Source organism: Arvicanthis niloticus, chromosome 4 (genome assembly GCF_011762505.2).
Source record: "Arvicanthis niloticus isolate mArvNil1 chromosome 4, mArvNil1.pat.X, whole genome shotgun sequence".
Taxonomy (NCBI): domain Eukaryota; kingdom Metazoa; phylum Chordata; class Mammalia; order Rodentia; family Muridae; genus Arvicanthis; species Arvicanthis niloticus.
The window spans coordinates 50,930,837-51,002,925 of record NC_047661.1 but is presented as its reverse complement, the minus strand read 5'-3'; the positions used below and the strand labels follow the sequence as shown (position 1 = coordinate 51,002,925).

General features: G+C 39.7%; 1 protein-coding gene across 3 annotated transcripts; it reads right to left on the bottom strand.

Annotated features, from left to right (window-relative positions):
* Positions 1-43,534: 43,534 nt before the first annotated feature.
* Positions 43,535-71,605, bottom strand: Nmd3 (NMD3 ribosome export adaptor). 3 transcript variants are annotated; one of them, XM_034500652.2, is made up of 16 exons: positions 71,470-71,605; positions 71,139-71,192; positions 69,031-69,165; positions 66,778-66,874; positions 63,302-63,382; positions 62,155-62,283; positions 61,127-61,217; positions 56,339-56,417; positions 55,290-55,386; positions 51,941-52,058; positions 50,292-50,437; positions 48,443-48,555; positions 47,168-47,240; positions 45,779-45,885; positions 44,191-44,261; positions 43,535-43,808 (listed from the first exon to the last, which is right to left on the bottom strand). In XM_034500652.2, exons 2-16 carry the CDS (start codon positions 71,180-71,182, stop codon positions 43,678-43,680), a joined length of 1,512 nt encoding a protein of 503 aa, XP_034356543.1. In that variant the 5' UTR covers positions 71,183-71,192; positions 71,470-71,605; the 3' UTR covers positions 43,535-43,677. The 3 variants fall into 3 exon arrangements, with proteins under 3 accessions (XP_034356543.1, XP_076788623.1, XP_076788622.1); XM_076932508.1 differs by having other exon boundaries at positions 70,595-71,192; positions 71,470-71,557; XM_076932507.1 differs by lacking the exons at positions 66,778-66,874; positions 71,470-71,605 and having other exon boundaries at positions 71,139-71,156.
* Positions 71,606-72,089: the final 484 nt, after the last annotated feature.

Here is a 72,089-nt window from a genome sequence, read left to right as displayed (position 1 = left end):
CTTTTGTGAGTTGTCACCCATTTAGGAGGGGGCTTTCAGTGATATAGTTGTCCTTGAATCATCTATGCTTCTCTAAGTAACATTCCACTCCTACACTCATGATTAAGCGGCCCCAATAAACTAATTGGATCACCAGGCATCATTATTTTGCTTTATCATTTGTTTCCAGTCTGAGATGAGAATACATTTGTGTCACATCTCTGCTAGGAAAAAAAAAAAAAAAAATGGCACTTGATGTTCTACAGTATGGACCCAATTGCTTTTTAAGCATTCTCTTGCATACAATGCTTTTATTAGCCCAACTCCATAACATTTCACTCAACACAAATATTGCAAACAACCAATGAAATCATAGACTATTGAAAAAAACACTGATTTACTATTCACCAACAGTAATTTGTGGCAACTTTGCATAACGAATAATAGATAGCCATGAAAATAAACAACGACAACCACAGGCAAAGCCCAGTGCAGTCACCTAAGGTTAAGCTGCTAGTGCAGCTGCAGGAGTATCAGCTGAGATACAATCTTCAAAGGGCAGGGGCTGCCTGGATGTTCCCAAAGTACTCCCAGACCCCCTGGGGGTTCAGTGTCTCCACGGCTTTATTCATCTCTCTGTGGCCAGTTAATGCCTTTCCAAATCCCACCCCTAAAGTGGTATATGAAACCATCTATCACTAAGGCAATCTATGGCAGATGTTGGCATTCTGCAGTCTGTCCTGCCTCAAGGACATGGAATTCAACAATATGGCTCACTAATTAGCACAGATTAACTGTATACATCCATTCAGTTTTCCACTGTGCTACTTACATTTGATACTTTTTCTAGTTGAAAAATAACATGTAGAAAGTAAGTCTGGAGAGCCAAGAAAACGGCTAAGTGAGTACATGTCTTGCCAGCATCCCCAGAACCCACATGACGAAGGCAGAGAACTGACTCCTGAAATTAGTTCTCTGAGCTCCATTGGGTATATGCTTGCATGTGTGTGTACGCATACATAAATAAAATATAAATATGAAATAAAATATAGTACAGTTTATTAAGTGACAGTCTCTGTTAAGACCTAAAAGATGTCAAGTTTCTAATAACAAAGCCAACCATTCTGATTTGGATTTGATCTATTATTTACTTATTTATTTTGTGTGTTTGCTGGGGGATGCACAACACTAAAAATGTGTGAGTATCAGTTTGGCTTTCCTAGTTTGCTTTCTATTGCTGAAAAGCAACTTGGGGAGAAAAGGGTTTAGTTCAGTCTACACTTTCATGTTACAGACCTTCATTGGGAGAAGTCAGTGGAGGAACCTGGAGGCCAAACTTCAAACCAAGTCCATGGAGCTATGTTTCTTACTGGCTTCCTTTCCATGGGTTTCTCAGCCTGTTTCCTTTTTAATTTTTTTTTTCTTTTAAAGATTTAATTTTATTTTATGTATATGGGTGTTTTGCCTTCATGTATGTCTGTGCATCACGTGTGGCAGTACCCATGGAGGCCAGACAAGAGCATTAGATCCCCAGGAACAAGACTTATGGATTGCAGTGAGCCCTCATGTGGGTGCTGGGAACTGAACCTGGGTTCCCTGGTTAAGAACAGCCAGTGCTCTTAACCACTAAGCTATCTCCCTAGCCCCTTAACCTGCCTTCTAATACCCCCTCAGGGCTACTTGCCAAGGGGTAGCACCATCCACCATGGTCTGGGTCTTTTTACAATCAAAAAAATGTCTCCCACAGACTTGCCCAAAGGCAAGTCTGATGGTGGCATTCTCTCAACTGAGGTTTCCTCTTCCCTGATGACCATAGCGTGTGTCAAGTTGATCAAAGTGCACAAAACCATGGAGTCTGTTCTCTCCTTCAACATGTGTGTGCCAGAGATTGAACTTAGTTGGTGTGGGTTGGTAGCAATCACCTTAACCCACTAAATCAGATTCCCTGACCCTGTTATGATTTTAATAGATAAAAATCTAAATATTTAGAACACTTTCACAACTGTTTCTTTGAACCTACACACCTACAAATACATTAACTACATTTTTTTCAAGAAGGAAAAAAAGCCTCAAGCACAAGGAGGTGCATAGTACTTTCTGGCTTCACTCTCTGTGTTCCACAAATGGGCAAAAATTTTTGGAAAGTGATGAGGGAAAAGGATGAAGGCTTTAAGGGCCCAGAGATGCTCTGTTGTCGAATTGGGTTACTTGGAAGTGTGTCATTTGTCAAAACTCATCAAGGGATGTGGTAGAACACTAACCTAGCAAGTGTAGGGCCCAGTTTGATCCTCAGCGTGCGCTCGCGCGCGCACACACACACACACACACACACACACATGCATGAGTGTGCAAAATCAAGCAATAGTTTTTATGTTTTTTTAAATTTATTTTATACATATGAGTGTTTTGCCTTAGAAGGTCAAAAGAAGTTATTATACCCTCTGAAACCTGAGTAACAGATAGTTGTGAGCCACTGTGTAGATGCTGAGAATTGAACCTGGGTCCTCTGGACAAAGCAATAAGTGCTCTTAACCTCTAAGCCATACCTCCAGCCATATACTTTTGATTTATGTCCTTCCCTGAGTTAAGTAAAAGCTGGCGTAGAAATTACAAATTTCCCTAATTCTAAGTTTTAAAGTTCAATGCTTTTAACTGCCAAATATGGGCCACTCCCTCCTCGTAGCTCTTCTCATACCTGGTCTTTACAACCCCTTCCAAGCAGGCACTATTATACACAGTCTCTCTTCTCTCTTACTTGTCTTCATGTTCTTATCTGTACAGTAACCCTTATTGCTTTTCAAGGACTCAACACAATAGCAAATAATGTTACTTGATTTTTTTCTGTCCCTTATGAGCAAGTGACTTGACTAAATTTGTTGTAATTCCTATGTAGGGGCTGGAGAGGTGGCTTGAAGCATTAAATGCACGTACCGCTCTTGCAAAGGATCAGGGTTCAGTTCACAACAGGCACATCAGGCAGCTCACAACCACTTGTAACTCCAACTCCAAGGGAACTGACACCTTCCTCAGGCCTCCTTAGACAATGTGCCACTCATGTGCAGACACCTACACACAGACACTTTAAAACGAAAATAAGGTATTAAAATATATATTATTTGATTACATTCGTCCTTTGGTAATTTAGCATTTTTAAAAAAAAAAAAATCAGGACAGCTCCTTGTGCTGATCCATTGCCTAGAACATGCTAGAACAAATATGTGTTCAGTAGGTTCTCACAATTGCTGAATATGCACATGCATAAATTTTATAGCAGTCACAGGTAAAATGGGCGTGAGTTGGATGCTCAGACACATCATCTCTAAGGAAATAATATTTCCAGCGTGGTTGGCCAACTGACTAAGAGAAGAAGAGCCATGCTATCAGGGAGGAGCTGGTGGGAGGATTCGTGGCACTGGAATGGGCTTGACTCCCTGAAGAAAGGAGGATTTAGAGCGTGGGAACAGAGAGCCAAAGAATCCACACTCCCCAAAATGTTTTATGCATTTCTTGGCCCTAACTCTTTCTTCCAATAAGGCCCTCTTTCTAGAAGGCGAGCCTTTAAAAGTCTATGAAACCTTCAATCCTCATCTCAAGTTACCATCCTCTCCAGAAAATCTCTTTCCAGAACTCCAACCAGGAACTAGGCACAGTAGTGCTTACTTTCTTCTTGCCTATACAAAGGCCCCTGAGAGACTATATTTCTCATGTGATGTCACCTTTATTCTACTTTGTGTTGTGATACTCAGGGCATAAAACCAGTTCTCCCATCAGTATGATAAAAAAAAACTTAAGATTTAAAAATGTGTCTTATTCATCATTGTGGGATTCCCAGTGCAATGCTAGTAAAAATGCTTGTAAATGTTGCCCAACAAGAACTGAATTGGACTCATGGCATAATTCAGCAGATGTGGAGACAGAAATAGAGGGAAACATTACACGCATATGAGTGGCAGAACGGGAAGGGAAGTGTCTTGGGAATGTTTTTAGTTGCTAGCAGCAGAAAAGCCAAGCAGCCATAGCTTATATTAATACAATAAAATGTTTACTTTTCTCTCATACACAAACCTACTTAATTTCCAGCAATTGATTTAGCTTTACAACCACACCTAAGGGTCCAGACTCTTAATGTGTTTCTGCTCAGTAATTTCACAAGTTATCACTTGCCCTTATAGCTATCTCTTGGTGGCATCAAATGGCTTTTGCGCTTTCGGTTAACTTGTTTACGCCAAGACATGAATACAGGTAAAACAGCCAAGGGCCAAACCAATTATACAGTCAAATTCCCCAAGTCCTGTATGTTCTGCCTACATCAAATTTAGGTAACATGACCAGAAATGAGGGAAGCCGAGAAATGTTGGCAGTCTGGCTCTGGGCACCTTCTAACAATAGAAGTATTCACTGAGAAGACTGTGTTTTAGGGTATGAACTATCTCAGCCTCAGGGGTGATCCTTGCCTGAAGATGAGATCTTAGGGAAAAAAAAAAAAAACCAACTAGACTAGAGATCTTAAATCCAAAGCCTACAAGAAATAAATGAGTGAAACAGGCAGGTGGGTTCTGTACCGATATGTTTGATGGGGATATAAAGCAATGAAATACCCTTAACATCCATGGAGAAACACATCTTCCATTGCTCTTGAATGGTGCAGCATTGTGTTAAGTATTTATCATCTTGCATGTATGAATGTTTTGACTGCATGCATGCCTGGTATGTGCCTGAAATCAATCTTGGTGCTGCTGAAGGTCAGAAGGGGGCTTTGGATCCCCTGGAACTAGAGTTACAGTCATTTGTGAGCTGCATATGGGTGCTGGGAAATACACCCAAGTCCTCTGCAAGAACAAATGCTCTCAACGTCTGAGCCAACTCTCCAGCCCACAGTACAGCACCCTGCACTCACTTTCTTATATTCTGGATAGACATAAGACAGAGACAAGAAATGTTCCAATATATTTTAATGCTATAATACAAACACTGTCATATCAACAGTGACAATTGTCACCTAGCTTCTGTCTGAAGAAAAATGGAACCATTGGTATGAAGGCAGGGACAGAGATAAACTAGCTTTGTGAACAATGAGCAGCTTCTAGTCAGTTCCTACTGCGACTTGCTGAGGTAGAATGTCAACATGTTTTTCAAGAGATATCAGAAATGAGGATCTTCATCATTAAATATCAATAGTATATCAGAGATCATTAAGATATCAAGAAAGGGAGGACAATGTGATTTATTGTCTAAAAGAACTTGCCTAACGACCTGAGTGAAATCCCCACACCTGCATGGTGGAAGGTGAGAAGCTACTCCCACAGTTTGCTCTCTGGTCTCTACCTGAGGGCTGAGGTATCTGAGAGATACAGATCCATCCCCCTCTGACTGTAGCTGTTGAGCCAAGTAGCATCCCCACTGGAGATCACAGTATCTTTCACACCACACCCCTGTCCTACTTTCTAAAACTCCATATATTCCTGTCAACCTTGACAAACAAAAGAAGACATTCTTCATTCTAAAACTGGCATTCATTGCAAGAGCAAGCTTCTGTTTGGAGGTTCTTTCCTCTTTGTTTTTTAAACTAAAGATCAAATAATATTTAGTCACTAAAATATACACCATTGAGATGGAAATACACAGAGACAGGCATTGCTGGTTACTGAAAGAGCATACCCACTTCATTGTGCTTTTTCATCTGGAAAGGACCATTTCACTCTATAAGGTCTTTTTAACTCAAGGACAAACTCAACTTGTTACTTTCTCAGTTGCCCCAACATAAAACCTCAGCACACAGCGCCTTGTGCTGCTGTGGAACACTTGACTTTCTGTTTTCTCTTCCCTTGCCTCCCCCTTTCTCACACTACTCTAGCCTTTAGCCTTTTGGTAAATCCAGATCAGACCCAATAAGCAATTCCATAAAGAAGCCCTGTTTTTGCAGAACAATCCTCCTGGTGCTCTGTGTCACTGCAACTACCCAAAGCACTGCCTGCGGGCTCAGATCGATGTCCTTCTTTCGCCACAGTGAAGGAGGTGCACGCTTCTCACTCAGCTAGAAATGCTCACTGCTATCCAGGTCTTGCATCTTTCTTCTCATTGGACCACAGTGAAGCTTTCTCTCTAGGTTTATAATATTTCCCACCACCCTCAGGATTTTCCTTGTCCTTTTTTTGTTTTTCCACTGTAACAAAAAAATAAATAAATAAAACAACAAATGAACAGATGTAAAATGATTTTTTTCCACACTGTTTTCCTACTTCTTAACATCCATCAGCTGCAGTAACTCCTCCCATAGGAATGTATCCATTTGCAGTTTACATAGTTAAGCATTATTTGCCTTTTCTGCTCATAACCACGTGCATAATGCCTTCTCCTAATGCCACTGTGCCTTGGCTTTTCTTATCATATTAGGCTCACGCTGGTGAAAAAAAAACATTAATTGACTCTTTCCTCCATATAAATCAGAGATGAGCCAAATGCTGCCAACTGTATTTGTAATTTATAACCCTGGTACTTCCTAAAAGTAAATGAGGTCATTTACAGTGAAAATACATATTCACGTTAATTCAAAGAAAAATAAAGCAGGAATGAATTCTTAGAATGGGATTAGACAGTTATTGTCACAGAGCATTACATTTGGCTTTGATGTTTCCTAACATGCTGGGGGTGGGGTGGGGATGAAGAACAGAACAGAGAAAGCTATTGTGTATGTGTTCATACAAAAAACATCTGAGCTCTTCTTTCAGGAAATGAGTAATGAAGTCTACTTAACTGTGAAGGACTTACAATGCCCCAGAAAACACACTCGGTGTGCAGACACAAAGACAGAAGCTACGAAAATGACCTGAAACGCAGAACAACCAGTAAAGCAGGCAGACACATCAACAATGCAACAAAGACCATGGAGAAGAAGGACAAAGGGATTTGGGGGGGAGGGGAAGGGAGAGGAGAATACTGGGCGAATATGATCAAACTACATTAGTCACACATATGAGAAGTCAGAGTGAAAACTATCATTTTGTAGAATTTATATATGCTAATAAAATGTCTAAAATATTATGACATGGATTTGGCTCAACAACTGCAATCTGAAAGGCATATTCTGAGAACTTTCAGGGGAGTCAGCAGCAGGGACCTCTCCAGAAGCGACAGCTATGCACCCTGAGCTCACACATCAGGTCCCCACACCCCAGACGCTCAAGCTAGAGTACCACATATCCAGAATACTTGTAGATTTGGTTGCATCTGATTTAAATAAACAACCTCTATTTGTACAAAATGTTAATTATTTCTAATCTGAGAAGTGACATTCTATTTGGAAGATTCCCATGTGCTAGAACTAACTGAATTCAAAATGGTTGACATATACCTAGAATAAAAATATATTCTAGGTAACATCACATGAAGTGGGAATTTCTGGTTTTATTGGAGACACAGTTGTGTCTTTGTGGTGTTTTTTTTCTGGAAACTGTTTTATTAGAGAATGTTTTGCTGAGAACAGACACATGGTGTTTTTCTGGAAGCTGCCTGAAGAAAGGGCATGTGATGTTTTGCTAGAGCAGATGCATGAGAGGACATGCAATGTTTGGAAAGAGTATAAGTATAACCCAACAAACAGTGGATGGACTCTCTGACGTTGGTTCACCTTGCTGGTCTTTATAGGCCTTCCCTGACAATATACTCTTCACTGCCAATGCTCTTGCATTGGTTCGCCTTGCTTTCTTCTCTGATCTTTGCTTGCTGTGACTTCATAGAGAAACGTACCGAAGAACTTCTGGTGGTGTTCCAGTTGCTTCTTGCCACTTCAGCAGACTCTTGTTGATCGGCCAAGCCTCCTGGTTTCTTCTGAATCAAGCCACTACTGCTGGTTTATATTTACTGTTTTGCAAGTGGACTGGACTGCTGACAACAAAGATTGGAATCACCCCAAAGAACTACTTCTAAACAGGTCCACATCTCCTTGTCCTATTAACCATCTTCCTCCCCAACCTTTGGTCAGTGGGCTATAAGGGATGTGAAAGTGTTTAAGAACCCTTATTAAAGTAGGTTTTGAAAAAATTCTAAGCCTACAGTCACATATTATGGATGTGGAGGTGGAAGGATGCCTCAGCAGCAGTGAGCACTTGCTGCTCTTCCAGCACCCATTTCAGACAGCTCACAACCATCTGTAACTCCAGCCCTAGGGGATCCAATGCACCTTTTAAGCTCTAAAGCTCTTCACTTGTGTGCACAAGCCCAAACACATACACACATAATTAAAATTAGAATATTTTTAATATTATAAATGTGATAGCTCATTTTAGTTGTCAACTTGGCAGGTCTAGAATGGCTTAGGAGGCAAACCTCTGGTATCACTGATGGAGTTTCTTAGTGGATTTAACTGAGGTTGGAACACACACCCTAATTATGAATAACACCATTTTGTGAACTAGAATCCCTGATGGACTTTAAAAGAGAAATCAAGCTGAGAACCAGCATTCATCTGTGCTCCCTGAGTGTAAATTTAGTGTGGCCAGCCTGCCACGCTCCTGCTGACATGCCTGCCCCACCATGATGAACTGTACCCTCAAAATTTTAACCAAAACAAGCCCTTTTATCCTTAAACTGCTTTTCAGGTGTTTTGTCACTACAAGAAAAAAATAAGTTCTTCAGTTTACAAAAACTGAAGTTCTAAAACTACATCACTGATTGATATTTGTATGTAGTCTCACACATGGGGGAACTTAATGGGGAGAATTCAGCAACCCTAGGAAGTACATGATCCATTCAATTCTAGCCTCTAGATGTAAACCCACACAGAAGAAGTAGCTGAGAGCACATTGCCCAATTCTGCTTGGGTTTTTGTTTTGTTTTGTTCCCTTGGTGAGGGTTGTTTGCTTTATTTTGTTTTGGTGAAGTTTTTTTTTTTTTTTTTACTTTGTTAGGTTTTATTTTATTATATTAATTAAAATACTTATGTTTTTATTACTCTCATACAAGCATCTGATTTTGCCCATATTTTATCTTATTTACTTTTCTATTTCTGTAATAAGACAACGTGAGCAAGGGAAGTAACAGAAAATGAATAGTTATTTCTCTCTTGTAGTTTCAGAGGGTTAGAATACATGACAGTCATGGCATGGAGTATGGCAGTAAGTAGGCAGGCATGGAGGCAGTAGTGGACAGTAAACATCAACAGACAGAGAGAGCTAAGGGGAATGAGTGGTGTGAGTCTTAAAACCTCAAAGCCAACTGCCAGGGATGCACATTCTCCACCAGGGCCATACCTCCTCATTCTTCCCAAACAATTCCACCAACTGGGGATCAGGTACTCAAGTATATCAGCCCCTTGGAGATTGTTCATATCCAAACCTTGGTGAAGTTTTTAAAAGATTATATTTTTAAGTATGTCTGCCTGTGTGAGGGTATGTGCACATGAGTGCAGTTTCCCACAGAGGCCAGAAGAGGGTGTCAGATGCCTCAGAGCCGGGGTTACAAGTGGTTATGAGCCATGCAATATAGGACTGGAAAGCAAACTTGTTTCTGCGAGAGCAATATAGATCCTTAACCTCTGAGCCATCTCTGCAGTCCCATTGTTGGGTTTTGAACAGTCTTACTGTGTAGCTCAGGATGGCCTTAACCCTTCTGCCTCACCCTCCTGGGTATTTGGATTACTGATGTAAGCTACTACTGAAAACCACCAATGCTAAAGGGAAACCAACACAGCCAAGTGTATCTACATGTTGCACCATGGGGGGCAGAAACTGATGAGTATCCCTGGACAATGAGTGGTACACTCCTCAAGGAAAGACTGCCAAACATCCCTAGCCATGGTATTCTGATTATTTCTCCCTCCAAAATTCATGTATTGGAGTCTAATCTCTAAAATGTTGGTTAAAATGTGGGGAACCAGGCTAAAGAGATGGCTCAGCCATTAAAGGCTAGGTTCACAACCAAAAATATAAGCGATGGGGAACCTTGAACATGATTACATAAGGGTTCTGTTAACAAGGGTAAAATCTATGCCCTAAAGGATAATTATAGAGAGAAGACTACAGGGATCCTGGTGCCCTCTTCCACCACACAGGACACAGTAGGAAGTCTCTAAACTGATAGCATGATGATTGCAAATTTCCAAGCCTCCAAAATTGTCAGCAACATATTTCTGTTGCTTATAGATCACCTATTTCAGGGTATTTTGTTATAGCAATGCAAATTACCCAAGACAATAGCCTTGAATGTGCTGTGAGCTGGAGGAATCTCTAGTTTGCTAACTTACTCTTCACTTCCTAATTTCTGTGAATCAATCACCTTATCCTCCTATAAGTCATAGGTGTTGAAATAAGGGATAAGCTTAGATTGTCTAGTGCTGTACAATGAGACAAAGGTAAAGGGAGAACAAAAGAAGGTCAGAAGCAAAGATAGGAGCAATGTGCATTAAAGATAAAAGAAGGAACCACAAAGTAGAGAATACATATTCCTCCTCAGGGACCCAGGGAAAGCCAGTGCTGCCAACTCCTGACTCCATGAATCCCACTTGGGAGTTTGACCTTAAGATAAATTTGTAGGGCTGGAGAGATGGCTAAAGCTGTGAGCTAGGCTTACAAGCAAAAATATAAAATAAATCTGTATTGTTTTAAGCTACCGTATTTGTGGAAAATTATTATAGCAACAATGAGGAATGTACTCGACTGCCACGTGTCCATGGGACAAAGGAGTTTCTGTCTGCAAACAAAGCCTGTGATAGTTGCTGAGCTGGGAATATAGACTGAAAGTTACTGGTCTCTTGAACAGCATTAGTGCTTGGAGCAGAGGACCTCATGTTCAGGGCTTCATTCTCTAATAGAGATAGCATCAGACAGCACATGAGTGTGGACCACAAATTCACACTTCTCATCTCCAAAGGAAGTCCATTAGTCAGTCTGCCATTAATTCTAGAAAGAACAAAGCAACTGAATTCCAGAGAAGACCTAACTCACTCTATTTTAGAACAGCCAGCCATGTTAGGCCTTAAGCTTCAGCTTCCCAAAAAAGCAGGCAAGACTTCTAGAAGAAGAAGGAAGAAGAAGAGGAGGAGGAGGAGGAGGAGGCACGGATAATGGGCCATTAATCAGCAATGGCCCTGACATCTAGCCAAGAGGGATAGTCAGCTCAAGGACTGAGACAGTATTTCTCTAAGGCCTGACCAAAAATGGTAAAAAAAAAATATTATAGCAACCAATTAAAAATATACTAATGTAACTGCTGCTTACCTAGCCAAACATATTAAAAATGACCTAACTAAGCCTAAAATTCCCTTAGTTGTGCATAAAAGGAGCCTGTGAACTTATCTGCTTATCACCATTTTATATGAATAGCTGACCCTTGCATACTGGTTATTTCTGCAGAATAAACACTCTTTGCTTTTGCATAGTATTTGATTCTGGGGTCTTCCTTCAGCAACTCTCAGACTCTTGCATTTCCACAGTAATGGAGAGTCATAGCAGCAGCATGGTTTCAAAGACCAGCAGTCTCAGAGATGTTCCTCAAACCCCCAGAAGGAGGTAGGTGCACTATTTCATCACAGCCCAGAGAAGGCATCTTATGAGAGAGCAAAGTGAGCTAACCAAGAATACTTTATTTATAGTAATCCAGCTCAATCACAGAATTTATAGTACCTGGATTGTTGGGAGCCGACTTTAGCAGAAAGCGGCTAGATCAACTTTGCAGCCATCTGGAACGAAAGATTTGGTTTTCAATAGCCTACAACAGCTGAAGCACACTCTGATATCCCACATATTTTGTGTTGCTGCTTACTGCCCCCAGCTGCAAGGTGCACGTGGTGGCCACGCCTGCAAGGTATTGCAGTTCACGTGCTGTCCACGTGCTATCTACGCCATACATGCCTGTAAGGCACACGTGCTATCCACGCCTGCAAGGCATTGCGGTGCACGTGCTGTCCACGCTATAGACGCCTGTAAGGCTTACGTCATATCAACACCTGCAAGGCAGGTGGTATCCACGCGCCTACAAGGCACGTGGCAAAAGCCTATAAATAGCTCAGAATTCCCTTCAATAAACGAGACTTGATCAGAATCTCTGTCTTGTCTCCATTCTTCGCGTCTCTTCCCCTTTATCCCCACTCTCTCTCTCGCTAGACCCTGACCCTCGGACCGGAACGGGCAGTACGGGCTGCAACAGTTTGGCGTCCAACATCGGGCTCCAGTAAGCGCACTGGATGAACTACCAAAGCTGATTGACAAGCTCTAGACACCCTCCTTAAGAAAAAAATGCTTTTATACCTCAGAAAGATAAATGTCATGCTTTGGGGATAGCTTAGTCAGTAAAGGTCTGGTCTTACATACACAAAGGCCTGAGGGTTTGGGTTTGGTCTTGGTTTTGGTTTTGGTTTTGGGTTTGGGTTTGGGTTTGGGTTTTTTTGTTTGTTTGTTTTTGTTTTTGTTTTTGTTTTTGTTTTTGTTTTTGTTTTTGTCAGAATCTGTGCTGGGGAGGCAGAGATGGATGATTTCCCTGGAACTTGCTGGCCTGTAAGCCTAGCTCCAGGCTAGTGAGAGATCCTACCTCAAATATAAGTAGACAATATCTATGAGTTGGTACTCAAAGCTGTCCTCTGGCCTATATACACACACACAGTCACAGACACACACACAAAACAAATACCATATATTTTCTCTTATTTCTAGTTCCTATGTTTACATTGTCGTATAAAATAATGTACAGGTATGTTAGATGAAAGGAGATGTAAAATTTTCAAGTGGAACAAAGGTTGCTGAGAGAAGAGAAGGATGTACATACAACAGGAGAGTAGCAGGGGACAGACGGGACAGAGCTAGAGAATGTTCTATACACATAAAGCTCCACCTCAGTGCTGGGTGTCTGGATGTGTATCCACTAAGTAGTAAGTCTTTAAATGATATCATATACAAGGATAGATAGATAGATAGATAGATAGATAGATAGATAGATAGATAGATAGAGAAAGACCTTATATGGATATTTTTAATTTAATAAAAGTGGGAAAAGCAAAGTTGACTGTAAAAGCCATGACATTAGTACTAATACCTTGCAGGAGGCATATAGTGTTCTTTTGTTGTGACATAACATCTCTCTGCAGCCCAGACTAGCCTTAAAGCAATCCTTCTGACTCCACCCCAGGGCTGGGGTTAGCAGAATACACCACAACATATTCTTTTATCTGGATGTGTAACCACTAAGTAGTAAGTCTTTTGATCATAATTAAGAGATTAAAAAAAAAATCTTCCCCTATGCAGATAGTCTAGGGCACTCTGTTGTAGACACTGCTTTGTTTAGCAAGGGAACCGTGTCTTCTGATATGTTTTCACTAATCTGCATGTAATTATATTTTCATACCATGTATTAATTTCTAAAATGGTAAATTGAAGCCACACTGTGGTGGTTTGAATATGCTTGGCCAAGGGAGTAGCAAGGTGTGATCTTGTCGGAGGAGGTATGACCTTCGTGGAGGAAGTGTGTCACTGTGAAGGTGGGCTTTGAGACTCTTCTCCTAGCTGCCTGAGGACAGTCTTCTAGCAGCCTTCAGATCAAGATGTGGAATTCTTAGCTCCTCCTGAGCCATGCCTGTTTGGATGCTGCCATGCTCCTGCCTTGATGTTAATGGACGAAACTTCTGAACCTGTAAGCCAGCCCCAATTAAATGTTGTCCTTGTAAGAGTTGCCTTGGTCATGGTATCTGTTCACAGTAGTAAAACCCTAACTAAAACAAACCTATTTGCCCACACCCACACAGACTTACAACAACTTGCTTGTAGTGGAAGACCATACTAATCTGTCTGGGTCTCCATCTTTAGGTTCTTCTTTTATGATGCTCTAAAACTAGGGGCAGAAATGTAAAGTGACGATTGGATTTTTAACCTTGGCCCCCAGCCACAGAGAGCTCTTTCTATGTATCCAGCTAGATCTTAGTCCACGACTCAGAGTTGAATAAAACAGTTCATCTTGTGTAATTTTTAAATTTTTTATATTAGTCTTTATTCTTTATATGTGTGTGCGTGAGTGTGTGCATGTGTGTGCGTGTGTGTATGCATATACATATGTCTTCCTCTGTGATATGGTTGTGTTTTTGTCAACTCGACATAAACCTAGACATGCCTAGGAAGAGCGAGCCTCAACTGTTCAAGTGTATCCATCAGATTGGCCCATGCAAATCTGTCAGCATTTTCTTAATTAATGATTGATATAAGAGGCCCCAATCTACTGTAGATGGTACTGCACCTGGAAAGACAGGCCTGGACTCTGCAAGAAAGAAATGTGTGCCAACAAGGGGCAGCAAGCCAACAAGAAACATTCCTACATGGACTGTTTTAGTTCTGGCCTTGCTGATGGACTATAATACCTGTAGGCTAAAGAAAGCAATTTCTTCCCCAAGTTACTTTTGATGAGAATATTTTATCATAGCAATAGAAACCAAACTAGAATACTCAGTTATTCTCCATATAATTTTTGAGATAAGGTTTCTCTGAACCCAGAACTTGCCAATTTGGCTAGACTAGCTACCATGCAAGCCCCAGGGATCCATTAGTCTCCATCTCCCCTGCACTAGAATTACAGCTTGTGGTAGTCTGAATGAGAATGCTCCCCTTAGGTTGATATATTTAAATACTTAGTCCCCGTTGGTGGAACTGTTTAGGAAGGATTGGGTGCTGTGGCCTTTTTGGAGAAGTTATGCCACTGGGGATGAACCTTGAGGATTCAAAGCCTTTAGCATCCCCAGCGTTCCCCTCTTGTTCTGCTTCCTACTTGCAGACAAGGATGTAAGCTCTCTGCTACTGTTCTAGCACCATGCCTGCCTGCTGCCATGCTCCTGTCATGACGGTCACAAATTCACCCTCTGGAACTGTAAGCCTCCAAGAAACTCTTCTGTGAGTTGTCTTGGTCATGGTGCTTTGACACAGAAATCTAAAAGTAACTAAGACACAAGTGTACACACTGAGCTTGGCTGTTTATGTGGGTACTTGGAACCAGAATTTGGTGCTCATGCTTGAGCAGCAAGCTCATTACTAAGCCATCTTCCTGGCTTGTGATCCCTAGTTCTCTTATTGAACTTAACTCTACTTTGTGGTTCCATGCTACTAGACCGGCAGAAACTCAACCATGTCCTTTCATCGAGTCTGTGTTCTCATAATCTCAGGCAACAAGCAGTGCTAGGGCTAGATAGCTCTCTCGGGACACACATCAACTCAGGGAGAGGTCTTTGGAACTTGAGGATCTGCCTACTGCTCACGTAGTCTATGTAGGTGGAAGTATGCCTATACACTTGCCTCCAGCATCCATCTCAATCTTCCCAAAACCCTACCTAGAAACGAAGCACAACACACCACAGCACTTAAGAGATAGGTAGCCAGTCTGGTTGGGTGTGAACTCTAGTTCTGCTACTTAGTATTCTGTGAAATCAGAAAATTTTGTGGCATGATTAGGATTTAACTTTCTTCAGTCATGAGTTGGAAATAAAGCACCTAACTTAAGGCGTTACCATGAAGGAATACATATGGTATTAGAATGATGTCTGTATGGAAGTGCTGTCACTAAGACGAAATCTCCATGAGGATCTTTGTCTCTTTGTTCACTGCACTTAGAGCCTGGTGGAAAAGGAGTCAAAGGGTGTTGAAAGATTCAGGGAGTGTTTTCTCTCTGCCTTGTGACTTTGGAGCTCGGTTTTTATGTCCCCTCCTTCTGGCTTTGGGCAATCTCTCTGATTGCAAAAGATTCTTTTCTCTTTGGATTTCTGGCCAACATGTTATTGATGTTATTGATTTGCTTTCTGGCCCATACCCTACCTATTAATGCTCTCAAGGTCACAAAGATGTACAGCTCATCTTACTCTTCTCCCAACTAAATCACCTCACAGAAGAAAAAAAATAAAACAACAACGACAACAACAACTACTACTACTACATTATCTGCTTGAATGGACAGAAGGGAGATAATACAGAAGAAAAACAAAGATTTAGGGTGGGCAGAGTCTCAAAATAGAAGTTGGGGAGGTGGTTCAGTGAATTAAGCAGCTGATGCACAACCCTAAGGACATGGGTTTGGATTGGGTATAAAGCTAGGCACGACCATGATGGGGCAATCTTATAACTAATCCCAGCATGGGGAGGCAACAGGTGAATTCCTACAGCTCACTCATCAGCCAGTCTAACCTGTGAACTCTCCAGAAGAGACCCTGTCTCAAAAATGAATTGAGAAAGATCCATGTAGACCTCTGTGTGTGTGTGTGTGTGTGTGTATTACCCACCACCTCTAGAGCTTCAGCTTTTTATTGCTTCTGCTGCTGCTGCTGCTGCTGCTGTTGTTGTTGTTGTTGTTGTTAGCTTCCGGTTTTACATAAATGAGTATTATATTTGTCCAAAATATATTAAGATATTTCTCTTAACAATAATATGAAAGGCAGCTATGCTCACATGTCAACTGAATCTAATTAACCTGTATTAATGGCCTTGACGTCATAATGGCCATGCTAACCAGAGTTTTCTCCTGGCTCCCTTAGAAAGGATGAGACTGGTTTTTAAGTGGCTGTGTCACTGGGGTTCTATCAATGAAACACTTGCCATCCTTAATAAGGTATCTGTTGTTGTTTTGTACACACAGACATACCACACCCAGCTTGTGAGCAGAGGTGAGTCAACTAGGTTTTAGAAGTGTTTCCTACCGTATCAGATCTCCTATGAAGCTACCCTCCCTTTCCTTGCAGTAGTTAGTAGTCTCCTTTCTACTCATTAGCTAAACCCTTTGGAGTTTCTTTGCCATAAGATACTTGCTGGGAGCACTGTTTGCCCATATCCCAGTTCTAACATCCCTGCTGCCTGCCAGAACCTTCTCAGCCTCCATCCTCCTGAAGAGCCATAAAATCTGAACACACAGCTAACAGAGCTTCTTCTAGGACAGAAACACCAGAGCCTGTAACTTGATATAAATGTTTAGGGCAAATGGTTAAACATTCCATTTAAGTAAGATATATTTTCCTGTTCTTTAGTGTGCCCAGTCCTGACTGAGATTAGACTTTCATCTACCCTGTGCTACCCAGGGAGAAAGATGCTGAGTTCCTGTTAGCAAAGATGCCATTTCTCTGTCTAAATATTCCTCAAGTCGCAATATTACATCTCTCACATGCTGTATGTTAGTAACATTTACAATGGTACGATGCAGAGATTAGAGCCCTGGGGGAAAGTGCTAATATCTACTCTCTAAATCAAGGCCTGGTTACTATTTTCCCTTGGATAACATGCCTGTATCCACTTTCCAGGTTCCTCCCCCAAAAGATGCCAATCTCTCTTTAAAAAAAAGAATCAGGTGTTGGGATTACAAGGATGTACCACCATGTTCACTTTTACATAGTATGAGGGATTGTCCCCAGGGTTTCATGCCTGTGAGACTAATGGAGCTACACATCGCCAGCCTGCAAAGCCTCTTTTGAAACTTCATAGTAAAGAAATAAGGTTGGAATTGAAAATCTTTTAGATCCCTTTTTATAGTAAATGCAATTTGCTGACAACTTTCCCAGTTGTATATGTTGTGACTGTTCAATTAAGCTTAGTCAAAGTGGCAACATAAACAATAAAGCCTTCAGGACAAGGCCAACTTCAGCCAGTGCCTAACTGTAGCCTCTGGAGAAACCAGGAGAGAGACTGACCACCCAAACTCACCAGTTATCATGACCACCAAAGCACACCATGAAACCTCTAAGAAATGTGACCAACACCCTGATTTGCCGACAACTAATAAGGTTCTTGAAGTGGGGGACTTTCCTGACAACTGCAGAGGTAACACAGTCTTCCTAAGTTCAGCTTTCCACACACAGCAGCTCTGCACCATTCGGTTTCCATAGAGGAGTCTCAAAGGTCTATTGATGTCAAGAGAAATGGAAAAAAAAAAAGACAACATAATTTACAGACTTATTTGAAAACCACTGTGAAGAAGAAGTGAAAGGAGCTTTATAAAAAAGGAAAAGAAGAAAAGAAAGCAAGTTTTCAGATGGAAATGTGTTATCGATTGCTGTCAAATGCCCCTATGCCAATAAGATCTTAGAGGCTGGTAAAAGAGACCAGGCTTCGGAGGGCAAGATGCCAATGTCACTTATGGGAAAATACCATAACTTAGGGCGATATTTCATAAAAATCTTTTGTATAAAAACTGGGTGCCAACAGCAAAAGGCCAAAGAAAGAGACAGACAGACCTGAAACTGAATAAAGCACAATTTTATTACTAGCTGTCACAGAAACATGTCTCAAAAGCAAGACAGGAGGATTCTACGCCTGTGGCAGCAGGAAGAAATGCTGAGCTAACTGAAGTGTAGCTGGCTCTCCCCAAAACTGTTCATATAGACATGTTAGACAGCTCCAAAGTTAAGAGCACTAGCTGCTCTTCCAAAGGACCAAGTTCAGCTCCCAAAAACCACATCAGGCAGCTTACAACTGCCTCTAACTCCAAGGAATCTAATGCTCTCTTCTGGCCTCCTCAGGTAACCACAAACATACACAGGTACTCAAGCACATGTACACACACACACACACACACACACAGACACACACATGCACACAAGCAAGTAAAATCAATCTTTTTAAAAAGACTATTAATATGGGCAGATGAGACAGCTTAGCATGGAAATGCATCACAGGCCTTCACCTTCTGACACGAGTTTAATCCCTGGAAAGTGGCAGGAGAAATTTGACTCTTGAGAGTTGTCCTCTGACTTTCACATATAAGCCATGGCATGTACCTATATGCGCACACTCAAGATAGAAAGAAAGAAAGAAAGAAAGAAAGAAAGAAAGAAAGAAAGAAAGAAAGAGGGGGAGAGAGAGAGAATAGACTGTTGATATATCAAATGTCACTAGGACACAGTCTTGACATTGGTGCATTAAATGTAAGCAAGATAGGCGTGGCTGACTATCTTAACCATATTATTTATCTATAGGGCCTGCAATGGCTCTCCGGTGTCATCTGGTAACTAAGATGGCAGTTACACCCAAAAGGCTATCGTCCTGTGATGTAGAGGGGCTTTCTTCGAAGAACTGTGCTTGGTTATCAGGAGTCACAGAATGGAGGTAGCACTTCCCCCCTGCATCGTGAAGGATACGAGAAGGTAGTGTTTTTCCTGGGAAAAACAAAACACACACACACACAAAAGCATCAGTGAGGTCACCCCAAAGAACCTGAGGATGAAAGGATCAGAAACCCTCAGGCTCAGGGAGAAAGAACATAGAAAACTAAGGAAGTCTCCAAGAGGGATCTTCAGACCAACTGAATCCAGAGAACAGACCTAGTGTGCTCCAGATGTAGGATACCCAAGCACCCAGAGCCTCCAAAGACTTCTAGACTGAGGAGCATCTAGGGGAGTCAGAAAGCCATCGGACAGCTAAGCCTCTGCTCTCCCTGCCACCCTGAGGTCAGGTGAGCTTCCCAGTGTCATCGCAGAGAGGATCAGAATTAAAAATAAATTTAAAAGTGGTCTAAGGAACAGAGACTAAGAAAGGGAACCTAAAAATACAGGTAGAAGATATTCTAAATAGGAAACTCTACAGAAGAACAGGTTGGGCTGGCAAAGGTGAGTGAGGAAACATTCCTCAGAAAAATAAACATCCTTGAGACCAGGGAACAACAGGAATAACACCATGTTAATAGAGCAGTAAACACCTTGATCTGAGTTGACATTTAAGATAATGTCTGAGCCTGGCATGGTGACACGCACCTCTACTCCCAGGTCTTGGGAAGCTAACGCAGGAGAATTGCCATGGGCTTGAGCATAGCTTGTGCTGCATAGTTAGAACTTGTCTCAAAATACCATTAACATAATAAAAAGTGGGTGCGAAGGATATTCCAGGCAGAGGAAACCATGGTTATAGGAAGAATGCAGTTATGAGAAGTGTCTATTAATCAACAAGCTTAAAGACTGGTTCCTTCTTTCTCTCAGCTACTATGAGAAAAATCAAGTCAATTATAAAGAAAAAAGGTCAATTTTTTTTTGTTCCTACACATCTGTTGCTGGCTAGTTTTACAGACACCACTTTAAATGTCAGCTTCAAAGTGAGAACACCATTTACTGCCCATCAAAATGGAGCCACTCCTGGTTGTTTCTGGCTTCTGTAGTCTACTCTTGATTTCCTTAGGACATGGTCTGACTCGCTTTCTCAAGCCAAAAGCCTCTGTCCCTCTGACTGCTCTGTCATTTGCCTTCTCCATTCCCTGCATCTAATCCCACCATAAGTCTGATTGTTCTGCTTCCAAAACCTTCTAAGCCCATCCGTTCTCCCATCCCTCCTTTGCCCTTCCCTGTGTCATATTCTTCTGGCCTGGCTAGAAGTCAGTGGTCCTTTAGCCAGCCTCCGTCTCTGTTTCTGTCTCTCTACGAGCCATTCCTGTCACATTCAGCCAATGTATTTTTGAATATAAATCAGGTATTTCACCTCCTCTCCTAAAACCTTAAACAGACTCAGAAATCTTTTCCTCTTTCCTTAAGGCCTTCAGGGTTAGCTGACCACACAATAGTACTCCTTCCGCATGCATGAGACCTGTCTATCTGTTGCCTTCCTGACCCGGCGCTTTGACTGGCTTCCTTCCTTCATCTTCTCTTCTTTCCATCATCTATCTCTTTGATGAAATAGCTAGTCCATCTGTTTTCTTTCCGTTATCCAATACCTCCTCCACATATGTACTTAGGTAAGCTCCCTGAGAGCAGATGCATATAATTCCAGCACTCTGAACAACACCCAGCTCTGTCACAGACTACCTTGGACAAACAGCCAACTAGGCAAACAGCCAACCAGATGAGTAAATGAGCACCAGTTTCCCCATCTGTGAAATGAGGCTCCTTCTAGTCTGAAGTTGAATAGGCCCTCTAATAATTGGCTAAGTCAGGGAGCCATTTCTACACAGGTACTTAAGGGGTATTTGAGCCTTGTTCTGAAGTATTAATTAATTAATGCCTGCAAAGATGTGATGAAACTTCATTAGTCATACAATTGAACCTTGACTATAAAGCAAGGCAGGATAAAGGAAGTTAGATATCACTTAAATCAGTAAAGCCTGCCATCAATGACCTGTGTGCAGGGTTTATTTGCATCTGGAACTAGTTTTCCTTTATTTTGTCTCTTCCAAGTTGGGGCATAAAAGGGAAATGGAAGAAAACACAGAACGGATGGAGACTGTTGCTTCAAATGCTTTGCTGTGTTCCTACCTGAGGCAATACACTTTATTGTCAGCAGCACATGGTTTTCCATTTCCTTTCATCTTTCCCAAGTCTTCCTGACCTCAAACTACCAGAAGAAATAGTCAGACTTTAGCAGAGCTTCCAACCTCATGAATTCAGCTCACTAGGCCCCAGCAAATGGTAAGAGAATGCAGAGTATACAACAATCCTTCCCCTCCCAGTAAGAAACGCCCTTAGAAGCTCTACAAAATAAAGGTATTTTGAGACAGGTTCTTACTATGCAAGCCTGAGCTATTCTCAAACTCATGGCAATCCTCCTGCATTAGCTTCCCAAGTCCCAGGAGTAGGAAATGTCACCATGTCCGACACAGGCATTATCTTAAATGTCAGTCTGGATAGAGGAGTTTATTACTCTCTTTGAGATCCAAAACAAGCTTGTTGCAAACCAGGCCTGTGGTCCATTTTTTTTTTTTATTTTATATTTTATTTACATTTAAGATGCCATCCCCTTTCCACATTTCCCCTCCCTAGAACACCCCTGTCCCATGCCCCCCTTTCCTTTTTGCTTTTATACGATTTTTTTTAAAATGTTAATCAAAGGATTTATAAGTTTGGTAATGCTCAATCAGAAGCGTAAACCAATACCCAACCTAGATATAAAAACTATCTTTGACTGGTGGAGACATGTGAACATCTGCCTCCATGCCCCCTCTCTCTTTCTCTCTCTCATCACCTAGCTTCTCCCCTTCTTCATCTTCTCTCCTTGTTCCATCTCTTCCTCTCAGTACTCCTTCCCACTTAGCTCCTCCTACATATCACTCTTCCTGTTAAAGTAGAACTTTTCTCTCAAAATACAATTAGAGCATACTTATTCCTAATTGTACCAGTGAGATACAAGATAGTCCTAATACCCAGTCCATCATTCTGTTGACTAACCAGAACCTCTGTCATCTCTTCTAACTAAAACACTTACTTTTGATCCTGGCTTTTTGGCTTTAGAATGAATGTCAGCTGAAAACCATCCACTCAGATCTTTTCTCTCAAAGTAAATAGCCAGGATTGGTTATGAGACTATAGGTCTTCAACCCTATCAGAAATCCAGAATGACTGAGTTAACTGAAGTTATGGGAAGCACTAAGCATAGCTTCTAAAACTTAGCCAATTTATAGAGACCACTGAACACCTGAAAAGCCCCTATACTACCGAACGTTGCAGCATCAAATCTACAGCCTTCTGGCACAGAATCATCTGACAGACCTTAGTGATGCAGGATTATTAAGGGCTGATTACTCTGTCTAGGCAGATATAATCAGTCGACTATTCTGCATGTGTGTCCTTTTCTGGACAGTAATTTGTCTGTAGATGGAGAGAGGCAATTCTTGCATACTGGCTGTCACCGCACAACTGGAGTATCTCCAAGGATGCTCAATTTCTTCTTAGAATCCACGACAGGAAGCTGTCAGGAGCAGACAGGTCTCTAATCAAAATGAACATTAATATATAAATATTTGTAGCGTCAGTTCTATGGACTTCTGATGTTTTGAAAACCAACTATCCATGTAAGGTAACCTGGACTGTTGTCTGTTCACTCCTCTCAGCTATTTCTAAATAAAATATGGAAAACGCCCTAACAATAAACTCAAAACCATGAATTTGCTATAGTCCCTTAACACATAGGTTAACCATCCCAAATCAGTTTAAAAAGTTAAAGAAGGACTGGGTCTAAGCCTTGTATTCCTAAATGTGTTATACAGGCACAATGCCCATGAGCGTATCAATATTCATCTCATTTTTATATTAATAAGAGGCTCGTACCAATGAAAACCTTAAATTTGAGATCAAAGTAAATTTTGTACCATTTAAGAAATTATAATTTCATCTTGATAATAATTATACAGATTTCTACCAATAGGTTATGGCTATGCAATAAGTCCTAGCTAATCCCCCCTGTTCCAACAAAACCACTACTTTTCCCTAGAAAGACAGACCATTATTAACCACATTAGTCCCCAAGCTCAGGGAATAGGGGCGCTGACTCTTCTTTAACTTCTTCAAGCTGATTAAGGGCGTTGAGATTTTAGAAGAGGGGTGGGAGGAAAAGTAAGTTGATAAGCCTCTGATGCTGTGTCTTCACTGAATCCAGATGGAATTCCAGGACATCAGAGGTTTGGGCAGGTCTGGTCAGTATGCTTGATGAGTAGATACACCAAGGCTGTGTATTCTGCAATTATACAATTCTCAGAACAAGTTTTAGTATCAAGAAAAAAAATTTCCCACCCCCGGGGGGCTGACATTTTTTTTTTTAAAGATGTTGGTTCTAAAGACTTTTTTTTTTTCCGCTTGTTAAAATTGGTTGTAGTATTTACGTTTCAGATTTTATCCCCTTAGCCTACTTCCTCCCACCACCCAGAAACCTCCTATCCCATCCCCCTCCTCATGCTTCTATGAGGCAGTGACCACACCTACCCCCCCCTCACTATCCCCTCCCCACTGTGTGTTCATTTTTTTTTTTATGGGACCAAGAAACTTCTCTCCCACCTATGTCCAACAAGGCCATCCTCCCCTACATATACCTCTGGAGTCTTGGGTCCCTCCCTATGTGTTCCCAGGCTGGTGGTTTAGACCCTGGGGGGCTCTGGTTGTTTCTTATTGTTGCTTTCCACCTGGGGTCACTAACCCTTTCTGCTCCTTCAGTCCTCTCACTAAGTTCTCCATTGGGAAACCCCTGATCATATCAGTGGTTAACTGTGAGCATTGTCCTCTGAGTGTGTTAGTCTTTGGCAGACCTCTAAGGAGACAGCTATATCATGTTCCTCACATTATGCACTTCCAGCCATCCACAACAGTGTTTAGCTTAAGTGGCTATATACATGGGATGAATACCCAGGTGAAATGGCCTCCTGATGGCCCCTCCTTCAGTTTCTGTTCCATGTTTTGTTTCCCTATTTGCTCCCTTGAGCATTTTTGTTTCTCGTTCTAAGTAGAACTGAGGAATTCCCTCTTGGTCTTCCTTTTTCATGAGCTTCATGTGGTCTGTGGGTTGAGTCTCCAAGCTTTTGGGCTAACATCCGTGGAGATATGTTTGTGTAGCTATCTTCTTTTGGGGTTTTTGGAAGATTACTTTCTTGCTTTTTCTAGGTTATAGTTTCCCTCCTTGTGTTGGAGTTTTCCACCAATTATTCTTTGAAGTGCTGGATTTGTGGTGAGATACTGTGTAAATTTGGATTTGTCATGGAATATTTTGGTTTCTCCATCAATAATGATTGACAGTTTTGCTGGGTATAGTAGTCTGGGCTGGCATTTGTGTTCTCTTAGGGTCTGTATGATATCGGTCCAGGATCTTCTGGCTTTTATGGTCTCTGGTGAGAAGTCTGGTGTAATTCTTATAGGTCTGCCTTTATATGTTACTTTGCCTTTTTCCCTTACTGCTTTTAGTATTTTTTCTTTGTTTTGTACATTTGATGTTTTGACTATTATATGGCGGGAAGTATTTCTTTTCTGGTCTAAACTATTTGGAGTTCTGTAGGCTTCTTGTATATTTATGGACATCTCTTTCTTTAGGTTAGGGAAGTTTTCCTCTATAATTTTGTTGAGGATATTTACTGGTCCTTTTAGTTGGGAGTCTTCCCCCTCATCTATACCTATTATCCTTAGGTTTGGCCTTCTCATTGTGTCTTGGATTTCTTGTATATTTTGGGTTAGTAGCTTTTTGTATTTTGCATTTTCTTTGACAGTTGTGTCAATGTTTTCCATGGTATCTTCTGCACATGAGATTCTCTCTTCCATCTCTTGTATTCTGTTGGTGATACTTGTGTCTATGACTCCTGATCTTTTTTTTTTAGGTTTTCTATCTCCAGGGTATTGTCCCTTTGTGATTTCTTTATTGTTTCTACTTCCATTTTTAGATCCTGCATGGTTCTGTTTAATTCCTTTTCCCATTTGGTTGCATTTTCTTGCAAGTCCTTAAGGGATTTTTGTGTTTCCTCTTTAAGGGTTTCTATCTGTCTACCAGTGCTCTCCTTAAGTTCTCTGAGAGTGTTATGTCTTTCTTAAAGCCCTCTATCATCATCATGAGAAGTGATTTTAATTCTGATTCCTGCTTTTCTGGTGTGATGGGGTGTTTAGGGCTTGCTCTGATGGGGGAGCTGGGTTCTGATGATGCCATGTAACTTTGGTTTCTGTTGCTTACGTTCTTGCTCTTGCCTTTTGCCATCTGTTTAACTCTAGTGCTGCCTGTACTTGCTGTCTCTGACTGAAGCCTGTCTTTCCAGTTATCTAGCTTGTGTCTGATCTTCTAGGGGTCCAGATGTCTCTGTGATCTTTTCTAGCTGCACTGATTACAGTGGTACCTCTAGGATGCCTCAGGATATGGTGCCTCCAAGGTCCAGCTAGGTGTCTGCTGTTCTGGGTGCAGTGTCTCCTCTAGAATATCTCAGGATATGTTGTCTGAAGCTCTGAGTTCATTTGTTCCTCTGTGGCTCTGGATTGAGTGGACCTTCCAGTATGTCTCAGGTGGAATCTGGGGTCCACACAACAGCAGACCTGGCAGAGGTCTGATCCAGGCCTCAGATCTGAGAACTAGTTTCTAAGACACTGTCCAAGTTAGAGCGCCTGGGATCCCTGCTTCCTCTGGGTTCTTGGAGGTTGGGGACAGAGCTGCCACCCAAGATCTGCTCAGTGCTCTGGCCCCGACCGGAAGGGACCAGTGTTCTGGGCTGGGAGTCCCATTTTGTCATTGTAAACACGTCTCTTAAAGGTCCTACACTACAGTAGTGCCATGTTAGGAACTGAACCCTTGAAATGGGGGACATTCCCCATCCAAACAGTAGTACCACATGTGTGTTTCTGTTGCTATCAACACAATCACTCTGCTGATCCTCGGTGGAGCCTCAGCACGCTCTCCCTCTGCGTTCACACTCTCCTTGCTTGCCCCTGCCTCTTTGGAACCATTCATGGCTTCATCTTCATTTCAAAAATGCCATGTAATTGACTTATACAACATATCACCTTTGTAGATTTTTTTTTATCAGTATAATCCCTGGAGATCTATCCAGGTTGTTCCATATGCCAACAGCTCACTCTTTTTTACTGCTGAATAGTAGTTCACGGTATAGACGTGCCAGAGTTTGGCTGTTTCTGGCCTGGAACTAGAACAATAAATCTGATTTCAGTATCAGTTTACATGGGCTTATGAGAACATGAGTTTTTATTTCTCTGGAATAAATGTTACGGTGTAAAAATGTGGAATCTCTCTGCTTAAGTACAAATGTCATTACAAAAGAAATTTATAAGCTGTCTCCCTAGAGTGGCTGTGTGTCATCACTTCCCCCCGGAATACCTGAACAATCCAGTTTCTCTGCTTTCTCCCCAGCCTTTGGCACTGCAACCACTGTAGCTCATCTGATGGATAAGTATTGCCTCTACTTTCTGTGGCTTTAATTAACACTTTCCTAATGGCTGCTCGTGTGAATTTCCACAGCCTGCCTATGAATTTACAACAATTTCTCTGCTCAAATCCACCAATGAAGCCATGCCTCACTACCACAGTTATAAGCTGGATGCTCTGGAAGCAGGGCCATGTAAAGCAGTGGTTCCCAACCTCTTTGGGGTCACAACTCACAGGGGTTAACCTAAGACCATCAGAAAAGGCAGATATTTACAATTCATAATAGTAGCAAACTTGCAGTTATAAAGTAACAACAAAGATAATTTTGTGGTTTGGGGTTACCACAACATAAGGAAATTTATTAAACTGTCACAGCATTAGGAAGGCTAAGAACCACTAACATGAAGGGACCTTGACTCAAAAAGGAAGAAGAAGGAGGAGGAGGAGGAGGAGGAGGAGGAGGAGGAGGAGGAGGAGGAGGAGGAGGAGGAGGAGGAGGAGGAAGAAGAAGAAGAAGAAGAAGAAGAAGAAGAAGAAGAAGAAGAAGAAGAAGAAGAAGAAGAAGAAGAAGAAGAAGAAATCTCCTCCAACTGTTAAAGGTACTGTTTGTACCATCTTAAATTGAATACATAGAGGCTGGGTGTGGTGGCACACACATTTAATTGTATGCATGAAATAAGTGGGGAAAGCAGAGTTTTTCTCTTCCCCTGGCGCTCTAGAGTAGTTCTGAGTAGAAGAAGCCGACTTGTTAAACTGTTTAGAGTTCACAGCTTTGCCTCCTTCTGACTTTGACAGTGAGGAGGAAACTTCCAGAAGGCATTATAAAGACCCACATGAACTCTCACCAAGTGTTGCCTCTTCTGATCCACAGGACACTCCAGCCTTGCATTTGAAGAAGGCTGTGCCTGTGATTTTCTTTCTTCACTAGATAGGCTGGAGGTTAACTGCTGAGGACAGCCTTACCTCATGCCCAATATCTGATCTCACTCAAGAGCTTCCAGCACCAAACCATCAATTCGCTGACATCGTGGAGCTGATGTGAGGATTGATTTTTGCTGCCTTGCCTTCCACTCAAATGCTGACAGTGGGGGTAAAAATTTGCTCAAGTCAAATTCTTGCTTAGAGTGCCTGGTACCCCATGAACTCAGAATACCGCCAGTGTCACACGAGCCCCCTTGGCTGGTAGCTTCTCTGCTCCCTTCTCCAAGCCCAAGCCCCAGTCTTGCATCATTGCAAGATTTTTGTGTTTCCAATACTATCCCCTGAGCCCTGCTCTTTGCATGGTGAGTCTCATCTGTGCTGTTGACTTGTTTTCCTTTCCATAAGACAAAGATTGTGTGAGGTATATAGTAGATGTTCCAATGCTTTTAGGTTTGTGGGTATAACTCAGTGGTAGTGTGCTTGTTTAGCAACCACAAGACTCTAGGTTCAAACCCCAGTACACACATACACACACACACACACACACACACACACACCATGTATTTATTTATAAGTATATAATCTATAAATACTTAGGAGGTGCTTCTAGTGCCAGCTTGTGCTCTATGTCTGGGACACAGCAAGTTCAGAAAAGAAAATCTCCTATCCTTGTGGAGTGTGCCTGTCAGTGTTAGCAATATAACTAATCACTACACTACATCAGTCAACAACCATAAGTATTTGAGGTGAAATAAAATGAGGAAAAGGGAGAGAAAATTCTTGGATATTTCCAAAGGAGGGAATTATTCATATTGTAACTACTCAGGAAAGAGTTAACAGAAAAAGGAAGATCCATCTTACCACCACCGCCCCCCACTCCTCAACCCGACCATCCCCAGAAGAGGTTGATTTCCTCCAGCACCAGCGGCAAGATGAGCCTCCCTGAGAAGGTCTGGAAGATTGATGGTGGCCAGCCCTCTAAGATTTTAGGAGCTAATGTCAACCCATTTTTCCAGAGAGTAGAATGCTGACCATCCCAGGGGTTCTGCATCATCCTGGCCATGGACCTGGAGAAGACACAGAAGGATGAGGAGCAGGAACATGCATTTTACAAGTGACCTTCCCCGCAACGCATCCTTACACTTCTCTAGGCACCTGCCCCAAAAGGATACTTCTCTCTTTAGCCAGGGTTGGTTTAGTTAATAGATGGACAGAATTGGGAAATAATAAGTGAATGAATATTTGAGCAATGAGGTAAAGGAGGCAAGAGGGGGAGATGAGTCTACAGCACATGATGCAGGCTGAGAATCCTGAGGCAGGCCAGGCTCCACATCCTGAAACCTGCTCCCAGGATGCAGCTGCACGTCTGATCAAAAGCCACATAGATCCACGTAAGACTTGGGGCCCTTACTAAGCAATCGTGTACTGCTTCTCCCCAAACCCAACCCTGTCCAAGCACTAGAGGAAACCCCGAGTTTGAAAGGCTGTGCTTGATTGAAAGAATGGAGAAATAGGAAGGCTTGCTCTGCCAGTTTAGGCTGAACAGCAGCTTTTTGCCACAACCAGGGCAGCAAGTGTCTCAGTTCTAAGTCCTCTGTACTTTCTTTTAAAGTGTATTTCTGGCTAGGTGTGGGGGCACATATTTTTAATCTCAGCACCCATCAGGCAGAGGCAGGCAGATCCTTGTGAGTTCCAGGCCAGCCTAGTCTACAAAGTGAGTTCCAGGTCAACCAGAGTTACATAATGAGATCCTGTTTAAAAATGAAGTATATTTCTATTCATTCATCTTTCCCTACTTCTAGAATATGAAGGAGTTACCCCGACCTATGAAGCACAATCATATTAAGAACTGAAAAGAACTGGAGAGATGCATAGCAGTTACAGACACTGGATGTCTTCCAGAAGACCTGGGTTCAATTCCCAGCACCTACGTGGCAGCTCGCAACTGTCTACAAATTATGGTTTCAGGCATCTGATGCCCTCTTGGCCACTGAGGTTACAACCAGACACTCGTGTGGTGCACAGAAATATATGCAGGCAAAATACCCATACACATAAATTTAAAATTTTTTTTTAAAAAGAAAGGGTCTTTAAATATCCAACGATCAACATAAAGTCAAGATCTGCAGTCACTGTCCCCAGTACAAACCCCATCAGCTTGAAATAAACCAGCTCTTGGAGATAAACCCAGCTACTGCCCAACTTGATGATCAGAAGTGTGTTCTCTCCTAAAAGCAAAGTGGCAGGATGAGCAATTCCAGCTACCCCTTCATCATGAAATGATGGCAGGAGACTCTGGAGCCAGACTGTCTCCACACTTTACACAACCTGTCTGGTCTCAGTCTGTTCTTCTGTGAATGGGAAATGAGCAATCCTGGAGGGTTTGAGATAGTGGAGGTAAAGCCTTTCTCACAGTGTCTGGCCAGCAAGAGGCCACAGCACTCACCAATTCTGATGCTGTCACTGGCCTGCTTCTCGACATGCCACACACCTCCTGCCTCAGTCCCCATCTCTCGGAGAGATATGCTGGCTCCATGATATGTATGGCTAACTCCTTCTTTCTCACAATATCATGGTTTTCCTACAGGACATTCAATATCAAAATGCTCAGGGATTGGGACAATAGGTACTAGAGTTCTTATCTAACCTATGTACTGTCAAGAAGAGAAAAATAAACACGATTTTCCTACTTGCCTGTCCAGATTGGCAGCAAACCTCCCCTCCCCTGACTCTCTTTTCTCTATAGCATTTCTCATATTCCAATAATCAACTGCTCTACTTTCTTTGTTTTATCTGAAACAAGGCCCCCAGACCTTAGCACAACTGACTCCATGATGGAAGTACCATTCAGTGTACAAAACTCAGCATGAGGACAGCACCACCTGTCAAAACTAAAACAAATACCTAAACCATCAAAGTCCATAGTTCTGGGAAAGTCTCTAAATGTACTAAGCTTGCTCTCTGGTTTCTGTAGTTCTGCTTCTGGCTAACTTCAGTTCTTGTTAACTGAAGTATGTCAAGCCAGAACATGTGTTTTGTGATTAAGAGCTCACCCTGAGAAAGGATCAGTCCTACCCTGAGATCCCAACCACCACATCAGTTGGCTAATAAAGACTTTTTATTGGCTTAAACCCATGTCCGAGCAGTCTTCTCTGATAAATATCCCACAACATCATCTACCTTCCTCCATTAAATGAGAGCTATTTGTATCTTATACATTTGTCTATTCCTAGCAGCTAAAGCAGCAGGAGAGAGTAAAGCCTCATGGACAAGTGAAGGAGTGAGCTAAGCAATAACACATGTGGCACTTCACCGCTGATTACAGGCAAGCCGTCACATACCTACAGGAAGCAGAGATTCAAATGGTAACCCAGCACATTTCTAGACTTTTCAGGCCTGCAGTAACAATTCCAAAGGCCTTTGGAAGTTTCAGAGAATGTGGTGATGAAGAAAAGCAAATCTTGATATGATTTCTGGAGGCAGACACCATTTTTTTTCAGTCTTCCAGTGAGCTTAGAATTAGTTAACAATCACTTCCTACAAGGGCAGAGCTAGAATTATTCAGCATTGTTTTTTGAGACAGGGTTCTCTCTATTATTATTAGGCTGGCCTTGAACTCAGAGATCCTCCTGCTGCCTTTGCCTCCTGTGTGCTGGGATTAAGGCAAATACCACCACGCCCGGCCTAAATATACTTCTTTCTTTGGTTGGCTTTTTAACAAATACAGAGAAGTAAGAAAACTGTGTGTATTAATAAGGAGCTGCCAATTCTTTACACAGCTGGTCTAAGTAACTCTACCATGACACCCGACAAAGGCAGGGCAGCCAGTCCCTGGCACCTTATGCACCATGCACCTTGGAGACACTCAGAATCCCAGGCTTCCCAGTGTGAAAACAGGAACTCAGAAAGGTGCATATTCTGAAGAGGCACCAGGGGAGGCAGGGCTCCTGATTATTAATGAGAGGTACATGCCAGCACAGGCCAAGGTGAGAGGGCATCTTTCAGCCAGTGAGGAGCAATCTAGCAGAACAGAAAACGTGCCCCAGAAAGGATATCAAAGGCAGACAGAGTGAGTCAGAGCACAGGTGGAACTGGGAAGCTCGCCCAGTCAGTCCCAAAGCCAATCCATGTGCAGCAGCTTTTGGTGCCTACCTCTCCCTTGCCAAATAGCAGGGTTTGAGAAGCTGTGAGCTTTCCCATGTGCAAGTACATCATGAGCTGGAATATTTCCCCAGTAAATACCATTTTAAAGACATGCAAAAGGAGAAAATATTAAGTATAAAGCTGCGTTCAGCTCTATATTCCATCACTGTCACCTTTGTGTGAGCTATGGCCAAAACACAGGCTTCCCTGTGAGTTCCATGTAGATTGGTGGCTGGCAATGATCAGATTTCTGAACTCCACCTGTGGCCAAGCCCCACAGCCTGCCCACCCTTTTAGCTCTCACAGACTCAACCCTTGCCTACAGTGGCCATCATTCTAGTCTTCCAGTTTCTAATTAGAGTCAAGTTCTCCCTACTCTATTCTTTTAAAAAGATGTGATTCCACTCTCATAGCTAGGCTACAGGTTCTTGCCAAGCAAAAATACATTTAAGACTTTTTTATTCTTTTGTTTTGTTTGTTTGTTTCTTTGTTTGTTTTGAAAGGTGAGTATCCCCAGAAATAGACACAATTGCATCTTTAATAAGCAAGCTGAGCAATTCACAGAGAGAGCTCTGAGCTGGGCATAATGGCACATCTTGCCCAGGAGTCTGAGGCAGGAGGATCACCAGTTACAGGCCAGTGTGAGCTCCACAGTAAGACCCTATCTCAGCCTAGAGCCCACCCATGTATGTGCCTGCTCCCTTCGTCCCTCGCTCTCTGTTCCTCTCCCTCTTCTCCCCGTGGATCCAAGCTTTAGCTTCATCCCTATAACCTGAAGCTCCCTCCATCTGAACTTTGAAAACTGCCCCTCATTTCCTCTCCCATTGGACTGGAAATAAACATGGCTTTTAAAAACATACATGACCCTCCTTCACCCTTGGTCTGGTCTACCATGGGAACTTACTCCAAGAGATCCAGCCTATGTTCCTAGCACCCAAACTGTGACTAGGTAGGTACCCAAGGCCACTGCTGGGCTGATTCCAGTTCCGAGCCATCAAGGAGAGTTAGATGCCATGCTGAGTGTTGCAGGAGCGGTGCCTTCTGCTCTCTGCTGCAGCCCAGTAGCAGCACCGTCAGGTGAGCAAGAATGAAGGTTCCAGCTCAGCTCATCACCACCTGAGGCAACCTTTGCTTTATGAAAAACAGTGAAATGAACTGAGGAAACAGAATACCACAGTGGGGCGGTCTGTAAGCTCTGTGGAGGTAAGAAATGTATGTGACTTATTTATTCTTAGGGCTTTCAAGCGTCTTGACAGGTGGCTTTCAGGATACATGTTGAAATAATGACTTAGGAAAGTATCAGTCTTTGGTCTTCAACTTGCTGTCCTTTGAGGAAAGTAAGTTAATAAGTATGTCATTCTACTCATAATGGGAAGCTTGCAAGTACAGGAATCAGTGGACAGGTTACACTAAACTTCCTTTTGATGGGGCTGGGGAGAGAGTTCAGTTCATCAAGTGCTTGCCACTTGGGTTTCATCCACAGAACGCCAGATTTATAAACTCAGGCATGGTGATACTTGTTTGTAATGCCAGTGCTAGACAAGACAGACAGACAGATCTCTGGTGCTTACTGGCCAGCTGGCCTAGCCTACTCAGTGGGCTCTAGGCCAATGAAAGATCTCCATCTCAAGTAACAAGATGAATAGTGCCCGACAAATGACTTGAAAGTTGACCTCTGTGTCATACACACACACACACACACACACACACAGAGAGAGAGAGAGAGAGAGAGAGAGAGAGAGAGAGAGAGAGAGAGAGAGAGAGAAGCAACTTTTTCTCTTGGTAAGTTTATAGCTCCTTTAAAACATAGGCAGACACATTATAGATGCTTGTGGGGTTGATCAGCAATACACATAAAATGCTATGACACCCAGACAACACTTCATAACACAATTTTTTTTTAATTAAAATTGAGAACCTATAGAAAGAAAGTGACAGTTGAGCTGGGACTTGAAACAGAAGTGTTTTAGGGTTGGGAACATATAAAATGAACAAAAGTGACCTCATTACTAACGGCCAGCCCTTGATTCAGAAAGCAAGCCTAGTGCTTCTCACAGCCAATTGCTGACTGCTGCCTTCTACCACAAAGGACCAAGATCCACCAAAGAAACCCCATCAGAACCAGAAGGGCAATGATGAAGACAGGCAGCCTTATGACCAGCTTTCCCCTAGGGCCCGCTAATAACTCACGCAGCTCAGCTGAACTGTGCCTCCTCATTCTAGGGCTCCTCAAGAGTCCCCCAAGGTGTTCTGGGTGAGCCCTGGTAACCTAGTCTGGCTGTGTGAAGAGTCTGGAACCTCGGGGGGGGGGGGGGGGAAGGGGGTCTAGAACTACCTGAGGCCCTAGAGTGATGAGTCTCCTGCAGCATCTCCTCCAGGTCTGTAGGTAACCAGAGAACAAAGGTTCTCTCTGGAGACTCAGGCTGGTCTGCACACATGGGTGTAGACATAAACCAGGGGATTCTCTGACCTACAGTACTTAAGTTATCTATAGGCTACAGACTGAGACAAAGTCCATATGAGAATAAGTCTATCCATGCATAACCAGTAAGAAGCTATGGGGACATGAGAAAGCCAGAAGGCCATCTCTCCCAACAATCTGTAGGAGAAAGTATCTACTTACCTGAACAGCATATTAGTTAGGCAAAGTCGAAGAGGAAGGAGCTAGGTGTAGTGTTTCACTGTAAATCTGAGACCAGCGTGGGCATAAGACACTGGGAGCAGTGGGAGGAGAAAGGAAGAGAATGAGAAAGAGCGATGTGTGATCAGTGCTTGTCCACTGGTCCCCAACTATTCCAAGCACTCATCCTGGACCTTAAGACAGGGCATGTGCCACCTTTCCCTACAAAGCACTCTACTTGTAGCTTTGCTTTGTCCAAATTCCACTGCTCTCTCCTACTCCACCTAGACTCTGCTATTCATTCTGAGTCCGAGTTTAAAACTATGGGTAGGCCCCATGTCGGATGGGTAATGAATTTATACTTCAAAGGGACAAATGAAAACCCAGGGAATGTCTTAACAAAACACTGCAGCAGGCATCAAATAACATGTTCTATTATAAATGTAGCTAGGGAAAATTCTCTAGACTTTTAAATATACTATCTCCCAGAGTTATCAGGCCCAAAGCATGCTTGCAGTGAGTGGCTTTAACACTTCAATTACTACCCTGAAATAAAATTCAAGTAAACTCTACATCACCATAACTTCCAGAAAAGGGGGGGGGGGGTTTGGTGTCAGCAACAGTTCTGGTCACATTGCTTCATCTGTATTGGATATCATCATGAAGGTGACAGCTACAAATGTAAGCTAAGCTACACAGACAAACTCTTATCAGTCACTCATCTGCCAGCAGAGGTGGTGATGGTAGTGAGCAGTTCTAGATTAAGTTCCAAGCAAAATAAAAGTCTTTCCTTGATTTACATAATCATTATCTTCCTAAGAACTCAGCTATATAAAATCTCAATTATTCTATATTTAAATGTAAACACTTAGGCCGCAATCTTAATTATATACTGCCACAAGACTTTCAAGATGAGCTAAAATCAAAGGGGGAGGATAATGAGCCTTATTACGAGCCTCTTTTCGGGACCATATGCTACCGAGCATCTACCTGAGGTTTCCAGGCCAGTGACAGGTGCCATAATAGTAAAATAAATGTTCCTCATGGGGTAGTACCTGTCTTTGGCAGGGGCCTCAGAGTGCCTTTAATATGATAATGTGAGCTGAAAGAGATGCAAAGACAAAACTACCTTTTTTTACCCCAATTCCTATACCCCAACCTCACCAAAGTAGCCTCTTGGAGGACTACTGCTTCACTAGCCACACTTGGAAAATGTGGGTATAATTTTTGAAAGTATAGCCAATAATTAAATTACAGGGTACCAGCTATAAGCAAACAGCGACCAGAAGACTCTGGAGATTGATTCCTCATGAGTGGAGAGCCTAATGGTTATCCAGAGGTCAGGGAGTGAATGGCAGTCTCTCTAGGTAATCAGTCTGGTTCCTGTTGGTGTCACGGATGCTCCATGGCTTTCTGACTCATTAACTGGAGTCTAGGAGACTGAAGTTAGTTTTCATGATCCTAGGACATATCAAGAGCCATCTTTATGGTCCTATCCCATGAGGAAAGAGGACTTATTTAGATTAGTAAATCATCTAGTAAATAAGGTAAGCAATATTGATTATCATCCATTTAACATATGACATTAAGCAATAAAATGTTTATTTTCAATTTTTTTGTAAACCTGTAGGGTTTGTAAAAATACAAAGACAAACCTGAAATGAATAACCTACACTTAAAATTTTTTCTTCCAAACCTAGCTTTAAATTATAACCCAAGTCACTAAGAAAGAAAAGAAAAAATCTACAAATCTCACTGTTCAAAGCCTAGCCTAGTGAAACTCAAATATCCTGATCCCTGTCTCCAGTGGTGGAGACTCATGTGATCACAGAGGAATCAAGTGAGTGCTGTTAGCCACAGGACCACGGAAAGACTCCTCAAGGATGGAGCCTCATATGGTGCTTCTGGAAGACTGATGGGTAACGTGCCTTTTGGCATCATCAGTCACTACTGCCACCTGGTGGACATTCTAACTCACCCTAAAACCTAACTTTGGCTTCACAGAAAGTAGAAAAATATTTCTATTATTTGGTAGCACACTTCATTATCTTAGTTTCAGAAGGCCAAAATCAACACCACTCGCTTACTGAAAAGGCCTCATTTTAAAACAGACTGCGAATGGTTCAAATTACTTATAAAGCACTAGAGGCAGTGGTATTCAGAAAGACAGCAAAATAACACACATGAAAATTCAAATTATGGAAGCAATACTCAACCAGACCTCAAGTCACTCAACAATATTTATTACTCATATTCCCATAATCAGAGTTAACTTTCCAACATGCTGGATTCCTGACTTCCCAGGGATTGAATTCAGGTCATTAAGTTTGGTGGCAAGAATCTTTACCCACTGAGCTATCACACCAGTCCTCAACGTTCTGTCTGTCTGTCTGTCTGTCTGTCTGTCTGTCTGTCTGTCTGAAAACAGGTCTTACTATATGCCCCTAGCTGGCCTGAACTAGCTATACAGACAGCAGATCATCCTGGAACTCAAAAATCTGCCTGCCTCTGCCTCCCCAGATTGGGATTAAAGGCACGCACCACTGCACCTGGCTTCTCAACTACTTTTTAAATTTTGTGTACAGATGTTTAGCTAACATATACATCTGTATGTCACATGTATGCCTGATGCCCAAAAAAGGTAGCAGATCTCCAAAACTGGAAGTACAGGGTTGTTACATAGTTGTGAACTACTATGTGGGTACTGGGAATAGAACCTGGAGACAGATCCTGGAAGAGCAGCCAATCCTCCTAACCACTGGGCCACCTCTCCAGCTACATCCTCAACAATTTGTAATACAAAGGCCCCTGTACTATTTGAAAATCTAAATTTCAGATGTCAGTGATCCTACCTAATAACACACAAATCTTCACAAGTAGAACATATGAAAGTTAACTACATCAAAGTGAAATTTGTTTAGCAAAGAAAGGCAAACATCAGGACATATCAATGTCCAAAACCATCAAGAGCCATTTATTTGAAGAAATGTCTTCAAATTAACACTCTGAGTCGAATTTCAAGTATCTAGGTAATGAAAGGCTATTCAACACATAATCAAACAAATGTAATTAAAATGAATACCACCTTTATCACCTTCCAGGCTGACAAAAAATTAAAATGAAAAAGTCTAATATTATTAAAGTGTTGGCCAAGTCAACAAAGAGAAACCCTTGTATATTGATGGTGGAAAACACCTTAAACATACAATAAGAATATAACAATAACAATAGTTACCTATTGTTAGCCAACAAACAATGTCCACCACCACCACCCATAGGTTTAAGAATTAAAATGCCACTTACTATTTAGCTTCTGTGGGTCAGATGCCCAGACATGTCTTGCTAGAGTGTCTTCAAGTTGAAATACTGTGGTTGAGGGTTAGCTGGGGCTGCCATATTGTGGAGGGAAAATGTGCTATAGAGAGCCTCAGACATCGGGTTAAGCCAGATCTGACCCTCTTGTACCAGGATATTGCTGGAATATGACTGAACAGGATGTCTATATTTGATGGCTGTTAAGGGTAAGGGACATGTATCCCATTATTTAGAATGGGGTGTGTAGCTCAATGCAGGTGGGGGGTCCTAGGCTGCAAGGTGCAGTCTCTGTGTGTAGACGTGCAGATAACAGTCTTGGACCGGGTATATCTAGAAGAGGGGTGTACGCATAGCCCAAGTCAAGGGAACTCTTGTAGTAGTATACCTATTGCCTAGATAATGGTTTATTGAACTGTTTTCCATAAGTATACTAAGTTCTAGGAAAAATAGCTGATTCTAGTGGGTAAATACACAAGACAAGCACTGGCATTTTGTAATTCCAAAATGAAAAAAAAAATCCTCAGCACAAAACCCACATTACAATCAGAAGAGTACAGGACGTAACTTGAGTTCTCAATGGCTAAAGCTAGGATAATTCTAACACAATGAAGCAGTGTAAGATGATAATACAAAATATAAAGTAAATGCCCATGAATCCGTACTGAGTTAAGTAATTTAAGAGTACACAGGACAAATCTCCCATGCAAATGAACTTCAAATACTTTATGGACTTCACTCTCAGGAGTGAGTAGAAAAACTCACTACCTCTTAGCTATGAACTAGACGCAATGATTTTCTTCTGAAGGAAGAGGAACAAGAAGAGTCACTTTACAGGGTAATAAATTCCTCTAGCATGATACTCAAAAGTAGAAGGTACGATGACTCAAATATGGTTTCTTTTTTGTCTTGTGGTAGTGGGGACTGAACGTAGGGGCTTCAAGCCATGTTAGACAGGTGCTATACCACTGAGCTATACCCTATTAATTCTCTACCTATATCACAAGGCCTGACTAGAATGCCTTATTTAGCACTTCATAAGCATGTTACCTTATGTTCTAATGCATGTTAATAATAACAATAATACTATGTTCTAATGCATGTTACCTCAAAGTACCATGAAGAAGTTATAGGTACCCACTAATGTGAAACTCAAGGATGGCAATGTCTGAGAAGCATACCTGCTGTGCTAATCCCAGCATGTTAAAAGCAAGCAGCCCTGCTAGAGAATTGTGGCTACCCCACCCCTAAGAGCTTAGTCATTGAAAATGATGCCTTTTCCCTAGCATCAACATCATTAGAATTCACATCGAAGAAAGCTGAGTATTTTCATCCACTACATTGCAATAAGAGATTATCTAGATATCTCTCGCCTTCATCAAGGCCTGCCTTCTTGGAACTAGTCAAGTTATTTGAACATGTGACAGAAGACCAGGCATGGTGGCACACACCTTCAACCCCAGCACTTGGAAGGCAAAGGTGGATCTAAGTTTGAGGTCAGTCGGATCTATATAATGAGCTCCACTCCATCCCAGGTTACACAGTAAGACCCTGTCACAGACAAACAAAAAACCACGTGACAAACCAAGAAGCTAAGAATGATCAACTCAATGATATGTGACTTTTATGAAACTCTTTCATGATTCCTTCAAACATGTTGAGTCAACTAAGAGCTGTACCATTTCTAAGTCATAGTGCCTCATAAAAAAGTAAGGCAGAGCCTGATCAAAAGAAATCCACATCAGAACCCCAACCTTGAACAACATTTTATATAGCAAAAAGACAGATGTTAAAAAAAAAAAAAATAAGTATCCACTGGTTAGTTCAGCATGAAATTAAAAAATTAACTGTGCAGCAATAAGAGCAAACCACCTGCTATGGGCTGAATGTACATCCCCCAAACATACATAACGAAATCTAACCCTTATGTTACAGCATTTAGGTAGGGTTTTACAGAGATGAATAGTAATTAGGTCATGACAATAGCAGCCTTATCAAGAAATTAGTGCTCCAAGCTGACTCAGAAGGGGCTTGCTCTGTGTCTGTGAGGACTGAGCAAGAATCTTTGCAAAACTTTAAGGCCCTCTCCAGAGTGTAACCATAATGGAATCCTCATCTTGACTTTCTGGCTTCCAGAAGCATCAAAGTTTACAACGTTTATGTAGATGGTCTATATTTTTGGAAGCACCCTATAGCACCCTGCATTAAGATGAAAACCTTTTTTTTTTTTTTTTTTTTTTTTTTTTTTAAATAAAGAAAAGGAACTACAAACAACTGAGTAAAGTTGGTAACAGGAGATGTGGTATTCCCCAGGGAAGAGCATATCAATTGTTTGTCCACTGTCAAACAGCCAGCCCTGAAAACATACATACAAAGACTGAGCAGGCTACTTTTAGGAATATATATGTATATACATATATACATGCAATAACAATTATCGAAAAAAGAAGCCATATATTTGAAGGAGCATGAGAAGAGATATATGGGAAAGTTTGATGGAAAGGGAAAAATGTTCTAATTATAATCTCAAAAAAAAAAAAAGAAAGAAAATGAGCAAAAGATTTGAAGAGCTGTTCTATCCAAGAAGACATAGCAGTTTTACTCTAAGATCAAAAGCTAAAAACAAATGTGCCTTGACAGAGGAATGGGTAAATGTGGTCCATCTATACAGTGTAGTATGAGAAACAAAAGGAAATGCTGGATATATTTAACTTGTTGTGAACCTCAAGTAACTAGGCTAAGTGAAAGAAACCAAAGTGAGAACAAAAAAAACAAAACAAAACAAAACAAAAAAAACACATACTGTGTGATGTCACTCATTTACTTTAGGAGAACCAAACTTAAGTTCAGAAACCAGATTAGATATTGCTAAGGGAATAGAGAAAAAATTTAAAAACAATGAGGAGTGTGTGTGTGTGTGTGTGTGTGTGTGTGAGAGAGAGAGAGAGAGAGAGAGAGAGAGAGAGAGAGAGAGAGAGAGAGAAAGACAGAGTATATGAGAGTGAGAGAGAGTGTGTGTATGTGTGTTTTAGAGCTGACCTGAACTTTGATTGTGATTACATAATCTGCACGTTAAAACTTCAGATATATCAAAGAGTGAATTTGGCTATATGTTGAAAATAAACTTTTAAAAGAGCAAGTGATAGGTCTAGAGAGATGGCTCAGTGGTTAAGGGCACTGACTGCTCTTCCAGACGTCTTGAGTTCAATTCCCAGCAACCACATGGTGGCTCAAAACCATTTGTAATAGGATCTGATGCCCTCTTCTGGTGTGTCTGGAGGCAGCTACAGTGTACTCACATACATAAAATAAATAAATCATTTTTAAAAAGAGCAATAATAATGATTGTACACAATTACACAATTAAACCATACTAGATTTTGTAGGATGACTTAAGGTCCACAATACACACACACACACACACACTCACACACACACACACACACACACAATTCTACATGGAAGAAGAGCTTGTCCTCAGAACAGAAAGGCAGAAAACAATGCAAAGTTTGGAAGCATCTGAACTCGTGGCAGTACACGCATCCTATGATAATGCACCATGTCTGGCATCACTTGAGTGGCATCGACAAAAGGACAAAACTTAAACTAGTCACAGGAAAAGACGGCAAAAGCCAAACAGAGGTTACTCTGTAACCTGTCTTAGTTTCTTTAAAAATGTCAAAGAAAATCTACTCTTAATGAAAAGGCTAGTCCAGATCAAACACATATGAGATGCCAAGGTAACACAGAACCTTACATTCAAGTTTTCTGTAAAGGACTTTACAGAGACAAATGCCAAGACCTCAACATTCTACTGATCAGGTAAAAGTTTTGAATCAGTGATAATTTCTGAACAGTGTATTAATTACTATTAAAGATTTCTTGTTTTTAGAATGAAAATACTATCTCTGACAGAGTTATCCAACTTGTAGATACTGCAACACAACGCATTGTTGGGCCACATAGCTATCCTTGAACGTACATAACACTTGGCTGGGCGTGCCAATACTAAAAAGGCACCACCTTTCTTTTATTTGGTGGGTGATGGTAAAGAGTGACATGCTGGGTACTCAACCCAGGGTTGGATGGAACCCCAGCCACTCTCTTGAAATGATCCAACTTAAAACTAGTAAGATGAAAGAGAATGCCATCAAGGTAAATGATTCATTTGTCAGATCTGGGTAAAGGCTACCAGGAAATCTCTCTATGCTCTTCTTGGACCTTTCAAGTCTGAAATTATGGGAAAATAGTATTTTTTAAAAATGTCCCCTGGGCTAGAACAGGCCAGGAAATTTAGAAAAGAAAACCATCAAATAATTTAAAAGTAGAAATCAACATACATGTTTTCTAAAATTAAGAATCTAGAGAAATCTCTGCCATCGATTCACACCATCTAAGAAAACACACCCTGGAGTCTCTAGATCCCACATTCTACTATGGCAAAGTACTAGCCTGATGCTGCTAAGCATCTTAGTTGAAAAAGCAAATCTCCCTCAACTTCCTCCTTGTTCACCAGACTTCTCTGACTACAAAACAGTAGCATTCAAGTGTGTATCCATTACACACACACAATAATTGTAGCAACTTACAAACCTAATTGTAAACCAACTTCTTGTGCATTTGAGTAAAATTAGCTTCCCAACCCGCTAGCAGCCCTGGCACAGCATTCAGAGTACCATGGGACTCACTGAAATGGTAGACTTAGCAAAGCTGCTTAACTCTGCAGTTAACTCTTGGATACCTGTTTCTAAGAAAGACTACATTTTTTTCAGTGAGAAAAATCACCTAAGTATTTAAATAAACTCCTCTTTGGAAAACTGCATGAGATACTGTCTTTAAAATCTTAATAAACTAGCCAGTGGTAAAACAAATGAGAACTTGCTATGGTCATGCTCATCTCTGAAGAACGGCCATCCCCATCATTCTAGCACCAGAACAGAGTATGTCTTTTAGATGAATGTGCATACAGAAATGAAGGACCGTAGGCTGTTTGGGCCTTTATTCTAAATTGCAAAAATTTAGTAGCTGAATCTTAAGACACTGAGTACTAGTTTCTACCTCCAATGGTAGGTAAAGACAAGGAAAAGACGTTCACTATAGTGTGTTTAATAAATCTGATGTTGCCTATAGAAACAAGATCATAAAACTTCATTTTCAAATTGTTTACATCCAGGCCAACACTCTTCTTTCAGAACGTGTAAGGTTTCATAGGTTTTCCTATTCCATCATCTATAATCACATTCTTGCTGATAAAAACCAGTTACGTTCAATGACAGAAACTTACAGGAAAAGTCTGCCTCCCCAACTTGAATGCCAAAATTTAAAAACTGTATTTCTGATACAAGCGCCAGGTGTTTTTATAATATAAGCAAGCTCTCACCCTAAGCTGCTGCCCAAGGTAGAATAAAAAAAGTTACTTAACCTATAAAATTAGTATATATTCCACAAACATCTATACATTTTAAATATATTTCATTCTAATGAAATAAAAATTAAAACAATTTTCAGTTAAAATTTTTTGCAGAACTAAAACTGTAGCTCAATGATAGAACACTAAATTTGGAAGCACAAGGCCTTGGGTTTAATCTCAGAAATGGGGAAGAAAAATGAGGATACTAATTCTATGTAGAAATAAAAAGCTTAACTTCCCAATTGGCTGATGATCAACTGAACCTTCATTTTCCTAGTCCAAGGATAAAGAAGTAATCTAAAGTGAATCAAAATACATTAGTTTATATCAAAAGTGATTCATACATATTTTTATATGTTCACAGGGCATTCAATATAAAAATCAATGTAAGAGGTTGGTTTATGCTCCAATATTCGGTTAATATTCTTAATACTCAAAGAATCCTAACTTTTAGTTATCTGAATCCAGCACAATAGTATCAAAATACTACAGTGCCTCCTATATTAAAAATCAAACCAATAAAACTGCATACATGAGGTGGCCTTAATAGCAATAAAAATTATATTCCATCTAATCTTATTATCTATCAGTCAAATCATGAAACCTTTACAATACTTAAATGAACAAACAAAATAGTAATTTATTTAAGGTCAAACTTCTCCTTTCAAAATATAAGGGAATACATGTACTATACAATAAAGGTTATTTTGCCAACTTCCTGAGGCCACAGAGATGTAAACAGCACATAAAATGACTCATCATGACATCATTGATGCACCCTCTTCACCAGTGGCATCCTGAGAAATTTGAAGGTCTTCAAGCATCTCAGCCAGACTAATTCGAGGTGCTCCTTCATCATCTGTGTCACTTTCCACAGGGATGGTTGAATCTAAGGAAGCAGACATTAAATCAGTCCAAATATGGAAATATACAAACGACAACTCCTACCATCATCACTACTAAGCAGTCACGCTGTAGTAGAAGCTCTCAGCTCTTAGTTTACAGCAAGTTTTCAAATACTGAATAAATGAGCAAATTAAATGTACAAGACCTAGCAACTTAAAGGATCAGGTTCAGAAACAACTTGCATCATATGTACATAGCAAACATTTAATAAATTATACTGTTCCTTATTATCTGTTAGGTAAAAGCCTAACTACAATAGTTTATGAGACAAATAAAAGTTACTTATGAAAATCAAAGTTTTAAAATACCAAATACCCTCACTAATACTCTCTACAACATGACTTCAATACTCCTAAAACACCAACCTCTGTATATGTTGACATTTTTTCTAATTGCCTCATCTTCTTCAAGATCTTCAAGAAAATCTTGATATTGCCTGTAAGAAAAAGAAACTTTGAGCACTGTACTAAGTAGTATACTATTCACAAAGGTCAAATATGGATGTTAATTAAGCAGGTCTGGAAAATAAATTCCCTTGCAATGTTATATAACTGCTAAATATTAAGGTGATGTTAAATCTAAGACAATAAAAAATTACCTTTCACCTCTATTCCACCTACCCAACCAAATTCTTATGGATAAGCAAAATATGTAGCTGATTAGACCATAGTCAATTTGGAATGTCCTGTTTTGTGTTTTAACAATATTTATTTTGTGTGTGTGTGTGTGTGTGTGTGTGTGTGTGTGCACGTGCACACAATGCACCATGCACCAGATGTGTGAAGGTATCCACAGAGGCCTAAAGAAGACATTAGATGGTCTGGAACTAGAGATACAGGTGGCTATGAGCCACCCAATGTGGATGCTGGAACTGAACTTCAGTCCTCTGGAAGAACAGGAAGCACTCTTAGCTATGGAAGCCCAAGAAACAGTCCAGAGACCAACACTGTTGAGTCAGTTCTCTTCTTCAGGTTTTATGATGGTTCTAGGGGCTGGAATTCTGGCTACATGGCTTGTACAGCAAGAGCTTTTAGCTCCTACACCACATCAGCAGGCTAAGACTACAGCTGACATAGTCAAGTATGTACTTCTAAACAGTTTAATATACTGTGTGTGTGTGTGTGTGTGCGCACACTCGCACAGGTGTATTACATTGTAATTCTGTTGCTTCCCAAGAATGTAAATTCTTCCTTCAAAAAAAAAAAAAAAAACAAACAAAAAAAAAAAAAAAATAATTTTTTTTTTGGTTTTTTGTTTTGTTTTGTTTTGACTAACATCAAGAATTGAGGACACAGGCTGGAGAGATGGCTCAGTGGTTATGGGCACTAGCTGTTCTTCCAGAAGACCCAGGTTCAATACCCAGCACCCACGTGGCAGTTCACATCTGGCCTCAATGGGCACTATATGCACATGGTGCATAGAAGATATAAACTCAGACACATAAAAAGTAAATAAAAATCTCAAAACAAAAACAAATTCAGGCCACACACAGACACATGTGCACACAACCACACCACCATACACACACAGAATTAAGGCCACATTTAAACCATTCAATAAACATTTTTAAAAAACATTTTCATTTTTGCTTGCTATCTGAAAAGTAGTATCTAATGTGATATGAACTAGTTTTTTAGGCTTAAGACATGAAAATCATCTATTTGTGATATCCACAAGGTAACTGTTCATTATACTTGAACATTTTAACTAAATTATTTACATTAAAACTATAATTACAAAGACAATAACCCAGGAAATAATTACTGAGCCTGTATAAAATCATCATTATTTTTTTATGGATTCTCTTATGTAGATTCCATTTATAGTTTCTAAGAATCCGAAGTTAATTTTTAGTGCAAAGATCTATTGGGTAATATCAATTTCTTTACAATATAAAGCCAATGTCTAAGGCTTTCCCTTGCAACTACTTTTAAGGGTTCAGGAAAGCAGGACCTTTCATCATCTGTGTTCATGTCTTCTCTGTCTCTCTCAAGTTCTTTCAGTTTCCAGTTTCTACGGCGCTGGCGTTTGGTACGGTCATAGCTCTTCTTAATTAACACCTGAAAACAGAAATATTTGCAGTTATCAAACACTGAAACACACAGTAGGGGGAAAAAAACTCAAAACTTGGGCATACCAGGAAATCAAAATGATGGCAGCAGTTACATTTCAGGAGAAAGGTATAGAGGTCAAGAGGCAGTGTCAAGAAGACTTTTAAAACATTTACCATGCATGAAGATGCATTTGAACATTATTTATCTACCTGTGAAATTTTCAAATGACTAAATGTTAAATTTTCAATACCCAAAATCTGCATTGTTTTCTCTTCAAATTTCAATTTTCAGCCACCATTCATACAGCCCATTTTGAAACATTAGATAGAGAACTTTGTTTTTCACAGTAATAAGCACTTAGAAAATTTACAAGTCTTTTATAACATTTAATAATTATGTAGTAGTAAAAATATAAACTTTTTAAGAAAACTAATGATCTCCTCAAATGACCTTTTAATAAATGCCAATTCTGAAGCTGGAGAAAGAACTCAGTGGTTATGAACATTTGTTGCTCTTGCAGAAGAGCTGAATTCCATTCCCAGCACATACCCATTTTTTTTCTATTTTATCAACTGAAGAACAACCAAATGAAACAGGAATCTCCTATTACCAGAACTTTATTTTTGCTCATAGCTAAAGAAATTCATGACTATTCTAAAAGGATTAAGCAAGTGGGAATAGGATTATTATCCTTCATTTCATTCACTGTTGTTTATGAACTTAAATTCACCATATTACAACTCTATAGACTTTTTACAGGTAAAACTCTTTTCCAAGCGTTGACACTATGATTATTTTAAATTCTAATTTGTACTAACATTGAATAATGGTCTCAATTCTAAATGGTCTGTGAAGTAGAGAAACTATATAAAATAAGCTAATTTAAGACTGTGTCTGAAAAAATGTTCTAAGTTATCATTTCTAAGTACAAACTTATTTGCACTCTATGACCAGCATGAGCTTTGTTTGGCAGTACTGGGTGATGGAAGCTAGGGCCTTATGCTAGGCAAGCACCTCATTTTATAAGTCCTATTGTCCATTTTGGGTTTTTGTTTTGTTTTGTTTTGTTTTGTTTTGTTTTGTTTTGAGACAGGGCCTCTTTTCACAAACTAGTCTTAAAGTCTAATCCAAGGTAGGTCTTGAGTTTGTGAACCTCTGGCCTATACCACCAGGTCTGGCAGTATCAAGTGTTTTGCCAAAAAAACAAAAATTTGATTGGTGGACAGGGTGCTGAATAAATTCTAAGAATTAACACAGAAACAACAACAAAACTAATCTAAAGCCTTACCACATCTGGAACTCTGTCTGGGTTCATTTTGTTGACATGCTCATCATTTAAGTTACAGTTGGCCAAATCAAATCTGAAATATAAACAATGAGAAGTTTAAGGAGTATTCTATCCTTTGAGTATCATTTTACTTTCTCTGTATAGCATTATACATACACATCTATCTTCCTAAGTGAAAGATTTTGTATGCTCCCACTTTAAAAGTTTTGAAGCTAAGAGGTAGTAATTCATGCCTTCAAAAGCTCTAGAGGCAGAAGCAGTCATATCTCTGTGAGTTCAAGGCCAAGCTGGTCTACAGACGTAGTCACAGGATAGCCAGGGCTACACTGAGAATCCTTGTCTTGAAAAGTCAAAAAGATCCTCTTCCAGCCTCTGTGGACACCAGGCACAAACATGCATATAGAATGCATGCAGGCAAAACATACACACAGAATTTAAATCTTTCATGACAGGATCACATTGCACTATAAGTTTTTTCACTGTCCACTACGTTCCTCTTTCCCGTATATTTGTTAAAGAAATAAGACAGACATAACAGCCTTAACTTCACAATTCAACTGAATGAGTCTGCATAGATAATAAATACAACAAGCAACAACCTTTCATTCTCTTGTAAATGGAATTGAAACTCTGAACAAAATACACTGTCTAGAACACACTGATGACCTCAAATGCATATTATTTATTTTTATGGATCTGTCTGGCATACAGACAATGGTTGTTAGTTTGTTTTTTTTTTTCTTCAACTTTATTATATATGCATATGTGTATGCCTGCATGCATTTATATACACTTATGTGTGTGTAAGTGCCTTCAGAAGTGTTAGATCCCTTAGAACTGGAGCTACTGGAGGTTATGAGCTGCCTATTATGAGGCCTGGGAATGGAACCTGGGTCCTCTGAAAGAATAGTAGACTCTTAACCTCTGAGGCATCTCTTCAGTCCTAGCTATTTCCAAAAAGTGAAGTATTTTCACAGCCATAAAAAAAAAAAAAAAGCTACCCACTTCATCAAAAGCTGTAACTACTTACCTAACTATACAAATTCAGTGTTTAATTGCCAAAATCTTTGAATAAATGACTCTCAGATGATGGCCCAAACTATGGGGTTCTATGCATTCCAAGGGTTTATAGTAATCAATAATAAAAATAAGCTAAAAGGGTCTTTAAAACTCTTAAATCTTTTGGAATTAAGAAATTTAGCATTTTGAATCTTTATTGGCTCCTGAAGAAAACAAAACCCGCAATGCTATCTGGCAAGTTAAAATAAAACAAACCCTAGTACGAGGTCTCCAGGATTTAAAAGATGTCCCAAGTGAGTTCGGCAAAAATACTGTTTATCTGTATTCATTTCAGACGTCTTCTGGATCCAGACTTCCCCAAGGGTGTGCTTAACAGAAAAGAAAGAAACTGTTTCATGGAAAAATTAAATATTGACTTTTTTCTCATTTAATATGCATTTAAAATAGCTTTCAACTTTCCAGAATTCTATAACAGTCAAAATTAGCAATTACCAAATCAGGAATCCAGAAAATTACTCAAAGAAAACCATAAAAACAGTCCAAAACTTGTATAAATCATTAACATTGCCCCCTGAAAAGCATACACACACACACACACACACACACACAAACATATAACATACACACATAGCATTTGCACAGGAAAACGTCTTCATAGAGACTGGCTAACTAATAAGACTGAGCAAAAAAGTAACTAAAAAGGCAAAAGAATCCTAAAGCAAGAAAACTGTCTAAGCAAATGCCTGTAAGACCAAAGACTTAAAAAGAAAAAGAAAAGAAAAGAAAAAAAAAAAGAAAAAGAAAAAAAAAAAAAAAAAAAAAAAAAAAAAAAAAAAAAAAAAAAAAAACCCAAGAGCTCAGAAAAACCTGTGAATTTCACCAAAACACTGACTGACCCTGGAAACACAGGCACACGGCACACGGGGCTGGAGAGAGAGCTCAGTGGATAAAGATTACTGCAACAAGTCTGATGATCTGAGTTTGATCCTCGGACGTTCACATGCACAGCTCCCCTATCCCCAAATAAAATTAAAAATACTCATCATCTTAAACACTCTCATAACATATTTTAGTTTACCAAAATGTAGATGCCCTTTTAATCAAGAGAAAATACAATAAATGAAGTCAAATGGCATTATAAACTAACAGTAATAGAGATCCAGAAGGTAGCAAATTCTACAAAATATGGGCACTTTCAAGTTAACAAGTTAGTATCATAACAAGACAGGAAGGCATTATTACTGAAGATTTAAGAATTATAATATTCATATAAATTTAATGTGTGCTCCCTACCTAGATACTAGTCTGAACCAACCTTAAACCTTCTAAGACAAAAAAAAGGCACCTATTCCTAGACCAAATGTAGTTCTCATAGTGATAATCTGATTAACTCAAAAGGGTCTCTATGATGTACAAATAAATATCTATGGATGATTTCATATTTAGTAATGATCTGAAAGTCAAGAGATTGTCCACTTGGTTCTCCTCTAACAAAATGAAGGGGAAACATGACTTTTTCTTTTTAATTAAAAAAAGAAAAAGAAAAAGGCCTTTTCCCAATACAAAAAGAAAAAAATTAACTTATTAGACTGTAGTCCAGCAACCTTACCACAATGAGTCCATTATAATTTTATTTTAATTTTTTGTGAGACAGGGTGTCAGTCTGGTATTAGACATGTAGACCAGGCCGGCCTCAAAACTCAGAGCACCAAATGCCTCTACCTCCTGAGTACTGAGGTTAACAGGATGCACTACCACACCCTGCTACGATGGCTCCATTTTAGAAAAATTATATTTCTTTGTGTGTGTGTGTGTGTGTATGACAGGGGACGTTGGCACATGCCATATTACACAGCACACATCTGGAGGTCAGAGGAAAACTTTGTAATGTGGATCCCAGGGATTCGATTCAGGTCATCAGATGTCACTTTTACCTGCTGAGTGATCTCTTCTGGCCCCTCACTAACTTCATGGGTGTTTTACTGTAGCTGGTCTCCACATTTTATAATTACCAACAATTAAAAGCCAAAAATGTTTTTAAAAGAACTGAAATGATATTGCCACAAAATGAGTAAAAGAGGATAGATCGATGGATGCTGCTTACCTTTTTTGATATCACCCCAGCCCCCGCACTCCGCTTCAGATCTCTGACTATGCTGCATTCTATGACAATAAACTCTTCGAGCTGCTTAGGATGGCATAAACTATTGAAAGGATGACTCCAGAAAGTGTTTCCATCAATATCTGCAACTAAAATAAGGAGAACACTCAGAATAAGATAACTGACAAATTTCCAAGTCATCTAATGTGTTAACATTAGATTTAGATAACAAGCAGGAAGTAACTGGACAAGAACTAAAGTCACTCTAAGTCATCACTGATCTCCACACATGAGCTCCAAACCTCCCATGGCACAAGGGAAATGCCAGGTGTCAAAAAAATTTACATCTTATTTTGTCCCTATAATCTGAATGCCCTGTGACACTCAATCTGTTTTATGGTGATTTCATTTGCTGGAATTTTATGGCAGAAAGTTATTAGTCACTCTGGGTTGTAAGACACAGAGCCTACTTTTGTCTAACAGATAAGAATGCCCTTTTCAAAGATAGTTGTTATATCTAGGTTGGGTAGTGGGCTACACCTCTGACTGAACAATACCAAACTTATAAAGCCTATGATTAACATTTTTTTAAAAAATGTATAAATGCAAAAAGGAAAAGGGGGCATGGGATAGGGGTTTTCTAAGGGGGGGGGGGTGAGGAAAGGGGAAAGGGGATGGCATCTGAAGTGTAAATAAAAAAAAAAAAAGAATGCCCTTTTCAGCATTCTGCAGATAGTTATTATTACTGCAAATAGACCTTAGCTGATGATATAATCAATGAGTTTCTGAAAAATAGCAAAATAACAGAAAATTGATAAGAAACAAGAAAAAGATGAAGGAAAACAATGCCAAAACTATCACTACGCAGGCTTCCTTTCTGAAAAAATTTATATAAAGATATCCTAAAAATGACCCATAATAATGATAAAAGGTTAAAATTCTAATTTAAACTACGTATCCCAATGAGTCACAGCTCAAATGTCCCCGAATTTAAAATAGCTGTTTAAAAACTAAAACTTGCAGGCTAGACATATAGTTTAACAACAGAATCCCTGCCTAACAGGTACAGGGCTCTGGGTTCAATGCTTGTGCACAGGCACACAAACATTTGGCAAAAGACGTAGTGACAAAAATTGAATGAAGTTGAAATTTTTCATAAAAATGAAAGGAACAAAAGTATGAAATATCTAAAAGTTCACAAAATTGTTTCTTTAAACGAGAAAGAATATGCTTTATAATTCTAATATTTTTAAAGTACTAAACTTTACCTATTAGTCTTCCAAAATATTATTATCAAGAATGACATTTGCAACTGGACGTGCAGCTTATTTAGAAAATGCATGCCTAGTAACCACCAGGCCTTGGGCTCAATTTCCAGTACTATGTAACTGGGTATCATGGCGTACCTGTGATCCCAGTTCTGGGGAGATAGAGGGAAGACAGTCAGGAACTGAAGATCATCCTTGAATATATAGATAGTTCAAGGGCAGCCTAGGCTACATGATACCCTGTCTCCATTAAAAAAAAAAAAAAAAAAAAAAAAAAAGAGGGTGGACACTAAACAACATAAATGCCTAGAGTGATTACTGTTTATCATAAAGCCAAAATTGTCAAAATTTTGTTCCAAAGCTAAATTTAGTTCCAAACCTTACCTTGTAGGGTGTTTGGGTCTATGAGATGGATGGCACTAGTTACTCGAATACAAATACATATCTGGCTCATATTTCCAAGGCTCTGTGCGAGTTTTGGTGATAAACAGACAACATTATCCTAAGCAAAAAGAAATAACATCTAAAATTAAGGATAATTCTAAATTAGCAACCTCTGATAAACACTCATTAATAAACCTGATAAAACCATTCTTGCGCAACCAAACTGTCTGTCTGTCTGTCTGTCTGTCTGAATGTATGTAGAATTACCAAGCCTCATGATTCAGCCTACAGGATGCTACTACCATGCTTAGCTCCACAACATTATATTTCATTCTTGGGCCAACAAATGACCTGTAGATTAAGAACTTTATGGTTTCTCTACACACTTTCACATTCTTAAGATGGGCCTATTTGTCTTACCTGAAATGTTTTTAAGAATCTGTTTTATAATCAGCCTTCCACATCCATGTGTTTGTTAAATTCATTTCAATTTAATTGTACCATGAATACTTGTCATTCTGTATGTTAATATAGTATGTATTCTAATCAACGTTCCTTGTGACTGACTTTTCTTTTGATCCTCACAAAACCAAATTTCAATGAAAAACATGTTTCTCTTAAAATAGCTAAATGAGTGTGTAATTAAAGATCAAAGATTTAATGACTGAAAAAGTCACATCTACATGTAGAATTTTCAATAAAAAATACTTCATAGTCCAACAAGGTTACTTGTATGTTTCTTAACTCTATTAAAAGATACAAGTAGCTGAGCATAATGGTATACACCTCTAATCCCATACTTGGGAGGCAAAGCCAGAGAATCTCTGAGTTGCAATCCATCAAATATTTAAGAATGAGACCTTAACAACAGAAAATAAATTTAAAGAAAAAAATGATCTTCGTCATAAAGCTGTATTTGTGCACATTCAAGGCTTTTCCACTGAGGTGGACTATATATGAACACCTACTCCAACTTTTGGTTTTAAACCCAGAGCTCCCCAAAAAAAAAAAAATATATATATATATATATATATATAAAATCAGCTTTCCATATCCATGTGTTCCATACCCACTAATTCACCCAACTGTGGATCAATTTTGTTTTTATTAAGCACTGCATCTGTACTAAACAGGTAAAGTCCTTTTGTTTCCCTTAAAAATACAGATTAACTAATAACCATTTACATAGCATATATAACATATGCTATGCTATATATTAGGTTTAAGTATTCTATAAGTAACATATACTGCACAATTTTATGAGGAATTTGTACATCCCTGGAGTTTAGCATCTACAGGGACTCTTAATTACCTACACATGCCACAATACTATATCTCCTTTCATTGTACTTAATAATATACAGGCCTAAATATGCTGTCATACCTAAATTTATTATCCAGGCTTCTACTGTTTTTAAATGAGGACTGGCAAAAAGTGGAACTCAGATAACTACTTTTGGCTAGAACAGCTAGGTCATTTGTTTTAATATTATCATCCACATCCATGCATACATCACGTACATATACAAAACTCTTACCCACACAGATTCCAAAGTGTGTGTGTGTGTGTGTGTGTGTGTGTGTGTGTGTGTGTGTGTGTGTGTGTTGGCAGACACCATGTAAGAAGTGCTACAGTAGGCAAGCGAGCTCCCTGGAAACACTTGCTAGGCTATAACGGTGCACTCTGGAAAGGTATGGCCCTAGAGACTTCATCCCAGGACTGCTTCTTGCTACTGATATGATTCTCATGTTTGTTATTGCCACACTCCTCATTTATTTGGCTTGGTGTGAATGGACACTGGGAGATTCTCACTGCCTGTAGCCTGGTGTGATTACTTCCTGGGAAATAGCCCACTCTGTTGGACAAGTACCCTGCAGAACAACATGAGGATCAAAATTCTTGAGATAATACTGTTTAGATGAATTAATGATTATATAGAATTCCTGATTTAAGTAATTTTAGGAAGTTAAGCTTAATATAAATAATCTTGGCAAGTTAGGATAGTTGATAGAAAGTTTATAAAGTCAGAATCAACAACAAAATGTGCTCCTTCCTCACAGAACGGCAAGAGCTGCATGAGTTAGAGAAAGGAGTACAGTGAGCCTTCATGCACTACAAGCACATAATTGTAGTAGCAAGAAAAAGAGGCTTGGGACAAGTTAATATCAAAGAAAGCATTGACCCTAGGTTGAGTCTGAGTTCCTTGGTCTTGTGATCTATGGATGTGGTTTTAGGAGTACACCATGAAACAGAAAGGTTATGAATAAAGAATAAACAATTCTATTATGAGTTTAAGAACAGAGAACAGATGATTAGCCAGTCTAGCTGATCAAGAATGTCAAAAATAGGTGACCTGTTCGTTAGCATAGATAGAAACTTTGGCCTGCTTAAACTTTGTTAATCTATAACAAAAGAATTATTGCTTTTGGAATTACAATGAGCTTGTAGAATGATAGATAGAATTGTTTAGATATAAGTTTCCAAAAAAATACATACTCAACAATCCTGTTGTAATTTCCTCTCGTGTGACAATTTTAAATCTGATTTTCTGATTTTTAAGAACGTTTTTGTAGTGATTGTCTTTAAAAATGTGTAACTTGTGGCTATAAGGTAATTTTCTTACATAAAGAAATTTTGTGTTAAGGGGTATGAAAGGGTTAAGAGAAAAACTAAAACAATGGAGCCTGCCATTCAAACACTCTGTATGTGTAAAATTTCCCCTTTTCTTTTTCTCTAAATGCTGGCTGCCATAGGCAGCAGCCCCTTCCTCCCCTGGTCAGTTGCTATCAGGACCAACCTGTCAGCTGCTTTCAGTACTGACCCTAGTCACCAATGCCACAACTCACTGTCAGACTCAGTTTACCTGTGGTGTCAAAGCTGGCCTTTGAAAGTCTCTCTCAGTCTCTCTCTCTCTTTCTCTCTCTCTCTCTCTCTCTCTCTCTCTCTCTGTGTGTGTGTGTGTGTGTGTGTGTGTGTGTGTGTGTAAATGAATGTTCATGCACGTGTGCATATTGGTCAGAGGAGAACATTACAGAGTTGCTTCTCTCCTCCTCTTACATGGGTTCCAGGAGTCCAACTGAAGTTGTCAGGTTAGCGTGCCAAGTACTTGATGAAGGCTGACCCATCTCACCAACCCAATCTTCTCATCATAATACACCAAAATAAAGCGCATTCCAATTCATAGTTATAAACGCATATTTTGAATCTTTTTAGCAAAGTTACTTTGAGAATGTCAGAAATCATTCAAAGAAGTTATTCTTAATGTTTAGCCAGCCAATAGAAAACCAAGAGCAATAAATTACTTATTCTCTTATAAATAAGGATTAATTACATGAAAAAAAAAAGTACCTTGCATATTGGAACAATTTCCACAGAAAAAGTACTCTTGTAATTGTATGTGTTACTATGAATATCCTGGGAGATCAATCTTTGTGATGCTTTGTACCTATTAAGAAAAAAATTTTATCAATAAAAAGGGACAGGTCTGGACTTATATAAACTTGGTTTTAGCCAATCAAAGTTCAATGCCTTCAAACAGCTTCCTAGTGGTGCGGTTAGCTTTAATTGTCAACTTGATATAACCTAGATATCATTGATATCAAGGTTATATCATTATATCAAGGTTATAACCTTGATATAACCTTGATATCACCTGAGAAGGACCTTCTACAGTCCAGAAAAGGATTGTATGAACATATCTGTAGAAAAACATCTTAAGTAAATTGATGGGAGAAGACCCAGCCCCAAACTGTTTAAAGTAGAGAAATCTAGCTGAGCATAAACAAGCAGGCAGGTGAGCGGGCATGTAAACATTAATTAATCTCTGCCCTTGGATATGATGTGACTCGCTGATTTGATTACTCCATGATGGTAGACTGTAACAACTGTAAGCCTAACAAAACAAACCCTTACCTCCTCTAAGCAGCTTTCTGTCAGGCTGTTTTTAATCACAGCAACAGTCATGAAACTAGTACACAGGCCAAAGCTGAATTTTATCCATATTGGAAACCTTCTTCAAAATGATTATACTCTAAGCCACACTAATGCACCTCCTGGGTCTTTGTTCCTGATAATCTTATCTTTCAATATATAAACTCTTTTAACATAAACTCAACTTACAAATATTTCTCCCATTTTGAGGCCTAGCTCTTCTACTCATCTCTATGGTTCAGCAGTACAGTGCCTATTACTATGGAGTTAGGTTGAGCTACCAAAAGATTCAGCAGCACTCTTTGGCTGATATAAAATGGATAACTCAATGCTTCATGATTGTTTAACTATGCATACTAAAATTTTAATTGTAACAATGTCTATTATCTAAGCCTGAAGAACAGATATGACCTTTACATCTCCTGTTCCCATATCCTTGGACTTACAAATTTAGGTTCACAACATACCTACAGGGAACTGTACCCTGAAGAAACTCCACCATCTTCTGAGCATGTTGTTTTGAAGAATAATAAAAATCCAGACCATCTAAAACAAATAATAAAAAGTTATGCAAAACAAGGTTTTTCTCCATATGACCACATCACAAAAAATAGTTTAGGAATATCATAACCAAAATAGTTTAGGAATATCAATTAAGACTTGTTTGGCAAAAAGGCAGACAAAACCAGATAAAATAAATGTTAACAAATAAAAACAAGATTCATACTAATTCACAAGAACAAAATTCAAGGCCAAGAGAGAAAAGGAAAAGAATAGTTTATGTAATAAATAATCTGTCAAGAAAATGACAAATATTCACCTAGTTGATATGTATGAAAAAAAATTACATACTGAGACTGAACATAGTAGTCACTGGACAGCAGTTGGAGAGCAGTACCTATCCCAGTGCAGTATCATTCAACACTATCAACAAAGGAACAGCCAAATGCAAATCGACCGCTAAGAAGTACTTATGAGATACCTAAATAAGAACTCCATTTATCCATAAAAGGTATAACAATACAAAGAAAAATAAACAAATGCACAGGACACAAAATTAAGACAGCATAAGACTAGCATAAAAGTGTAAATTCATGCAAACTTCAGATTGCAGAAATAGGCTATTACATTTAATCAACAGAACTTAACTATTATTGGCATTTTTTAACAGAGAAAAAATAGTTCTGCAATCCCCAGAAAAAAAGATGAATTTAGGCACTTCACACCAATTCAAGAGTTAAGACCTATGAGTTAAAATTGTAAAGCACCTGAAAAATAGGATATTTTTGTACCCTTAACTGCCTAGAAGAGGTTTAGACCAAATGAGTCACTTAGAACACTCTTCAACCTGTGTGTACAGTATATTCCTGGTTCCCAACTTTGTCAGCTATCACACATGCTGAGGTAAGCTTTGGTGATATAGCTAACCTTGAGTTATTTCTACTCCCGTAAGTAACCTCAATAAAATAAAATGGTTCTTCAAGTTGGACTTTGGAGGTGTATGTAACTTTTGGTCTGTAGTAGAATTCCTATCTGGGGTTAGTAGATGTATGGGGTTGCATCTCCCACACTCTCAGGAAAGCTTTTTATCACTCAGCAGCTAAACCTCATCAAACTTGAAACACATTGGGGCTGGAGAGATGTCTAAGCAGTTTTAGAGCCTCTTGCAGAGGACCTGAATTCAGTTCCTAGACCAACATAGCAGCTCACAACCCTTTGTGACTCTAATTCCAGGGGTATCTAATGTCTTCTTCTGGCCTTTGTGGGCACTGCACACACAATGTATTTACATACATGCAGGCAAGACATTCATACATATAGAAAATACATTTAAAAGAAAACAAGAAATAAATGTTTGCAATATAAAGTAACAACATTTAGAAAAGGAGGAGACAGTCTAGGAGAAAACAACAGCAATCATACAAGCAATACATTTATATGGAGAATATGCCTCATATCATTAGTCCTTAGTGCAGTGGAAAAGCCACAGGAAGATTCCATTACAGACTTCTCTCTACAATGTCTATAAACAAGGATGGTAAGCAACTAAAGTACAGAATCTGGGACCTTTCAACACTTCTGTCAGGAATGTAAAAAGACTACAGCCATTTGAAAATATACTATGGCAGTTTCTCAAACATAATCAACAACATAAATTTTCCATATAACTCAGCACCTCTGCCTTTAAGTATAGCCTCAAAGACAGAGGTCAAAAGATGCCTAAAGATGACAGGTGTTACCTAATTCCACAATGTGACATATGGCCAAACAAACAAAATTACATACATAAATAAATGTAATGAAAAATTATTCAAGAGAACTATCTGAAAGAGATCAATGTCTTAAAGAGAAATGAAATGACTTATGCCTGGGAGATGCCTAACAAAATGGCTTAATGGGTTCTTCAAAAGCACAGTTAATAAAACACTGAAGAAAAAAAGGCAAACTTTGTAACTTTCTCCAGTTAACTGATAACAAAACTGGACAGATTACATAAACACATTTATTATACATGTCAGCATATGTCAATTAGAAACCTCAACAACTGCTCACACACAAAGTCCCAGGACTAAGAATGAAGCAGGAGCACTGAGAGTGCAGGATAGCCTTGGGCTGCAGAAACCCTGTTTTTCAACACATATAGGTCTACATGTTTTTATGTACTTTGAGAGGGTATGGAGTGCAGTGCTAGTGAGCCTTTGTTTTGCTGTTTTTCTGAGAGAAAGAGCATCAAGTTGGAGGGCAGTATCTGGGAAGAGTTGAGAGACAGAATATGAATAAAATATATTGCACAAAAATTATTTTAAAAATTTAAAAAATAAGAGAAAAGGAAAAGAAAAGGAAACTTCAACAAATACTATATATTTGTAGCTGGAAGGTAACCAACATCCTAAAAACACATAGAAAACTAGGCAAAATAGATGACAACAGATGACTCACATTAGAAACAAAAAGATTAAGATGCATAAGAAGACTATTAGCCCTCATTACTAACCAAGAGGTAGAGATTAAAACAATCCACCATTATCTTGTCCAAAATTTTAAAAGGCCAACACAGTTCTTAACCACTACCAGCAAGTGTCTGGACAACTAAAACCTTACCAGTGCTGAGAAAGTGCAGTAGCACTTTGTAGGATATCAAAATTTATATTTGTATTCTCTTGTGCAGTAATTCTAATTCCTTCAATCAATTCCCAAGAATTAAATCACTTCCTTAGAAAAATTACTACACATACACAAAGACGAATATATCAATAATTATTCAGTGCTATTCTTGGTAAAAACTAACTATAAATCCATTAATAAAGATATCAATTTATATATCCAATGACTAAAGACTATCAGACAGCAATTAAATAATTAAATGGAACTATATGCATTGTTGGTAAATGTTTTCCAAATGTGTTAAAATTAAATCAAAGCCATGGAACACTACATGAGAACAACTACTTAGAACTTTCAAGATGTATTTTGTTTTAAGGAAATACATTATTTTTAGATGGCAGGTAGATAAAGATAAAGTAGGGGAGGGGCTCTTTATTTACACATGCTTTGAATTTTTAAATTCTTAAATACATTCTTTGTTTCTATTAGTGAGTGTGTGTGTGTGTGTGTGTGTGTGTGTGTGTTTGTATTTATGCAAAGAAAGCATTAGACTCTCTGGAGCTAGAATTACAGGTAGATTTTGAACCACTGAAAATAGGTGCTTGGAGCCAAACTCCAGTCCTCTAAAAAACAACCAGCTCTTAGCTGCTGAGTCATCTCTCCAGCTCCAATTATTATTTTTGTTTGCGTTACAAATATACAAGCTAAGGAGAATACTCACTTAAGTCAAAAAGTAGTAAAATTAGTAAAGAAAACAGACTTTAGTTGAAAGAAGGGTTGTTATACCTGCAGCACTGGGGTTTGACAGTAATTTAAAAAAATGTATGCAGTCTTTTGACAACAAAGCATTCTGTGGGAATAATTTCTCCCATGGTCCTTAACTAGAATACAAATGTGTTCCCTGCCTCGTGCCTCCTTTTTTTCTTTTAAAAAACACTCTCCTGTTGCCCAGACAGGCTTATATAGAGGATGCTTCAAATGCTTGCTCCTCCTGCCTCCAACTCCCAAGTGCCAAAACTACAGGCATGCAAAACCACACCCAGCTTTGAGTTTCTGTATCCACACACTTTTGCCTAGAAATTAGCCAATAAATAAACTAATACACAAGATATCATTAAACTGTCTCATGATGGAGACAACCCTATGCCTACCAGTAATACACTCAACCTAGAGGCATAGATCAAGTTTCTCACATAACTGTTTTCTCATTTAAGGGATTTGGCCATTTTCTCACAGTCACCACCAGTAAATCTGTATTTTAAAAAGTGACTTAGGAAAACAACTCGACTAACAATAACAAACAGTATCCAAAACCTATTGTTAGCAGGAGCCTTGCGTTTGCTTCAGGATACTTGTATTTTAAATTGTTCATTTCAGAACTATGGATGACATCTCTATCAACTACATATGTAAGTATGTTGCACTACAATGACTGCTACTGGCCTACAGTGTCACTCAGAGGCAGTCATGCAAAGCCCACGTGCCAATTCCCACCACCATCAAACACACCAAACAAAAGACAGTTTTAAAATTCTATTCAGACATTTCATTATATTCATCCCTCCCCATTTTCTGACTTCACACTGAATTCTATTTATCACAAATAACTCTCAGTATAAGATACAAAGAAACAGTACTTCTAATTAGAGCAATTTTCCCCATACAAAACAGGGTTTTCATGAATTTCTTGTAGTATTTTATAACACATTAATGGAGTCACTTGGCTTATTCTTTAAGTAGCAAGACAGAAACAAAGAGAGCAAGAATTAATATTAATATATCATTATATTCTAAGCACAAAGAATGGCAAACGCTTATTAATAAGTGAAGTGGGATAAAAGAACATCAGGAAGAGGGGCAGAAGGGATGTAGGGAAAACAAGGGACAGTTCTAGATATGAACTATCCAGCTAACAGAAGAAAATTTAATCCCTGAGTTAGAATAGCTAGCTATACTTCAAATATTATCCACGTGTGGACAGTCACCACCACTGGACAGTGCAGACAGAAAATTAACACTGCTTTCTTCTTATACACACATTTGTATGAATATCTTTAAAGAATTTTTATAACCATTTCAGCTTCTGAGAAAGATAATTTTGAATAACTGAAAGAAAAATTTGATACTGATTCTTTTACATTTGAACTCACCATGAATCTCCTTGATACGTAGTGTATTCTGATGCATTCCATATTTCAGAATCAACTGTTCCAGATAGTAGAAAGTTTTCTTGTGCAGAGTCTAAATATCCATACATTATAGAATAAATTACATGCCAAAAAAGCATTTAGAAATATAGTATAAATACATATATCATCTACAGATACAGAGCATTGATTTTTAAACAAAACAATCTTTTAAAATTAACAAAAACATAAAATAGTAATGTGTTTCCAAAACTGAATGTTCTGCTTATGTGTGGGGAGTGACAGAAGGCGGCTATCATCCTTGCAGCCATCTTGAGCCATATAACCTGACAAAAGACTGGATTACAACCTACAACAGCGGAGCACACTCTGATAACATCTTGTTTTAGATATCCAGGATTTTCCCTTGGGTGTGTGAGACTTAAAAGTGTGTGACTTAAGGACGTGACTTAGAGATCAGATTTAGAGACAAGACCTAAGGGCATGACTTAAAGGCGTAACTTAAAGGTGTGGCTTAGAAGTGAGACATATAAAAGGAGAGAGGCAGACAGAAGAAATTATTAAGTATTAGGCACTTGGAGACTTGAGACTAGAACTTGGAACTGGAAACTTGGAACTTGGAACTTGGAGACACTAGGGACTAGGAACTCAAGACGTGGGACTTGGAGAAAAGAAGAGAGACTGAAGAATAAACGGGATTGAATCACTGTCTGTCTGGTCTCCATTCCTCACTCACTCTCTTGCTGAACCCTGACCGGCAGACCAGAGCAGCTCAGGGAAGTGCCAGCTCTAACAACTTAGCCCCCAAGGCTTTTGGTAGTGCAGATCCCAACATTGACAGAGCGGCCCCGGGACATTTTGGGGCCCCCAAACGTGTGATCGCAACATTTTTGGCGCCCAACGTGGGGCAGCTCGGGCCACAACACTTATGCATAAAGGACTTAGGGAACTGAGAAGATTTTATTGGCTATTGAAAATGGACAGTGATAAAATTCAAGATTCAGGATTCACTCATCATGTGTTTTCAGTACCTTCTGCCTGACTTGGATCACAGCCTTCCAGAAATCCTTAGCTTCTACTCTATGGCAGTCTCCACACATTTGGGACTGAACAACATAATCCACCACAAACACCTGCTGCAGGATAGCACCATTCATCACCTGGAAAAAAAAGCAATTGCACTCCTTCACTCCTGGTTGTTCAATAGTGAATATTTTAATTTAAAAAAAATTAGTAATTTAAAATGTTTTCTATGAATGCATTAAGAACATCAATAAGTCAAAATTAAAATTATAAAACTAAGTTATACTACATAATTGGGGTAGAGGGAAGGGTTCAACCAAGTATTAAACATGGGCCCTCGTGCATGTTGATCAAGCTCTCTACCCCTGAGCCATACCCTCCAGTGGTTACACTGTTTAAAGAAAGGGACATGGGGAATTCCTAAGATTAAATTATCTTTTTTTAAGTTTACCTCATGAAAAAGTGATTGTGAACATACTTTTTTAATAATGTAGAAGTAGGAATGTGGTTTGATTGTACAGTGCTTGTTTCTCGTGTTTGAAGCCTTGGGTTTGATTCTCCCCACCACACAAAGCCAGGCATGCTGGCACACACCTATAATTCCAATACTTGGGAAGTAGAAGCAGGATGATCAAAAATTCAAAATCACTCTCCACTATTTACTGAGTTTAAGAACTAGATCTAAAAACTATTTTTAAGTTGTATACACATGTATATGATATATATGTATACATGTATGCTGATGTGACAAAGAATTCACTTTTAGAAGAACATATGGGTGATAAAAACTACCAAGGATTAAAAATAGTGGTGCACACCACCTTTTATGCCAGCACTCAGAGAAGTAAAAGACAGGAGGATCTCTGAATTCCAAACCAGCCTAGTCTACTAATCTCTAGGCCACCAAAGACTACCTGGTGAGACCCTATCTAAAACAAAACCAAAACCTTTAAAGAGACTACTGAACACACTAATTCTGAGCATTTTTAGCTACTAAGTCACCTAATCATGTCAGATGACCAAAAGATAACAAAAGACTAAAATTTAGATTGTATTCTTCCTTTTAATCCATTTAGTCCATAAAATAATTTAACACTAGTCCCTCATTCTCACTACTTGCACTTTAACCATGTTTAGAAAAAATGAACAGCTTACCTCTTTCTGAATTGTCAATTTAACTTTAAGTCTCTTGGAATGGGGCTCAGTCCAAACGAAGCCTGCATCAACAAGCCGAACCTTTAATAATAGGGGAGGGAAAAAAGGAAATCTAAGTCTCCATCTGAGAGGTGGAAAGAAGACTGAATACCTCATTAATAAACAGACTCACATGAGAGAGGCTTAGACCAGAAGCTAATGGGAATAGATGCAGAAACCCACAGCCAAACATTAAGCAGAGAGCAAGCCAAAATTGGAGCTCTACTGGATCCTTCCCACGCAGCTCAGGGAATTCTTTGGAAAAGGTAGTGGGAGGGATTGTAAGAGCCAGAGGTATAGAAGACACCAAGAGAGCGTGGCCTATAGAATCAACTGAGCAGGCTCACAGGGGCTCACAGACTGAAGCAGCAATTATGGAGCCTGCATGGGTCTGCACTAGGTCCTCTACATAAATCTTTTGGGTGTTAGCTTGGTGTTTCTCTGGGACTTCTAACAGTGGGAGTATGAAGTGTCTCTGACTTTTTCGTCTTTTCTTGGGACCCTTTTCGTCTTACTGGGTTACTGTGCCCAGCCTTGATGGAGATATGTGCCTAGTATTACTGTATTTTGTTATTCTATTCCATGTTCAGCTGACATCAATGGGAAGCCTGATCTGTTCTGAAAGGAAATGGAGGAGGAGTGGATCTGGGGAAAAGGGGAGGTGGCAAGGGAATTGGGAGAAATAGAAAGAGAAAAAATTTCTGTCATGATGTATTGTATAAAAGAATAAAAAAAAAGGAAAAAAAATACAGACTCATAAGATCTTTGAAAGGACATGTGATTAACATCATTACAATCTATCACTATAAAAAAGAAAAAAGGTTTATCACTGAAACCGTGACAACAGCAGCAGCAAATGAAAGGGTAACCCAATGACTATACTAGTGGATCGAGCAAGAATTAAAAGTAGTTTTCACAGAGGGGGAAAAAATTATTTAAAAAAAAAAAAAGTACTGTTCTTCAAACAGAGATTTACTTTTTTTTTTGGTTTTTTGAGTCAGGGTTCCTCTGTATAGCCTTGGCTGTCCTGGAACTCACTCTGTAGACCAGGCTGGCCTCAAACTCAGAAATCTGCCTGCCTCTGCCTCCCAAGTGCTGGGATTAAAGACATGCAGAAGTATAAAGATGCATTTATTTTTTTCAAGACAGGGTCTCTCTCTCTGTGTAGCCCTGACTGTCCTGGCACTCACTCTGTAGACCAGGCTGGCCTCAAACTCAGAAATCCACCTGCCTCTGCCTCCCAAGTGCTGGGATTACAGGTGTGCGCCACCACTGCCCGGCCAAGATTTACTTTTTCATAAGAAAATGAACTGGTATATTTATTACCCAAAAGCAATCACACAAACATAAGCTTCAACTCAAGTTAACATCTTTCTACATTAGTATGTGGCCTCTTTATTTTTTTCCCTTAAAGAATGGACATTTAGAGGAGAGATGGCTCAGTGGTTACAGGCACTGGCTGTTCTTTCAGAGGACCTGGGTTTAATTCCCAACACCGACATGGAAGCTCACATCTAGTAACTCTAGTTCCAGGGGAACTGACACTTTCATACAGACATACATGCAGGAAAAACATTTCCTTAAAGAATGTCCATTTCCCTACCCACAGACAGGGTTTCTCTGTGTAGCCCTGAAACTATTCTGTAATTTTTTTTTAATAGTCATTGATGTTTACATACTGACTATGTAACTGTAATACTGCTAGATCAGGAGCTAAAACGGAACATAATGCAGTAAGGCTAGAATGAGAGCTTTAGAACAAAGAGACAGAGAGAACAAGTATGAAGGCTTTGTAATAATCAAAGTAGAAACCTGAACTAAGAGGAATCAGAAATAAGCAAAGCAAAAGCTACTTAAAAGATAATTCTATAGAATTAAATACTTATATATTAGAAAGAAGAGAACATACACTAGTACAATACCCACGTATGGCGCTTAAACAGCTAGGTATTACAATTTTTTTGACACAAACAACAGACTTAATGGAGAAAGATCCCCTCCTGGCATCTATAACATACATAAGTACACAGAAGATACTGGTCTGGAGGTACACAAAAAAATCTGTTAAAAAACAGACTGAAAGTATGAACAGTACCAAATGCTGTCTGATAAGAAGACGACTAGCCAAGGCAGATGCAATACTCAAGAATAAAGCCCATCTAATATGACCAAGTGAGCTATAGCAAATCCCAGTAGTCAAGAGATTAAGTCAGAATAAGCAGTTCCTAACCAACCCCCTCCCATACCCCCAGTGTCGATTCGTGTCCATCCCCACCACCACCACCAGTTAGTATCTGCAGGAGTTAGGTGGAAATACAGAGCACTAAATAAGTCTGCCTACTCTTCCTAAAGCCTCGAACCTCCATCTGCAGAAACGTTGTCGAGACCTTGACATCCACTTCAGCATTCCCTAACAGGCTCAGCATACTTGTTCTTAGACAAGCAATTGCCAACTTTATTGAGTCCTTTGTCCTTTACCGTAATTCCAGATACCTCAGTCTCCCACTCATTTCGTACAATCCAATTTCCAAATGGTTCTTTAGTATCTTCTGTACCCATTTAACATTTTGAAGTCCTAAAATCCTTTTACTATGCTCTCTACTTACAAAAAATAAATAAATCAAATTATAAAATAAAGTTTAAAAAAAGTCAATAGAGCATTCTTTTCCCTTTCTAGTCATCCTGACTGTACTGCTTCAGTCCAGACAATTAGAAAGTCCAAGGGCAAGATGAATCAATAACTTCAAAGATTTCAGAACTTAAAAATAATACTGCTAGGGCTGGAAAGAAGGCTCAGTGGGTAAGAGCACTTGCTGTTCTTCTAGGGAACCCGAGTTTGACCCCCAGCACCCACAAATCAAATCACAACTATCTGTAACTCCAGTTCCAGGGGACCCAACACCCTCTTCTGATTTCTAAAGGCACTGCACATACATTATATACAGACATATGCAGGCAAAGCATCCATAGAAATAAAATTTTAAAATCCAACAAATTTTCCTAATAAAAATACTACTGCCTCACAAAGATCAATATAAAAAGTAAGAGAAAGTATGTGTGTATGTTTGTGTATTAAAATACCGTATGGGGCCGGGTGGTGGTGACGCACCCCTTTAATCCCAGCACTTGGGAGGCAGAGGCAGGTGGATTTCTGAGTCTACAGAGTGAGTTCCAGGACAGCCAGGGCTACATAGAGAAACCCTGTCTCAAAAAAACAAAAACTGTATGGGACTAGCAAAATGGTTTGGTGGTAGAGTACCTGACAACTTATGGCAAAGACCTTCGGTTCAATTTCCAGCCCCAAAAAACAAAAGGAAAAAAACACAAGAGAGAAAAAAAAAAAAAACAGTCACCATAATAAAGCAAAACCCACAGCAAAGGACTTTCTGAAAATGAGTGTCCTGTGAAAAAGTACAGAACTTTAACTACTGACCTACCTTACTCAGAGGAGCTTTAATTTTTTTCAAACACAAAGCAAGAAGTTCCCTGGATTCTAAAGCACACTGTACCCATGATGCTGGTGGCTGAAAATATCTGAAAGAAGACAACATTCGAAAGTTTGCCACTTTTCAGGGAAAAAAAAAAAAAACAGCAATTTCCATTAATAGACAGAAATGATACTGATTATTAAACAGGAGTCATACTCAAACTACTCTATCTTTTTTTAAAGATTTTTTATTTATTTATTATATACAGTGTTCTGCTTGCGGGCGAGCGTGTGTGTGTGTGTGTGTGTGTGTGTGTGTGTGTGTGTCAGACAAGGGGTACCAGATCTCATTACAGATGGTTGTGAGCCACCATGTGGTTGCTGGGAATTGAACTCAGGACCTCTGGAAGAGCAGTCAGTGCTCTCAACCTCTGAGCCATCTCTCCAGCCCCCTCAATGCTACTCTAAAGCTTCAACCCATGAGAACAGCATCTTTAGTTCAAAACTAATATTCTAATATTTGGAGAAACCCAAACTGAGATATCCGCTATATATTTTGTCATTTCAATTAGTAAAACCTAAAGTTAAGAGACCACTGAAGATGGCTCAGGACTGACAACCTGAGTTCACAAGGTGAAAGGAGAGAACCAACCCCTATAAATAATCCTGTGACTGTCACATGCATAGTGTGACAAAGTGCACATACATACAAAATAAATACATAAGTGTTAAAAATAATAAAATATTCCAGTAAGGAGGGCTGGAGAGATGGTTCAGTAGTTAAGAGGACTCACTGTTGGGCAGCTCACAAATGTCTGTAACTCTAGCTCTAAGGGGATTCAATGCCCCTGGCCTTCACAGACAAACGTGCACACAGCTACACATAATTTAAAAAGACTTTAAAAAAAAAAAAAAAAATTCCAGTAAAGATGGCAGTATTTCCAAAATTTCGGTAAGAATTATCTCAAATGACACTAAAATTATTTTTTTATACTTCTAAAATGTTTGAGAAACATTTTTTCACACAAAACCAAGAACATCAGTATACACAGAATTGCATATCAAAAGTTCAGTCATCAAGTTTCATTTCAATTTTTAAGCTGAAAAACACCAGTTTTCAAAATAAGCCTCAGTAAGCCAAGCATGGTGGTGCACACCGTTAATCCCAGCACTTGGGAAGCAGAGACAGACAAACTGTGAGTTCCAGGCCAGCCTGGTCTACAGAGCAAGATCCAAGATAATCAGGGCTACAGAGAAATTTTGTCTTAAAAAAACAAAATTAATTAAACCTCACTAAAGTAAAATAAAAATCCTTTCTGTAAATTAAAAATTTTCTAACCCAATCTTTCAAGGTCTAGTACACAGTCATTATTAATAATGTTTGTTAAATACTTTCACATGAGTTATGTAAATGCTTTCTTGCCATAGTTACTAAATGGTTAAACACTTTGATTTTCCTTTTTCAAGGTTCAATAAAAACCATTTGTTTATAAGTATTTTCAAAAGGTGTTTCAAGTACTACTTATAATCTAATAATAACCCTTCATTCTCATGAGAAAATTGAGACTCAGAGAAACTGTATCTAAGCATGACAGAAACTAGTTGATAGGAAATTCAAAAAAATAAAACTAGGAGTCCTGATTCTTTGTTTAGTACTTTTAAAACTCCACTGCGTATTTAATAATAAATATTTATAACAGACCAAAAGCCTCATACTTACCAGGTTCACACACTATAAACTCCCTAAAATAGCACACTAAATTCATAGGCTTATATATGTGCACAGAGATTTGGGGAAAAACATTTTGAATTCTTACAGAGGTCTACAAGAAAACCTCCACATACACAAAGCAAGTGCTAAATCTATTTAGGAAGTCACAGGCATATAACTTTTATATTCACTGGCAAGGTTTATGTCTCTTACTAGACATACTGATAGATGTAAATGACTTGTGCCAACAACTAAAGGAACAAAACTTAAGAAGGAATGAAACATCAGCTCTCAGAAGGCATCTTCTACTGTCAGATTCACTATCTACACTTTTACTTTTAAACAAATACGTTTACTATTCAGATTAGTAGGACAGTAGAAAGCACAATATAAAATTACAAATTATTAAATCCTTGGTAACATCAACTAGGTAAAAATTAAATCTCAACAGCACCTGCTTCATTCTGTGTACTTCAGTGTAATCTCAGCATACCACAGTGGCTCTCTGTATGAAGACCAACTTAAGGAAGCAAAACAAGTAATGTACAGTACCTTTGACATTGTTTGCAGAAAGAAATGGAGACCTGCTTTGGAACACCTTGGCTGATGTCAACTTTACTTCGCAAACAGGCCACACAAATATTGGCAGGATTTGGACTAATGGGGACACCACACTCACAGCACAAGCTGGAAAAAATAAAGCATAAGTTAGACTTTATAAATTTTCTAGTCAAAAAAAACCAAAAAACAAAAACAACCCCTACCAAACCAAAGCCTTCAAGATTCTAGTCTTTAAAGGAGTTGGGGGACTCAATGGGCCAAAGGGCTTCCAGCTCTTGTAGCAAACAGGGATCAATTTCCAGCACACAGAGGCAGCTCACAACCATCCTTACATAACTCCAGTTCCAAGAGTCTACTACTCTTCTTCTGATCTTCATGGCCTTCTGCATGCACTTGGTACACACACATACACTCAAGCATACACACGTAAGTTTGCTTGTTTGTTTTCAAAAGACAAGGTGAGTGTGGTAGAAAATCTCTTTCATCTTAATAATCAGGAAGCAGGGCACATAGATCTGTTGAGTCCCAAACCAGTCAGAGCTTCACAATGAGCGCCTGTCTCAAAGAGGGGGAAAAAGGCAGAAAAAAGACAAACTTTAAGACAGAGTGAAGAACCCTGGAACATCAGCAAAAATCAAAGGGCTACAATTTTAAAAATGCTTAAACATTCATTGCACTGTGCAACTTTGTCATGCAAATGAACTTCATGCAATGATAGAAATGTTCTAGTCCCTCCGTCATCTCTTTAAAATTGGAAAACTAAGAAAAAAAGAAACTAACAATGCAAATAGCCTAACATCAAGACCCAAAACTAAAGTGCACTACTCCATTTCAACAATCTGTAAGACAGCCAAGTGTGATGGTACAGATTTTTACCCAGCACTTGGGAGGCAGAGGCAGGCAGATCTCTATGAGTTCCTGGAAAGCGGGACTTAACATGGTAAAGACTGTCCCAAAAGCGAAACTAACAACCAAAAGAAACAAACAAGATATATAAGATCAGTTACCTGACTAGGCTAGCTGGTGCTCTCTTTGTTCGGAGCCCTAGCTCTACAATGTGTAGGTCCCCTTTACAATGAACAGTAAAGGAAAATGTACACATAACATGAAAACAGAAAGGAGACTATTAAGGAAAGGAAAGGGACCGATGAAGGGGGAGGGGAAATAGAGAAGCACAGGAGTAGGGGAAATACGAACACTGTACAATGTTAAATATACAGACCCTCATATATACATGAAAACATAACGAAACCCAGTATTTTTTTCAAGGATTTATTATATTTTTATGAGTACACTGTAGCTGTCTTCAGACACACCAGAAGAAGGCGTCAGATCCCATTACAGATGGTTGTGAGCCACCATGTGTTTGCTGGGAATTGAACTCAGGACCTCTGGAAGAGCAGCTGTCAGTCAGTGCTCTTAACCGCTGAGCCCTCTCTCCACGCCCCGAAACCTAGTATGATGTGTTAAAAATTAGTTTTAAAAGGAGAACAGACTAAATACAGGAAAAGAAGAGCATCTATACCCACTGATGCTCTAAACGATGGGAGTATACCTCTAGCGTACTGGAAGCAAAAATTGTCTTGAAGCAGGCTTGACATAATCTCAGCAGTTGAGAGGCAAAGGCTGAAGAACAGGCCCTCAAGGTCAGCCTTGGTTACAGAGTGAATTCCAGGCCAACTGGGGCTATGTAACAGAACTCCATCGAAAGAGTTCAACAAAACGACACAAAGTCTGTGAACCTCTGTCACTGTGGCTCATCTCACGGCTGCCCAATGAAAACTCTAATCATCTTCCAGTGGCAGCCACTAGCTGCATGTGAGCACTGAGCACCGTGCGGCTGGTATGACAGGAGCGGAGTGACAAACTCCCATGTCACGTGTGGCCACACACTGCCGTGCCTTTCTAGGACGTCTAGGTAAGAACTGTTCTCAAAGCACGTATCTTCTACATCGAACTTAAAACGAATTAAGACTTCCTGTGGGATGAAGACTTTAACAGTTTTCCCCATCAAGAAATGGACCTCTCGTTGTAAGTTTTCTCAGTAAGCGGCTAACGATCTGGACACATTAAGGGATGAAGGAGGGCTCGCAACTCACATGTGTCCCGGGCTGCGGTCAATGGAGTCTGTCATGTACTCCATGGTTCCGGACCTAGTAAAGCAAGGGAAGGACCAGTGAGACTTAGATCAGGCCGAGTCTCCTGAGCTTCGGGAACAGGCGTCCGACACGCAAGGCCCAGGGCCGCGAGCCGCCACCCCGCACCGCCCTTCCGCCTTCTCAGCGCCGCGGCCCCGCATGCGGCCGGCCTCTGGCGGGCACCCACGCCCCGGCGACCACGCGGGCCGCTTGCGGCCGGGGTACAGGGTCCGGCCCGTTCCCTCCTCTGGCCGCAGCTGTCGCTGGAGCCGCAGCTACCCCGAGAACCTACCAGCACCTCCGTCACAGGCTAAATCACACGAAGAGGCGGCAGCCCACCCGCTGGGACTCCCTATCAGTTGCCTCAGCCGCTCTACGCCACTAGGAAGATCTCGCGATAGGAAAACCGGAAGTCCCGCGTGCTGAAGGGTTCCGGCGAAGGGGGCGGAGGGGCGGGGTCAAAAAGACACACGTGTAGCAAAGGGCGGGGCCTATGGAGGGAATGGGTTATGGGAGGCGGGGCGAGCTGAGCAGGCTCGAATCAGCGATTACAGACAGCAGCTTGGTTTCTGTAATCAGCCCACCCGTTCCACCCGCCCTTTTAAAATGCTCGGCTCAGCTCCAGAAGAGATGGCTCACCGGTTAAAAGCAGTTGTGCTTACAAAGGACCTGGGTTCAATTTCTAGCACTCACATGATGGGCTCATAGCCGGCTGGAGTTCCAATTGGAGAGGATCTGCCGCCCTCTTAACACCTAGGGCACCAGCCAGCCACAAATTTGGTGCATATATATTCATGCAGGCAAAACATTCAAATACATAAAATGGACCTTTCTAAAACGAAAAAAAGAAAAAGCCACTATAAATGTCACCATGGATAACCTAAGAATATCAAATCATTGTTTCCTGAACAA

Excerpts from the sequence above, each read along its gene's own strand:
- Nmd3 (XM_034500652.2), bottom strand. The coding sequence starts at position 71,182 with ATGGAGTACATGACAGACTCCATTGACCGCAGCCCGGGACACAT. Across the intron at positions 63,383-66,777 it reads TTAAAGCTCCTCTGAGTAAG|GTTCGGCTTGTTGATGCAGG; the intron begins GTAGGTCAGTAG and ends CTATTATTAAAG. Across the intron at positions 48,556-50,291 it reads CTGGGGTGATATCAAAAAAG|CACACCCTTGGGGAAGTCTG; the intron begins GTAAGCAGCATC and ends TTTTCTGTTAAG.